The sequence below is a fragment of the Melopsittacus undulatus genome, chromosome 3 (genome assembly GCF_012275295.1).
Source record: "Melopsittacus undulatus isolate bMelUnd1 chromosome 3, bMelUnd1.mat.Z, whole genome shotgun sequence".
NCBI classification, from domain to species: domain Eukaryota; kingdom Metazoa; phylum Chordata; class Aves; order Psittaciformes; family Psittaculidae; genus Melopsittacus; species Melopsittacus undulatus.
The window spans coordinates 32,464,758-32,529,368 of record NC_047529.1 but is presented as its reverse complement, the minus strand read 5'-3'; the positions used below and the strand labels follow the sequence as shown (position 1 = coordinate 32,529,368).

The 64,611-nt window shown below is 37.8% G+C and overlaps 1 protein-coding gene across 1 annotated transcript; it reads left to right on the top strand.

Moving 5' to 3' along the window:
• The first annotated feature begins 5,062 nt into the window (after nucleotides 1-5,062).
• TPO (thyroid peroxidase) lies at nucleotides 5,063-46,511 on the top strand. The gene is given in 14 exon segments (XM_031052734.2): nucleotides 5,063-5,156; nucleotides 5,339-5,389; nucleotides 7,608-7,689; nucleotides 9,608-9,777; nucleotides 16,074-16,206; nucleotides 20,090-20,219; nucleotides 22,761-22,967; nucleotides 28,238-28,753; nucleotides 35,875-36,133; nucleotides 36,639-36,809; nucleotides 38,335-38,572; nucleotides 42,292-42,500; nucleotides 43,097-43,267; nucleotides 46,351-46,511. Coding segments are annotated over 14 exon segments (2,592 nt in total).
• Nucleotides 46,512-64,611: the final 18,100 nt, after the last annotated feature.

Here is a 64,611-nt window from a genome sequence, read left to right as displayed (position 1 = left end):
TATATAAATAATTTTTATGTTCCTATGAAATATCTATGATTTTTTTTACCACAACTTCTCAACAGGAGCTGTTCCATGGTTTAACTATGTGTTGTCTAAATAATGGCTTATTTTTTGCCTCTTTTTAACCTGCTTGACCCTTAGTTCTGTACTACAGTAGAGAGTGTATGGTCATCAGCTATTCAGTCTCTTCATCCTATTTCTGGCTTCAGAGACCTCTGTGAAGTCTTTTCTAATTAAAAAGAATAATAATAATAATTAATAATAATAATAAAATGTTTCCAATAAAATGGAAATAAATCCAGAAAGAAAACATAAGTACCTAAAGTGACTAAAAGTCATAGTATTGATGAAACCCAGCTAAATTGTTCTCTGCTACTCAAACACATTTCTTTCACCATATCCTTGCATTTTTTGACCTGTTGACACTTTGATGAAGTAACTATGATGAGCCTAATTGCTGTTGTTTGTATTATGTTAAGATGGAGCTTTAGCATAATTACTTCTGTTGGAGTATTGTGCAGTTATATGCACTTTTTGCCTCTCCTCTTGCAAAAGAGTGTTCTTGGATTTTTAATAACCAGAAGAGATCAGAGAATATTTTTTCTATTATAGATTAGACATCCATATTAACACAGTGTCCTTCATGCCATGCTAGTGCCCAGGATTGTCACTAAATACTACAAAACAGTGTAATTCGCTATCAAAAATAGCTTCTGCAGCTGCACAGATATATCTTGGAGGTCTCTCATTTTAATCCAATGCTTGTAAGAACTGATGATGGCTGCCTCAGAGAGCCTGGTAAAGCTGCAGGCTATTACGATAGAAATGTAAGAGTTGCCCTCTGGTTATAGAAATATGGCTGTTCCCTGTACCAAACATCAGTTGCAATTGCATGATATTTTAAGTATGGGATAATTTTTCTGAATACCAAAGTAGGTCTGCAGAATTTCCTGTGTGTGAATAATCAGATATTCTCTTGCTTTGGGGTATTTCCTTGAACGGAATTTATCTTTTTATCAACAACTCAAAGATTTACTTCATAGGTCTTTGACTTTTAAGAATGCAGATACAATAGTCCATACGCAGATTCAAATCTTGGGAATATAACAAATTGAATGAGTCACTTAAAAACTTCATTATATTAATACGGTTAACTGCTAAGATTCAGTGTTGCTTTTCTTAACAGTGCTGTTTAGCATAATGACTGTTTTATACTTGTCTTGTACTCCATATTTAGACAGTCATTAATCCATGCAGTTTCACTGCTGGCTGCAAAGGTCTGGAACCCTTTCTGCAGAAGGCACAGATTAAGGCAGACAGCTAACAGCAAATTTGTTCATAGGGACACATTTGTCAAGATATTCACCCAAATAGTCTGCACTGACATTTAGGCAATATATGAATCTTGGATTCAGAAAATTAAGGTTTTTCTTGAGTCACTAAGTTTTGTCCTCATAACCCTCTTTCAGCAGATTTCAATAACAGGATTCTCAATGAGCTCCAGTAAGAATGGGAGTACAATTGCATATGTCTGTGTCAGTCCAATGTAATTAAGACTTCCCACATATTTTAACTAAAACTATTTGAGGTTCGGTGGGGAATTAGACATCCATACTCTAAAATTGGGAAAACACAAAAAACATGTTGCCATTCAAATTTTTCATCCCAGATTGTCTGCATGCAACCACTTAAAGCCCACTGTTGACAAATACTTCAATTGCAACCAATGAACAAAATTTGAGATCCTTATTTAAACAAACATTGATGTAGATAACATCTTCTTGAACTAAATGGGAAGCTTTGTTTTTTTGACTGTGAGACTGAAAAGGAAATCAGACCTGTTTTTTACTTTAAGAAATCCCCTGAACTCCCAGACATGAAACCTGTGATACTTGGGAAAGACATGAAAGCATATAAGTGAAGCTCCTTATTCTGTTAGGTGTTTGGAATGGATCTGCTTTTCTCATGCTTTGCTGTGCCAGAGAACAGATCAACTTTCTTATGTAAGGAAACAGCCTTAAGAGATTTATAATTTGGAATGGCCTTAAAGAGGCATTGCATGTTTGACTTCTTGTCTGCAAGCTTTAAGCTCTCAACCAAGGAGCATATGCTTACTTTTCCAATAGAGATCTGTTTACCTTTACTCTGTGTTTACTTTTCATCCATATCCACTCACCTTTTCAGTGAATAGGTTATAGATAATATTCCTGAAATTAAGTTTGCTGTAATAACAACTTTGATTTTTTCCTTCATTCCTTTCACATGCCCATAGGTTTCCTTTCACCACCATTATACCACAGAAACAAGCTTCAGTATGCTCCCTGCTACCCAACCCCTACTTTACTTATTACCTATGGCAGAGATCAAATCACTGATCTTTGGCTCCACCTTGTGATCTCCCTGTCGAGACCAGCAAAATTAAATTAGGGACTCCCCAGTAGTGGTTCCAGCACTTATTCTGATGTGTCTGCCCATATAGGAAATGAAAAAAACACCCAGTGAAATAGATTCACTAGGTCAAAATACTGACTTTAGAAGCAGAGTTTTAAGAAGAAGGGTTGGAAAGTGTAACTAAATAAAAGTGGGTAACTCAAAAATGTGAAATAATTTAAGAGAACAAAATAAGTGTTGCAAGAAAATTGGTGGGCAATCAGAGGGTTATAATCTGAGTTTAAAATGCCATTTTTGTTAAGCACCAATGCTAGCATGCATGAAATAGAGCACAAAGTTACTTTCTTGTCAGATACATTGACAAAGAGTACTAATGAAAAGTGTACCCAGAATTTTGTGTTGCTTCAGGAAGGGAACCTCAATCCATCCCACTCCTACTAGTTTGATGCCAGTGCTAACAAGGGATGCCTAGAGCCTGGAGGGGTATCACAGGTCAGCAGGAGAGCCTCTGAAGAGCAGCACAAAGGAATTCCAGCCACTCCAGCCAGTAAGTCAGCTTCATAGTGGGCCCAACTTAAATGCCTCTATGCAAACACACATAGCATCTAGAAGAAACAAGAACAGTTAGAGATGTGTGCACCCTGCAGAGCTATGATCTTACTGGCATCGTGGAGACATGGTGGGATGGTTCCTATGACTGGAGTGTTAGAACAGAAGGTTACAGGCTCTTCAGGTGGGGAAGATAAGGACGGGGTTTTCACCTTCTGTCAATGAGCAGCTGAGTGCATGAAACTCTCTGAGGATGAATGAGTTGCTGACTGAGAGCTTATGGGTCAGGATGAAATGAAGGGCACAGACAGGTGACGTTATAGTGAGAGTCAGGTACAGGCCGCCTGACCGAAAGAATGAGTGGATGAGCCCCTGTATAGACAGATAGAAATCACCTTGTTCACAAACCCTGGCCCTCATGGGGAACTTCAACCACCTAAGTGTATGTTGGAAGGTACAGAAAAATTGTATGAGTATTGCATTCAGCTTTGCTGCTTCCAACACAAGAAAGTCATGGGCCTGTTTGAGCATGTCCAAAGGAGGGCCACGAACAGGCTCAAAGGGCTGGAGCACCTCTCCTATGAAGACAGGCTGAGAGAGCTAGGGTTGTTCAGCCTGAAGAAGAGAAAGCTCTGGGGAGACCTTAGAGCAGCCTATCAGTACCTAAAGGAAGGGCCTACAAGAAATCTGGAGAGGAACTCTTTACAAGGGCATGTGGTGACAGAACAAGGAGGAATGGCTTTAAACTGAAAGAACAGGAATGTAGATTAGATATTAAGAATTTTTTTCCTGTGAGGGTTGCAAGACACTGGCACAGCTTGGACGAGGCTTTGAACAACCTGGTCTAGTGCAAGGTATTCCCACCCACGGCAGGGGGTTGAATGATCTTTAAGCTTCCTTTCAACCTGAACCATTCTATGATTCTATGAATTTACTTTACTCCATAACATGGCAATATTTCTTTTTTTTTCCTGTCTGGATACTTGTCCTTCACATTTCCATGAAAACAACTGTGATATCAGAACTGACTACACAGATAGCTCTTGGTATCTAGCACGACAATAATAATGAAGTCATGCATTAATGCTAGTTTCTGCTTTGTGGGTACACAGTGTGACCAAAAAGATTTTGAAATCATTTGCACTGTTAAAGCTTGAGTGAGTACCAGTGCATAAAGCTGATAGCATAAGCGGGCCCTTGGGAAGTCCTTCACATTCATATTTCAGAACAGTTACTGCCATCGATAAGGTACAGAACTGTGGAAGAAAATCTCCTCAACAGACAAAAGGTCAGACTATAAAACTTTTGCTTGTCATTTTCCAAAAGAAATTCATCATATTAACTCACAAAATCTAAAAAGAATGGTTGTTTTCATATTGAGATTCTATGGGCAATACTGCATCCCTGAATTTTTAGAGTTGAGTTACTATTATTTATGAATAATATTATTCTTTATTTATATAATTATTATTTAATGAGGATAGATTATAGAGCTAAAGATATTTTAATTCTTTCAATCTCCAATCCACATATTGCATGTGAAAAATGTTACCTATTGGGTAGTTTATATATTTGGATTGCTGTAATAACTACCAGAAAATCCATGTACTGAAATAGAGAATGTAGCTCACATTAGCCATGTGAGCATATTCACTGTGCTTGATACTACAGTTAGACAGGAGTGTAGAGGAGTTTGATCGATATTTTTAGTTTTGCCAGTTTCACTCGCTCATGTGCAATGAATAATTTACAGTCAAATCATGTTTGTGCACAGAGAATTTTAAAATGAATGGTAAAATGTTGCTGATTTTGTAATATATAGGCAAAGTGTTGTTAATATTGTCAGAACATATTGTGTTATAAAATAAAGTGATGCATTTCCTTGTGCTAGAAGTCTCTTAAAAGTGATAAAAAGTAATAAGGAAGGAAAAAAGAGAAACTGAATTGCAACTGTTTCTAAAAATTAGTATTTTGAACTTCAAAAACATAGCTGAACATGGGGCTAAAAAATAAATTTTAAAGTAAAATTTACTATATGCAGGAAATTATTTATAGTATGTCTTATAATTAGAAGATGAAAGTATGTAATTTGTCAACAATTATTTCTTCTTTCTTGTAGATGAAAGTGTTCATTATTTTGGGATTTTCAGCAGCCATAGCCTTCACAGCTGTTTTCTTTTCTTTCCTTCAGCTAGGCAAAGATATCCTCTTTGGTAAGTAACAGAAAAAATGCGTGTTATTTTTTTTTTTGTCAACTACTACTGTTAAGCTGAAAATACACTGGCACTGCAGACAGTTTAGCAATGGCAGCTTAGCTTAATCTCTTTTTATGTGCAAAATACACTATCTGGCTTCTGTGAGAATTATTCCATGGGTGTTTTCTTTTAAAATGCAGCTTCATAAATTCACAAAGGAAAGATTTGTATATATAATGTATCTCAATTATGTATTCTTTGACTGGGAGTGATTTTACTTTCTTAGCGACATTCATGTCAGGTGACATATTTACAAGCATGACTGCTGGATTTCTTTCCCAGACTGCCAGTCACTGTGTTCAGTCATCCTGGGCTAGACTCCTTTGCTATAGGATGTCTCACCTGGCACCCTGGTTCTGGCCCGCAAGAAGGCATGTTTCCTGTGGGTCCTTTGCTGGCACCCTGCAGATACCAGGAAGATTTTAGAGCATCTCAGATTGCAGTAATGCTTATGTTCAAGCAATGTACTCTTGACATTTTAAACATGAGAGCTATTTTATTTGTATCTGTTCTATCTAAATTAGTTAGCTCTAATAAAGATATATGAGTTACTAGATAGAATTTTAAGAGAATTCTTCAGAGACCAATTTTACATTAAAGTAAGTGAGAGATGATGAAGAATCTGGATTTCTACCTTTAAATTATCTTAAATTATATAGCTGGATATGATTCAAAAGAGGTGGTGATATGGTTCCTTAGGAAAGTTTTCACCTGAAGTTAGTGTACAACTCAAATAAATTTCTATTGTAAAATAAACAAGGAAAACAAACAAAACAAACAAAAAAAAAAAAACCAATCCCCAAGCCCTTTCTTCCAATGGGAAATCTTTTTTTGACCATCACTGTGAAATGGGGAATCATATTTTTCTGTAGTGGATTCTTTAGTTAGAGCTTCCATATTAATTGTTTGGAAAGACATGGTCTAAAATGAAGTTATATAGTATGTTAGTTAAAACAAAATGAATACATATGAACTAAATAGAATGGACTAAATAAACAGAAGGGATGGACTGCATAGGTGGTTTTTTTATAGTAAGTGCCTTATGGTATAATGGAAACAATACAAGATAATGTTTATTTTTATTACTGTAAGAACCACATTTTTGAGACTTTGCATTGGTACCAACATCATACTTCGCAGTAGAAAAGGAAAGAGGCAATGGAATTCAAGTACAGCAGGTAGATCTTCTCTATTAGATCAGAGCCTGAACCACTACCACATGATGAACCATACTGTGAGCATAATATATTTCTTGGTTTTAAACCTCCTAAAATTATTTAAAATAACCCAATATTAATTTCTAAAATAATTAGCTGTTGTATGGCCTACAAGGATCAGTCTTGGTTTTTAACATAGTCTCAAAAAAACGTTTTCAGATGTAACAGAAATCTGAAGTATAACATTCAACAAATCATCATTAACCCATATAGGTGACAAAGAGAAGAAAAAGAGAAATAACTGCTGCTATACTTAGATGCTGAAAAGATCTTTAGTGGAGTGGACTAGAATTTTGCCTACGAAAGATTACTCCTCATCACACATTATTGTCCCTCGAGCTGAGAGACCTATTCAAAAAATAAATCACAGAAATAGCACAAAATGAACTACAGTAAAATATGTCACCTAAAATTGCATTGTATATAAATGATGAGCAATTGCACATAAATGGTTGTTAGCAATCTGTTGTTATTTATGAGTCACTGTCTAAGAAAAAAATGGGTGATCCCACAAAGTACAGAAATAAACCCCTGGGCTTTAAATATGACTGATTCATTTAATATAAATCTAGATGTACACAAAAGAGGAATGATCTGTGTTCTATGATAGGACCATGCAAAACAGCACAGCTGAACTACTATTAGGTTCACATATATCTTTCTGTCAAACATATGTGGAGAAATGAGAATAATGCTTTCACGCATTTGTCAAGTCTCAGGTTTTAAAGTTTGTTAATTATACCTGAAGATTGACTTAAATTCTTCATGCGTCTCAGGCCAGCTCATATTACCTGTGAGGGAGGCTCAGGTTTGTGCTATTAATCCAAGGACAGTTTAATGAAAAATACATCTGAAACCTAACAATCATAACTGCATATACAAAACACATGTTTCAGCTAGATCTGTTATGTTTGGTACTACTTAACATGTGCACAGCTGGATTTATATTGGAAAAAGCAGAAGTCTAAATTTTTAAGACAAATAAATTAGGGCAGAATTGTTTTACTACCCATACCTAATCTTGCAGAAAGGTCGGAAGCCACAACATTAGTTTCGTGAACACTAAAATATGGAGATCATTTTAAAAGGGAAATATTACACATATCTTAATATTACAAACCTCTATATGTTTTAAATATCAATTACTGAATAACATATTCCTCTTTCTTTTATTTTTTCCCCTACTGAGAAGAAACTGAAGATAACTGCATTACTGAGGCTATCCAAAAAGGCTCTAGTCTAGTGGATTATGCTGCACATTATGCACTGAAAAGGTAAAGAAAAAAAAATAGTGAAGGATTTATTCAGCAAAAACCTTTCATACCAGAGAAGTCTGAGTTCAGTCTGATTCTTTGAGAAAACATACAGGTTATGTTTATGATCACCTGAATCAATATAATCTTGTGTGTTATCACCACATAAAATCATAGAATCATAGAATAGTTAGGGTTGGAAAGGGCCTTAAGATCGTTTAGTTCCAAGCCCTCCCTGCTATGTACAGGGACACCTCACACTAAACCACGTCACCCAAGGCTCTGTCCAGCCTGGACCTGAACACCACCAGGGATGGAGCAAATTGCTGCATTAATTGGACATAAATTGGACATAATTTATATATAATATAAAATAATAAATATGTCCATTAATAATAATAAATATGTCCATTAAAAATGGACGTAAAGTGCTCTCTTAAAATGTGAGAAAAATAAGAAAAATAAAAATAAACAGGAATGTTTTTCTGATCTAAGGAGCACACCACGTTCCATTAATGTGGCTCACGAAATTGCAATTTTATTAATATTATGTGGTTTTGAACATTAATAATCATTTTTTCTAGTGCAGAGTGAAATGGGAGCAATTCCTATGGCATGTGTCAAACCCCTATTGCCTTAAATGGGACTGTTGAAGTGAGTTTCACATTTCTCTTTCCATCTAAACCAGATGTAATGAAATGATAAAGGAAGGAAATAAAACATTTATCTTGAACTGTGGGTGGTGAACAACTTAAGGAAAGCTCCCTTGTGACTGAGTTATGCTATGAGAGTGATTTCTTTATAGGAATGAAAATGCTGCAAGATGATTACGCGGGAGTCTAAAAAACTGAGCCATTCAACCTCAGGGATATCTGCAACCTGTGGCCGTGTCTGGAAATGGAATAGACTAGAGTGTTTTTTTTTCTAGTCTGTAAGAGTCAGTTGAGGACTTGGGACTTCAGTTAAAAAGGAAGTTCTCTCTGATGCTCTTTTCTCAAGGATCCTCTGCCAATGAAAAGGCAGTGGTAAGACAACCCATGCTGAGTAAAAAATAAATCTTGTAGTGAATCACAGAGCAGTTGAGAGAGATCTGGAAACCATCTAGGCCAATACTATTCTCAGAACAGGGTCAGCTAGAGCAGATTGCTCAGCACACTGTCCATTTGGGCTTTGAGTATCTCCAAAGATGAAGACTTCACATCCTTTCTGGGCAGCTTGTTGCAGTATCTGACTACCCCCACAGTAAAAAGGATTTTTCATATATTTATTGTTTATGTTACAGAAGTTGTCTTATCAAACCTGAGCTCCTTAAACTTAGAGGTAAGGCCAGGCTGTAAACTAGCACATGTAGCCACATAACTGTCTAATGAAGCCCTGCTAAACCAATTGCCGAAACTAGTATATATACCATATAAAACTAGTCAGTGCGAGGCAGGGGCTTGGGCAGTCTCTGACAGGAGACATGTCTTTATCACGAACTGCAATTGCTCAACTCCTAAGGGCTGAAGCATTTGTGAATCTACCTGCAATGACTGAGGTTGTATTTGATATTAAACATTGCATGAAAGCAAAACCTACTCACTTCAATGTGTCTTTAGTAGGAGTCTTGTGTTATCCCGAATAAGGTCTTCCCAGATACTTTATGCTACCATCTCTGTCCATCCCAACAGTTTCCGTCTCATCCTAAGGCTTCTCACAAACTTAACCATGCGTATATGTGCCATGAAAGGGCACTTTCCCTTTCTTTCCAGAATTTTCCGTGCAGAACAAGGTCACAAAGTAGTCTTCTTCTATGCTTTCCCAGCATACTCTTCAATCGAAATATATCTTAAACTCGGAACATATCCAACATAGAAAAATATAGCTACGAACAAGTTCTAAAATGTTATATATTTTAAAAAAAAAACTTTGTTGATTTTTTTTTTAATCTCAATTATAGAAATATCCAGGGAAGGGGAATATCAGCCCCTGCTTTGCTGCTGGCTTTCTCAAAATCTCCTGAACAAGAGAGTCGAGATATTTCGCAAGCAGCTGAACGAATGGAAATGTCAATTCAAGTGCTGAAACAAAAAGTTTGCCAGAAGCACAAACGCTCACTGCATCCAACTGGTAAATATAGTACACTGACATTGGCAAAAAACCCTGTTGATTTTCTGAATGTTGTCTTTTAGATTAAAGTTTGGTTAGATTTACTTTTATTTTGCCATTGGTGGGAGTACATATCTTGTCTGCACCTGGGGCAAGGATGCCCTCTCTTTTGTTCTTAATAGCACCTCACACAATCAGTAGTTCACATTTTTCTTTGCTAGAGAGTGGGCTGTGTTCCTATAGTTGAGGAGAGCAGCACTATGCTATTGGATTCATGTGAACTCATAATTGTATTTTTGTATTGCCTATAAACCAGCTTTCATGTCTTCAGTGTTGCAAGCTTCTTGTTTTCAGTGAAATACCTATCTTCCCCAGCATTTTGGGTTCAGTGCATCTGGGGCCTAGGGTCTACAAATAAAATAATACGTTTTCTGTCCATCTATGAGATTTTCAAATAGACTTCCTCTGTACGTTGATGGCCTTTTTAATGTCCCACTTTCAGGAAAACACTTTCTTATTTCCAAATGTGATTTTATAACGCATTGCTATTACACATTTATTTCCACTTTGTTTCTATTTTAAATGTTGGGGTTTTCTGTTAGATGGAGAAAGCGAGAGGTAATCCAGAAAATTCAATGATGCATAATTGTCTAAGTAAGGTAAAGTTCTTGTTGCTGCTAACTACAGATTAATTTCAAGATGTGTCTGGAAGGCTCAAAAATTCAGAAACACTGAGCTGGTTTTCCACAATTTAATTCCGTCATTTAGAGCAGCATGAACTGTAGAATTATAATGTGTATTCTCTTAGTGTTATAGCATGACATTATTTTTCAAGATATGGAATCATTAGAGTGCTGTAGACAAATGTCCACAGTTAGTTTGTTATATTTTTATCTTCCAGAAACATCTAGTTTACTAAACTAATGGGACATCTGTAGAACTAAATGTATACCTATATGTGTATGTTCATATATTTATATATACACAGTGCTGCGGCCAGGTGGAGGGGAGAAAACACCGATACAATGTAGGTTCACAAAATGCTCCGTTTATTGATTACAAGGCTGCTCTTAATATACTGTCTTACACGCGATCACGCATTACTTGATTGGCTGCTTCACTTTGCCCACGAGGGGTACACGCTCCACTTTACCTCTCCTGATTGGTTTCACACCTTCGCTTCAGCTTAGCGTTACATCATGCTTCTGGCATCTTGTTATTGCGTTCCTGTTTTGCTGATCTTGACGCTTCTTCTTTTAGCCTGGGGTCAGAGGTTCACTTTCTCACAGCTTGCTGTAAGCCTGTTAAAGCGCCCATGCTCGACCCCCAACATCTCCCCCTCTTTTTTCAAATAAGGCGTTCGTCATCTGCTGCATGCGTTGCATAGTACATTGTAACAAACAAGGTCCAAAAAACAAAATTAACAACATAATCATTATTGGTCCGCTAAACATCATGATTAAACTCCTTAACCAACTACTTATTCCTAACGATTTTAACCAAGAGTCTATAGGATTTGTTTCTACAGTAAGTTCTTTCATATTTTCTTTAAGTTCAAACAATTTCTTGTGAATAGATTCAGAATGATCAGAAAGATTCATGCAACACATGCCCAGAAGCATTCTAATGCAAAGGGGATGTGAAGCAGATGCAGAAGTAAACTGTACAGTGTTAAGAGTCAAGGAGTTACACTCCCCCTTTTTTTTTTTTCCTTTTTTTTTTCTTTTTTTTTTCTGAGCAGACAAAAAGCCATTTATTGCAAAGCATTAACTCCTTATATACTATTGCTTACACACACCTACAGCAATTTGGCATATCATGATTGGATACTTGTCTTGAAGACCCTTAGTGACTAACATATAATTGGTTAAGCACAGGTGTGAGAACTTGACCTCGAACGCTTGCCAACAGTCCACAGTTCTCATAACTCAGTGAATTACAGCTTCTTCTTATCTTGCTTGCTTAGGCTTCCTCGGGCCTCTCACGTCCTTGCTGTATCCCTCAGAATTATTCAGAGCTCATGTACCAAATATTCATTTTCCTGTGAGAAAACTGTCTCCACATCTCCCCCTTTTTAGTTTTACAAGAAGTTTTTTACAATTTGGTTTGTCTGCTCTGTCACTGCTTGACTTGTGTAACATAACAACCCACTACTCTAGGCAGCATTATTTCAGTAAGATTGGCCTGATTTGAAGTCACTTGAACCTTTATAACATGTGGCATACCAGTGAATCCTATACACCATGTAACAGGATGGAATAATGGGAATTTAACAGATGTGCTCAGTATACTTGTCCATTACCGATGGTCACACATAATAGAACAGATATTACAAAGGTTTTACACAGATTTCTATCATTGCTGTTTCTTTATGTTGTTCTGCGGCTTTATACTTTTCGCTGGCAGTCAGTATGGTCCTGTTGATAGCTGTACACAGCTGGGCCTACCCTTTTTCTCCTATATGGCTCTCTGATAACAGCGGAGGCCATCCCTCACATCAAGGTCTGGCATGGCATGTGTCTCCACCGCTCTACACCTGCTGGGTTGCAGCCAGCAGCAGAGCTAAAGGTTCTTCTTGGTGGCAGACACAGAGGCCAACCTAGTCTTGCCCCTGACTGTGGTAGCAGGCATTTGGTCAATCTCTGTCCTTGCACCTTGTTGTCAATGCAGAGTTTCACCTGTTTTACCCAGTAACAAGTCACTACTACAGCAAAGCACACACAGATTTACATTAGCAGAGTAACTATCACAGAGTGCATCAGCATGTTGAAGATGCTGATGACAGCAAGGGACTAACCAAAGAAACTTCTTACCAGTGGAGTTCTCCCACCCTCTTAATTTGTTCAATTACCTGCTTTATAACACTACCATCATATTAGAATCTTTCTAGCTTTTACCTTAGCATTTTCTAGCAGCTGCTGCAAATCTGCATGCTCTAACATCTCTTTCACAAGTGACAATTCCATACAATACAAGGTATAGTTTCTTGTTAGCAACTGGCTAGTAAATACAGGTGGTTTTATACACAAAATCACAACCTCTAATAATAGCTACTTTACAGGCACACATATTCAAGCTGTTACTTTTCAGTTGCCCCCAAGTGATGTTTTTTTGGGTTTTTTTTGTTTTTTTTGGTTTTTTTTTGGATTACACATGCATATTGTCTAGAAAACAAGCTTGAAGCAATATACATCAAAACTACAGTCATTAATAACAGCTAGAATGTGTTATCATTACCCTTTTTTTTCTATTTATTTTTTCTATTTTTTTTATTTTTTTCTATTTTTTTCTTTTTTTTATTTTTTTCTATATTTTTTTCTATTTTTTTTCTATCTTTTTTTTGTTTTGTTTTGTTTTTTGGTTTGGGTTTTTTTTTTTTTCAAAGTCGCTCACCCTGCTTTGAACAGCTAAAACCACCGGCCTATTGGCAGCTGCACTTCTGCATTAACCTTTTGTTGCCCGAAAGGTTAAACTGCTACCTGTTAAAACTTTTACATGAACCTGACAACAAAAAATATACAGAACACTGTCTGCCCTCATCACACACACACACAGACACACACACACACATATGGGATCCCACAAGCACACTGCACACAACTACAGTATTTGAAACACAAAATCCAGACAATCATTGCTCCCACTGCACAGTCCCACATACAGGACGTGGCACAAGGACTCTGTAAAGACTATCAGGAAACCAGCTCCGAGAAGCATCATCACAGTGCAAGGTGGCAGGCTCAACCTTAGCGGGCGTCCCCACAGAGGCTCTGCCTCCCTCACATCGCATGAGGCTTTTTACTGACCAAAATGCACACTCGTTCCGACACAGGTGGCCAGCCTATGTTGGAAGAAGTTGCCAGCAATACCTCTAAAGGTTTCCAAGGGTCGAAAGAAACATGGACATACTTAAATTTACCAACTTCTAGTACATGAGTATCACAGAGAGACCGCACCAAAAGAGTTGTACACAGGGTCCCAACTCCACGGTCTGACACATTCCGCCCGATACCCCTGATAAGAGCATACAAGAGACCTTCCCATCTCAGGTGGGAAGCACACACACCACGGGAAACCGTGCAATACATCCACATCCCCCACCCATCTCACTTCTCCCTTTACAGCTACCCATTTATCGTGAGGATATGGGGGATATAAATCAGGCTTCTTTTCCGGATGAATAGGCTCCAGGTCAAAAGCACCATCCAGGTCAGCATCGGCATTATCAGGCATCTCAGGAGCAGCAACAGCAAACTGATGAACGTGCACAGGCTCCTTCTCGGGGTCAATAGGGCTCAGGTTGAAAGGATCGTCTTCATCCCCGACATCAATCTTCGCAGCCATAGCGGCAACCGGCGGAGATTCGGGGGGGCGGGGGGGGGCACTGGTTTCCATGATCTCATTTTTTGACTTTAACGTCTCTAAAATAGTTCTCCAAATGACTAACAAACTTTTCACAGCATCATTGCCTTTCGTGGCTGCATTCCACAGCTTAACTCTTGCCCCATTCCACAAGGATATCTCAAATCCGGTAGACTCATAAATCTCTGGGTAACGTGTCTTCAACCATTTCAACATTAACTTTAGGTCTGTCTCTTTAAGGGTTGCTCCCTTCACCTTAGGAAGGACTGAAAACATCCATAAATCAGGGGCTTCTTCCTTAGTAATTTTCTCCCAAGTCTTGAGATTAAAAGCTTCACCGACTCCCACAATTCTTCCCCTATCTTACGCCATTGATCTTTGGAGAATAACTGTCCCGTATTTTCTAACAACCCCCTTCGTTGGCACCAAAATAAAAAGTCCACAAGTTCCTGTCGGGGTATCAAGTACCCTGTTTTCTTCGCTACACTTCTGTCGTAGCCTTTTCTATCGCTGATACAGCGAAACCCATCCCGAACCAGACCGCAGTCTGCCTGACTCACCGGTCAGCCGTGGCCACGTAATTTGAGCTCTTTTCCTGCCTCTCTCAGACAGCCTGCCTCTCTCGGGCAGCCGGGATCTCCACCTTCTCTAGTCCGCGGTCTCTCTCTCTCCTGGTATCACGTCGGGGTCACCAGAATGCCGCGGCCAGGTGGAGGGGAGAAAACACCGATACAATGTAGGTTCACAAAATGCTCCGTTTATTGATTACAAGGCTGCTCTTAATATACTGTCTTACACGCGATCACACATTACTTGATTGGCTGCTTCACTTTGCCCACGAGGGGTACACGCTCCACTTTACCTCTCCTGATTGGTTTCACACCTTCGCTTCAGCTTAGCGTTACATCATGCTTCTGGCATCTTGTTATTGCGTTCCTGTTTTGCTGATCTTGACGCTTCTTCTTTTAGCCTGGGGTCAGAGGTTCACTTTCTCACAGCTTGCTGTAAGCCTGTTAAAGCGCCCATGCTCAACCCCCAACAACACAGATATTCACAAACAGAGATACATTTCCCTTCTGATGCAGTTTAAAAATAAAGCAGTTCATTTCAGAATTGTGTGGACAGAACAGGTAAGTGGTAGGACTGGGTGAGCAATGTGGAGCCAAGGGCAAGACTTAGGTGCTTACTCGACCATTTTCTTTCAGCATGTGAAGTTTACAGTCCTTTTGAATGGCAAAAAATCTCTGAGTTCATCAAGGTTGTTGCTCCTCTTTCATCTGTACTTCTACCTGCAACTGGCTACACATGCGTTCACATGCATGCGTGGGCAAGGGAGTGTGCCAGCTCTCCGAAGATTACACAACACTGTGACTTTGTCCCTCATCAGCAGAATGCTCACTGGGATCATATTAGAAAGATATTAATAACATACTCTCTACTGATATAGTGGTCTGATCTTACCTAGCTTCCACATTCTAGCTAATAATTCTGAGCCCCTTCCACTCCACATAATTATATAGTTAGTTGCAGAGTCTTTAAATTTCTGAATCTTTCCAGTTCCACATTCTTCCTCCTTGGTATGTATTTCTGTTCTTGAACAGCATTTTTTACACCTTTGCTGTAAGCACAGGGACCAGCCATGTGATCTGACTACAATGCAGGGAAAGAAGCAAGCAGAGGGCAGTTTAAAGGAGGAGAAAAATGAGCAGGTTAGCTATGGCTAGACTACTTTCTTCTTATTCTTTATGCATCAGATAATAAAAACAGCTCCCTCCTTTCACCTTCTGTTTCCTTTAAGTCCCCAAGACTGCTTCCTGCAACACTTCTCACAAAGTCTTCTTTCTAGGAAGAAGAAAGGGGATCCTGTAGTAGTATCTGACAATTATGCCTTTTCTCCTATAGCAGCTATATATATAGCAGTAGAGCAAATCACTTGTTTGGTTTTTTGTTTTCAGATCTTTTATCAGCTGATCTGCTTACTACAATTGCTAATATTTCTGGATGTCTGCCTTATATGTTGCCACCAAAATGTCCAAACAATTGTGTAGCTAATAAATACCGGCTCATCACTGGTGCCTGCAATAACAGGTATGTAATATGAGAATATTGCAACTTCTTTCTTATTCTTTAAAATCAAGAAGCTATGTTTACTTTTTCCTAGAAAAACTGGGCAGGGAGAATAACCTTGATCACCTACATCTGGCATCCATACATCTCGAAATGAGGTACTTCTGAAATCTCTCAGAGGAAAAACCTCTTCATCTAAACTTTCGTACACTAACATTTGCAGACAGGCTTTCACTATAAAAGCTTCTGATATTATGTAAAGAACTTTAAATTTAGGGAGGAATGATTCTGTACAGTCTTTTTCTATACAAATTAAACAGGCTGAATACGAACCCAGCATTCATTTTTTATTGCATTTGGTAAAATTATATTGAGCAGGTAAATATAATTACTTCACAAGGAACAAAAAGAAAACCTCATTTTCATATTTTCCCACAAACTTAATATTTAGCAAACATGCACATAAAAATTCTGGAGAATATATTTGGTTTTATATGTCTGTTTATATAAATGTATGCATATTGGCTATCTAAATTACTATTATTTACTACTATTATCTACTTGTTACCTACTATATGTGGCAATTGTTTCCTGCAAAACCCAATATAACAGATGTAACTGTATTTTTAGAATCCTCTTATGCAATGGGGGTCTAAAACTGAGAAGGAGAGCAAGGAATACAGGGGTAAACAATATTTATTCTCAGCAGCCTTTGGATACATGTAAGGTCACAAACTGAAAGGCAGACTGTAGTGTTTACAAGTGAAGGACTACAGAGCTATAAATGTAAAGTTGTTAGCATTGCACAGTTTAAGGCACTCTGCAGTGTAGGGAATTAACTACATAAGTAAAATTATGTAGTTTTATTATTCCACTATTCTGGCTTAATGAGACGAATCTGGTTTGCTACATCACAAGTCATTTGCAAGGAATATTCCTGATGATAGGCTTGGCTCTGTTGAAAGGACACAACCTGACGTGCATCGATGTTATAAATCTAACTATGTGGATATCCATAATTTCCCCCAGGCACTTGCAGAGTTGCTTGGAATCTGAACTAATAGCTAGTATAATATTTGCACTGATAACTCCATCAGGGCTTGAATACATTGGCCAAGATTCATGCAGCTGAACATAGGCACATGTCTGAAGCTCTTAATTTGCCAGCATGGCAACTGCAGTCTGTCTCTCCAGAGATGGAGAGAAATTCAATCTGCTGTGGATAAGGTAAAGCTTTTTTCTCTTCAATGACCCTGACAACACTAGGATGCAAATAGGGATTTCAGCTGTGTAGGACAAATATGATGCATTGAGTCTGGTTAGTTTGTAGTCACTGTGTTTTACTTTTTATACTTTCATTCTTGCACCAAGTTGGTGTTTAAACCCAGCACTCATAGGTGGTGGTATTTCAGATTCTTTAAACACCTGTTTAAGGGTGTTTAAAAGAAAAAAAAACAGAGAGTGTAAAACTTCATGAGCCCCTTGAAATACCTCAGGCTTTACTGAAATAAGTCAGCTTAAAAAGCCCATTACGCTATGATGTAAACAACATATTCTACAATGTAAACCAGCTTCAAATACTTCTAACATTAAACGAAGTACCAGTCTGTACTTTTCCTTGCTTTACAGCTGCCACTTTCAGACAGAAAACATATCAGGACTTACGCTATATTTGTAATTTTTGTCACCCAGTAGGAATGTGCAGCTGTGCTGTAGATCAGCAAATGCTGCATTTCATAGGTGAAGTTTAAAACCAAAATTCACAGTGGAGTTAATTGCTCATCTATAAAAAAAGTGTACTTGAATCTATTGACAAGTTAGCATGGAAATTCTTCACAGATGTTTTACCTGGTTAGTTCATACATTTGGGACAGATCAGATAGATTACAAATTGTTTGTTCCACAGCTCTGAGAGTAGTTTGGTTTAGTGTGAACTTCCTAGAACAAACGTGTCACAGAATAGCATAAACACAGCATTCACAGAGGATGTCAACATGACATCAGAGGTTTGCAGCAGTGTCGTTATTCACTTTAACTAGTAACAGATATCAGCACATTTTACTTTTCTTTCTGCCTGAAAACAAATGTGTATAATAAGGAAAACAAATTCACAGCATTATTTTAAGCTAAGTATAAAGGAGACAGGCATGGCCAAATAGCTAATTTTCATCATTTTTTCCCCAGATAACTACCATTGAGCTGTGTAGTTTTTTAGTGTGTAGTGCAATGAAAGGGGTTCAAAGGTGAAGGAGCTACAGGTGTTAAAGGAATGGAATCTCACACTGCAATTAACCTCACCTAATCTTAGCTTTTTGAGGGGTAGTTATATGTCTACTGCAAGGCTGCAGCTTTGTCTGTTCCTAAGAGTGAGAAATAGGATGGGATGATAGGATGGCTTCTAGGAGTTGTCTGTCTCTCTGCCTTGGTGGACAGCTGCTTAGATGACTAGATTACTTTTTGTATGCCTAATGTTTGTGCAGCTATGACACATTTTATCTGTGCCATTTTATCTGCAGCATTTCTATTTCATTGCTGTTTCATTAACCATTACATCAGATGAGGACCTGGTGTTTGCCTGAAGTTCTAGTACCATCAGAGTTAGGGGTACGAACATGGCTCATCTAGTAGAAGGAAAGAGCAGTTCTAGCTAAATCCATTGACCATAACATGGAATTAAGATGTTCCCTTTAGTATACCTGCTTCAATACAAGCTGTTCAGTTTAGTAGCTGCCTTATTTTTCAGAAATCTTCCATGTTTGCCAGAAGTTATGTCCATGGAAGCTCACAGAATGTAAAACATGACAATATCCATTAATAAATTGCCATATGGCATTCATTTTTCTACCTAAAACTAGGCAGGACATTAAAATAACATTTAGAATATGTAAGTCTGGATAGTGAATTGCATCTTAAACCTCCAGGTTCCTTCTAAGGGAGCCAAAACAAAACCCAAACTTTGCAATTCCAGTACTTCACAAGTGAATGAAAAGTCTCATTTCCCAAATACAGAATGTGTAGTAATTGAATATGGCTACCCTATAAAGCTATATGGTACCAAAACCTCATAATTTCAGCTGCCCTAGATAAAAACCTTTTTAACTCAAGCAAGATTCCAAGACATTAACATGTTTAATACAATAATAAAAAAAGCATGTGAGAAGGGTTTTACTAATGTAGCATTCCAATGATCTCCTAAAATATAAAAGCAATCAGGAGAAAAATCACTGGTTAAGCAGTTAAATTAACATTTCATTATTTTTAATTGACTGAAATAGCACTACACTATGTGCAGTACTTTATGCAATTTCAATAAAGGCAAATCAACTGTAACTAATTTGAATGCTTTATTAAAGCATACTTCAATCTTCAAGTGTGAATTATTGTGGATAATTAAGAGTATTACTGTACCATATAGCTTGGCAAATTGAGCCACTTCAGTGTGCCAGAGATCAGTGCAGTATTAATAAAATAATTGTTCCCTCTTTAGCATCCCAATAGACATAAATGTATGTTTTAACACTCTGTAATTCTTCAGACTGCCTGGGAATATTTCTGGTGCTTTGTGACTCACTTTACAGTTTTAGTCAATAATTTGAGTATATCTGACTTTATAGAGTATGAGAACACTATCAGGAAATCACTAGGGCAAGTATTTCAAAGACTTCAGAAGGTAACCAACTTATATTATAAACATAAGATAGTAATATTTCATTAGTAATTTAATTTGTTTTCCTTTAGAGTCAAACTAATGTTGGCGTACATGAAGACAGTATTCGTTACCTTTTCAAAGTTTACTACATGAACATCTTATTGCAATAGAGTATTACTCCGTGGCTGATGATCATTGTAGATTAATTAGATTTATATAATTTATATCCAGGTTGTTATTTTCTTCTTTTTTCAGGGAACATCCTAGATGGGGAGCATCCAACACAGCCTTGGCTAGGTGGCTTCCACCAGCCTATGAAGATGGGCTCAGCCAACCTCGAGGATGGGATCCCAGCATCCGATACAACGGAGTCCAGCTACCCTTGGTTAGAAAACACACCATGAGATTATTTGAAACACTCTGGGCTTTAAGCATACCTGCCACCGTGGGGGAGTGAAAGGGGGCAAAGACTGCCTAGGGGGGCAGCTCTGCCAAAAAGGAGTGTGGTGGAGAGCAGATGGGGCATGAGTCTTCTGATTTGCCCCAGATGTAGGGCAGCCAGCAGACCTGGGGAGGTGATTGTTCAGACTAGAGAAAAGGTGGTGCAGGGAGGATGTAATCACAGCCCTCCCATGCTGAAAAGGGTGTTATAGAGAAGAGGGAGGTCTTCAGAGGGGTACACACCAACATGGCAAGAGGCAACGGTCACAAGTAGCTCCAGGGAAAATTTTGTCTGATACAAGAAAAATAATTTGTTGTGAGAGTAATTAAATGTTGGAATAAGCTGCCTAGACAACTGCTGGGGTATCCCTTATGGGAAATACCCAAGATCTGGCTTGCTGGGGCTCTGAAAATATAATCTCTGCTTTCAATAGAAAGCTGCACTATGATGTCTCCAGTTTCCTTCCAGCCTAGACTTTCCAGTGATCTTATGATTCTTTGTTTTAATACTGATGCTTTTATTCAGGGAAGGAGGATAGGCAAAATAGGGTTGGGTGTTAAACAAATAAATATAAAGCAGATAGGAATGCTAGCATGCATATGTATGTACCCATGTATACCATTTCTCCTAGGTTAGTGTACCCTAACTTAATAAGTATTACTGTAAATCATAACCTAATTTTTTATGTTGTGTTCACCCGCATTACCAGGCTAAGAAATCATTTCAAGATTTATGGATTTTAGTGCTCATATATTTAAAAAGGAGGAGAGCTGCAACAGAGGAAACTTTGAACAAAAAATATTTGCATAGAGGACTGGGTGAAAAGTTCCCCACTGCAGTACACAGTGATTTGGGCTGGATTTTCTATTTCTAGTTTGTCATCATGGCTTTAAAACCTGACTTTTAATAGACTCAGAGTTTTGTTATTTTAACCACCGTATGTTTAATAAAGGATAAGCAAGAGAATTTAGTGTTAATGTCACCTGAAACTCATTATATTAATTAAATAACAGTGTCTCTAAGCTGCAACATTTCGCACTTAAAGATGAAAGCCTGACATTTACACACGTAAATTTCCAGTAGATTGTACAAGCTGCCTTTTTCTAGATTTGTTAGGGTACATACTTATGAAGTAAAACACACTAAAACAAAACTGCGTGACCATACCAAATCTGATCATATCTGACCATCAGCAGAGTTCTCTGCTTTATTTTGAAGTAAGATAGGATAAAACTAGTGCAATAGATAGTTTTCCTCATTTGTATAATTGTCTTTTGTTGCACTTTTAGCTAGCCAACTATATCCTTTAAAAAGCAACATGAAAATGATAAGAAGGTGAGAGATAAGTGTGAGGATTACTACAAAGCAGTATTAGAACACAGCATAGCTGTGCAAGTTAATGGTGATAAGAAAATCTTACTAACTGCAAGAAAAAAAGTTGGTATTTGTGGTCACCAAAGATATTAAAATACTTATATAAAGACTTTTATTCCTGATGAGGTGTATATATTACTGCTCTTGACTGTTTCAGTATAAAGCCTGATGTTCCTAATTAGTCCCATATTACCTCTTGTTCCTACCAATTCTGTTTAACAGCACCTGCCTTATTCATTCATTATATAGCCCTTGTATTCATGGCACACTCTTTGGCTCTATTTTATGTGCTTTCCTCTCAGCTGCTTGACTTCTAAGGCAGCTGTTACATGCAAGGGAATATTTTGCATCATGAGGGAGGACTATGTGAATAATATTTCCCTAATCATTGCAAACTGAGTCCTGATTTTGCTTTAATGGTTTTGCTTGGTTATTAGTATAGGCCAGACATGTAGCATAGGTGCCTCCATATGTTCCCCCTCAGAGCATCTGTATCTCTATTCAGCTTTCACAGAAGTGTCTCAGAAATACGTTTTGGCTTCTCCCTGCCAGAGACAATGAGGTAGACCTCTCAGCTACCATGTATTTGCAACCCACTTGTCTCCTGTGCTGCATAAACTGCTCCATTTAAGTACAGAGCACCCCAGAGCCTCTGTGTATCCACAGTGATTTGAGGTTGCCCAGCAAAGAAAATCCATTTGTTAAAGGAGCAGAAAACAGAACAAAAAAGAAAAAAAATTTGGGCAGTTTAAAAGAAATGTGTGGTTTTCAAAATTCTCTGGAAAGGAACAGATCAAAGATACACTGCTCATTTGGAATATATATAGAAAAATTCAGCTGAAACATCTTTGAACCTCCTTGTGGCACTGGTATCTCAGCTCCTGAACAGAAATAAAAGTCTGTCAGAGGTTGGGGTTATTCTCTTTGTTGGGTTTTTTTTTTAGTTTTGTCTTTGGGCAAAGCATTAAAAGTATTCTACGATATAAAATACTCTGAGTCAAACAATAATAAAAAGACAGCTTTTATCACTTTACCCTCTTTTTTGTATTTTAGCATTCTGTAAGAAGTAAATACTGTTTGGCATCCAAGGTAAATTAGTTCTCTTCCCAGGTTCGTGAAGTGACAAAAACAATTATTTATGCATCTAATGAGGCTGTTACTGAAGACAAGGTGTATTCTGATATTATTATGGTATGGGGACAATACATAGACCATGACATTGCATTCACACCCCAAAGCACAAGTAGAACCACCTTTTTAAATGGAATGGAATGCCAGACGACATGTGAAAAACAAAACCCATGTTTTCCAATAAAGGTAAGATTCTAAATTAATTTCTTCAAGATAAATTTAAGGCTTTAAACAGGTGAGTAAAGTAAAACACATTAGTGATACACATACACTGAATTAGTTATAAAGGAAATTGGTAGATCATCCAGAAATACAAGAGCAGACAGTGGCAGAAAAATGGAAACCAATACAGCTATTACATGAAAGAGGCAGATATTTAAATTGGTTCATAGAGATAACAAGCTATAGCTAAGGTACTTAGCAAAATACCAATTTTTTCTACCTCTCAGGTTTATGTTGCAGAGAAACTTTACTAGTTCCCCACAACATTATTGTTCTCATGCTTTAAGTTTTTGAGGTCTACTAGGGATAATAGGGAAGTAGTCATAAATAATTCTGCTTTTAAATTACCAGCCAGATAAAGTAAAAGGACCTTAACTTTACTCAGTGATATTTCCAGCAGCTGATGCAAACTTTTGAAGAGAGTTATCTTTTCAACATATGTATAAAATGATCTTCAGGGAGTTGCTGAAACTTACCTACATCACCTCTTTGCTTTGAGTGGGTGGAATTCAAAGCTTGTAAGAGGGTTAGAAGGAACATAAATTGGTATAAATATAGGTTCCTGTATTCTTGTCTGATTGATTTAAAAGCATACAGTATTTCAGTCAAAAAAATCAGTAGCAATCTATTGCATTTTTTTTCCTCAGAGTGCAGCCTGTTTGTCTCATGCTACAGGAGACCCCATGCCCATTACAGCCCTTGGACTGATGCTCCTATCTCTATTCAGAGCAACCTGAATTACTTTCCTTAGGGTTCAACCTTCGTTATTGACCGGTTTCTCTATGCACTAAAGCTAATGTAAGGAATAAGTTCCATCAGAATAAAAAACATTTTCCCCTCAGCAGCCATAACTGATAACTATGCCACAGTCCCATTTTCTCGTGCTTCATTCCACTTCCATGAAACATAAAAATACTTGGCTAATTGTAATGGGAACCACATCAGGTCCTATGTTGAAAGATGGCTCATATTCATTTGGTAAAAGAATCTAAACCATGGGGAAGGGTAAGTGAAATTAATGACTGCCTGCAATTTCACCTCAGGCAGGTGAAGCTAGTCTCTCTCACCAAGGAAATATGAAATTCTGAAAATTTGCAGAAAGAACTTCAGAGCATTCAGAAAGAGCACGAGCTTCTTAAAGAATTATTCTCAGGACGCTGAGTGACCAGCTAACCTGGTTTAGACACAAAAGCCCTAATTACAATGAGTTTTCTACAGTTTCAACAAAAGTCCATAGTTTACTATGTCTTAAATTTCCATCTGGGGTAAAGAAAGAATTATTCTGTTTATGCTATTAAGTAGTAGTTTTAGAAACATTCCCATTCCCAACGTCTTACCAAGAGAGGTCGGGACAGAAGTTCAGACCTTGACCAGCAGTGCTTCCTAGATATGATGAAGGAGACATCATACCCATATGGCTCAATATAGCTGTATATTGACTCTTTTTTTTAAAAAGAGGCAGTTTGCTGTAGATATAAAACTGCAAAAGTCTTCAAAAGTTTATGTTTACATGTTAATGACATATTCTTTGAAATGACACATTTAATATTGATCTTTATATGCAAAGCCTCTGCATTTTTTATTACTAAATGAATTTTTAAATTGAAAAGAGACTCATACTGTTGATCGTAACTTGAATCAAATGTGAATCACAGGGACCATGGAAGTCTAATCACTGAACCCTGACCAGTTCAAGCCTAGAAATCCTACCTGTGTAAAAAAGAGACAATTTAAGGGTTCTTTAATAAAGCACTCCAAGGCTAGCATTAATGTGGTGGAGGCATTATGGTGCAGGGAGAAAGAAGCTGCACAGATTACCATGGCTTAGATCCACAGATTCATCCTTCAGTGCTCTAAACAAGGGAGCTGTGAAGATATTCATCACAGAGTGTGTTTCAAGGATGTTCTTAAAGGCACGTTATGTGTACATATATTAAATATAGCACTGAATGTTGTCTAGGAGACAAAGGAGGTCAAAGCATACCCATGGCTACTGCTGCGAGTTAGAATCTGATAACTCAGAATGGCCATAGTGTGCAGATATATAAAAGTTCAAACACAACCCTGAGATTATTAGGTAAATTACCCAACCTGTGGATTCATTACATGATCACAGTCCCATGCATTTTTCAGCTCCATTTTGTTATTATTTTGTTATTCCCAGCTTAGAGAGACAGATGTGAACATAGTTGTTCTTTTGCTTTTATTATATGTCAAGTATTTTGTGACTTTTTTTTTCAAAGGCAAAGAATAGACAATGTATTTAAAGAAAGAAAGAAAAAAAAAGAAAAAAGAAAAAAAAAAAAAGAAATAAAAGAGAGGTTAGTTATTAGTATGACCAGAGAAACAGTTTATTTAACAGTGAAACAAAATGCTGTTACCCCCTGGAACTGATCTTCTTCCTGAAATCTTAATTAAAACAAATCTCCACCTATTAAAAGTTTGGAAAACTGCCACAGTTTGCTTTATACATTCATTTCGTATATGAAGAAACTGTGGCTGGCTTCCAAAGAGAGTGAAATCAATAGCATATTATGCACAATGCAAACAGGGAGGCTCCAGTTTTTACTCTTGCTGTGTTCCTAGAACAGTGGCACCCAAGGAACAATCCACCCATGGAGAAGGACAGCTGTGCTTACAGTTGCATGCCCTCTTGGCCAGTTTCACCAGGAATAGGAAGCTCCTGAGTATGCAGGTTAAGGAAGCTGTGTGGAAAATGTTCTGAGTCAGTGCAATTCAATGAAGGAATGAAAACTGTGGTTGTGCACCAATATTAATAACAAGTGTAGGTAAATGTTTCCTAAGTTAGCAGGAGCGATTATGATTTGCTATTCTGGACATTTTCAAGATAAAAGCTATAGAATTTCACTCAGCTTCTGGTAGAGCCTAAACATTCTTTTTCTCTGTCTTTTCGAAATCCCACAATGTAAAAAAAAAACCCAAAATGTCACTAGCTTAAGTTTATACTTCTTTTACCACAGCCTGACACATGAAACAGGGTTGTGGAGATAACTTGTCATTCCCCAGATGATTACCTTGGATCAGAGCTGAGACATAATAAAGCATTATAAAAACTTTAATAGGAGAGCTACTGACTTCATTCTGTACTAATTACATTGCTGCCAATAAGTTAGACACGGCACATACACTTAGTAAGATACAATCCTGAAAAGCTTACAGACAGTTCAGATAAAAAAATGTGAAAAAGAGCTACAAAAAAGTGAGGTGATTTGTGAAAGGTGACATTTAACAAGACAGGTTACTGTCTCAGCTACAAATGGATCAGCCAGTGTGTGCCAAACAACCAGCAAGGTGAGCTCCTGCCTTTTCCTTATGTTTCAGAAGTAGCAGTTCACTGTCGGATGGGGTCATTGACTCTCTTCCTAGCTTCATATCCACAAAAAAGATTTGTGTTTTCCTTATTGGCAAACATTAATAGACCATAAGCTATGTTTTCTTTAAAGTCTACAGCAAAAGTCCTTTGACAAGGTCATTTCCTGTAGAACAAGTTCACAATAAGAAAGATTTTTCTTCAACTGAAATAACAGTTCAGACATTGTGGTACACTGAAACAATTAGTGCCTTTCATTGTTCTACACATAAAAGACTTTCACCATACATAGGTTTGACTGTACACATATAATAACAGGTTAAATCAGTGGCAGCTCTACTAGGAAAACTATTGTGTCCAGAGAAAGTTTTACTGTGACGCTTTTTTCCTCTAGAATTATGAAAGTCAAAGAAAGAATTAATATGATTTTTTTAAATGAATATTATTCATTATCGGGGGGGAGGGGAAGTGATTCTGTACCCATTTCAGCAGAAACAGATCTTTTTTTTTTCCTCACATTATTTTTTAATGTCATTTGAATAATAATAATATAAGGAATCTCTCATCTGCACATTCAGCTACTGGCTGCACACTGCTTATCCCATGAAAAGGGAAAGAACTGCATTATGCAGGTCTGCCAGTGTCTTAATGTTCATTACTGCTGTTTTTCTCCACTGGGGCACAGTGAACTGAAATTGCAGAGACAGTTAACTAAAAATTATTCAGTATGAAGTTCATTCACTGCTGATAAATTTTGTTGTGAGCCTTGCTGTTTAACAACTTAAATGTGTCTCATGCATTTTTTTCCCAATGATACTTGAATTCTTCCAGACTTTGCTGGTAACTAGGAGCAAGAGACAGTCAAATACGTACAGTGCTGTGGCTGTCTAGTACAGGTATTTGTTGTATGAGATGAGCTTCCTGCTTACTTTACTATCTGAAGGGAAAAAGAAGCCACACTAATAGCAAGAGATTCAATAACAGAGACAAATGCTAAATAGAAAAGGCAGAGAAATTACTGATTTCAGCAATCAGCGAAAGGAAGAAAAAAAAATTACATAATTCCTTCAAAAATAACCTATTTTGATTTGCCCAGACCTAGGCAGTGAATAAATATTGGAAGAATTTCTTCCCTGAACAAAACTTTAGAAAAAAATGAAACCCTTTCTTAAATGCTTCATTGGTATCAATCCCTACTGACATGAGTTTTCAGTAGTAAGAAAATTTTACTTGATATAATGAATGAGTTGAAGATGTTGCATGAAGCTCTTGAATGCCATTCCAAAGATTCCTTGTTACTTTTAACCCCAATTTAATGACTTCTATCTTCACAGACTGATCTTTAGATTATTTAGAAGAATGAAGAAGAAATTGCACATTTTTTCTAACATATGCAGTATTCACTGTCTTTTGTCAAAGAGATTCAAAAAATTAAAAGCAAGCAGATAGAATAAAAAGAGTTATCTCAAGTGTCTACAAAACATTTATTTTCTCTTAGTTAAATTTTTGAAAATTTTTTTTCTGGGATATTTCAGCAGCTTTATTAAGTGTTATCTGGTGAATTGATAAGAAAACCCTAGATTTATATTCCTTGAAACTTACACTCATGATTGTTACCAGCTTTTTAATTGAGGTTAATCTTTTTTAAACTCTTGGAACTGACAAGCAGTTATGGCTCATTGACAGAGTAAATGTTTTGGTTTTCATTTGTCTTTGATTTAAAAGGTTGAATCATCTCTGCTTAAATCTGAAGGAAAACAATCTCTACAAGTTTAGAATATGTCATGCCAGTAGCTGAGGTCTGAACACCTGAAAAGAAAGGATGAAAATATTTACACAAGCTTTAATTTAACATCCACGACTGTCATTTTCATGTCAGAAAATACTCTTTTTTTCAATGCAGGTGACCACCAATGATACATTATCCACAGGGATGGATTGCCTGCCGTTCTACCGCTCATCTGCTGCATGTGGCACTGGTGATCATAGTATTCTCTTTGGAAATCTGTCAACACTAAATCCAAGACAACAGATCAATGGCTTAACTTCTTTCCTTGATGCTTCTACTGTTTATGGCAGTACCCCTGCTGCTGAAAACAAACTGAGGAATTTAACAAGCAAAGAAGGTCTTCTTAAAGTAAATGCTAAATATTACGATAACTATCGGGAATACCTGCCTTTTACAGACCAGATCCCATCACCTTGTGCACAAGACTTGAATGCAAGTGAAGGTGAGAGGATTGAGTGCTTTATGGCTGGGGACAGCCGCGCCAGTGAGGTCACATCTCTGGCAGCTATGCACACACTATGGCTGAGAGAGCACAACCGCATGGCCAGAGCCCTCAAAAACATCAATGGCCACTGGAGTGCTGAAACAGTGTACCAAGAAGCACGAAAAGTTATTGGTGCTCTGCATCAGGTTAGCTGCTTATTTGCTTATCTATTTGCTTATCTACACATTGAAGTAAATGCCAGAACTGATATCAAAACAGAATTGATGACAAAACATCAAACATGTATCTGTAGGGGACTTTTGAGATCATGAAACCTTTTCTTTGCCACCTATTTCTCCATTTCAAATTTTGAAGTTTGCTCTGTTTCTCACTTTCCTGAATGCAATGTCCTTGTCCTTAGCATGTCCAGACCTTTCAGTGTTCTGATTTTCATGGCAGTTTCTATTCTGCTGCATCTTTTTTCTGGCTTCTCAGATGTCTATTTGCCTTTTGAAGAGGCCTTTTCAGATGCATTTCTTTATAGGTTGTTTGGGGTATTTTTTAGTAAAGGAAAGAATTAAAAGTAATGTCTCGGTATTTACACTGAGTTCAAAATGCTTACTTTCTCATACATATTATATAAATTAATAACTTCCCTGCATAAAAATGCCTGTGAAGTTCTCAATAAAGCATTAATGAATAAACTTCAAGGGGTACTCTTGATAGGAGACATAAATATGGGAAAATACTGAAGAAAAGAGACCATATGAATATTTATATTAGACCCTAAATTAGAAAATTCTATTTCTACACAGCATATTACTATTTTATTTTATTTATTTTATTTTATATTTTATTTTCCCTCCTGAAATAGCTGTGCAGGCTTTAACTTAGAATCACAGAACTTTTTTTCCTCTCAGTACTTGTATTCAGTGTGGGAAGACACACATTTGTACACAGCAGGCCACACCAACCATCACACACCAAAAGCAGAACCTTTGCTGATTCTCACATAAAATGAATGGCACAGGTCGCCCCACATCTGAGAAGGTGTTCCTTGTGGCCCACAAGGACTCCTACTCCTGTAGGCAGTTGCCTCCAGTTTTCTTGAGGTCCAGAGGATAGTTTCTTTCATTGGCTTATCTTGGCAGGTTTCACACCTGGGCTCAGGTTTTGACTGGCCTCACTGGTGGTCTTGGGGAATGGACAATCCCATGAGCCCCTTTCTGATGGTTTGGTTATTCATGTTGCTCTGACTGATGCTGCTGCTTCAAGCCTCACCCAGGCCTTTGCATTTATGGAGATTTGCCTTTAATTAGACAACCTAAATCACAGCAATTCAGTCTTCAGTCTGTCTGTTATAATCCATAACAGATGAGCAATGCTCAGAATAAACTGAAGGCTAGGGGACTTAGCTATGCTTTCTGATACTTTTAAATTATTTTTTTAGTTAAAAAGGAGACTTTTTTAGAGATAAATTGGGGAAGGAGGGAAGAAAATTTCATTCTTCCAATAAAACACTTTTCCTTTCTTCTGCCATAATTTTTGGTCAGCAGCATAGGTAGAATATTTCCTTTAAGAAACCACCTATATTCTCCGACGTGTTGTTATTTTCACTTACAGATAGATAACGTCAGAAAAATAACGTACTTTATTTAACTGCATTTAGTTAGTCCTTTTGAAAAGTTTGACTTATATATATATATATATAAGTACATATGTATATTTGTTTTGTTTACATTATGATTCTATGATTCTACTGTGAGGGTGGTGAGGCACTGGAATGGGTTGCACAGGGAAGTTATGAGTGCTCAGGGCCAGGTTGGACAAAACCTTGGGTGACATGGTTTAGTGTGAGGTGTCCCTGCCCATGGCAGGGGGGTTGGAACTTGATGATCTTAAGGTCCTTTCCAACCCTAACTATTCTATGATTCTATATCTGCTTCTTGTCTGTAAAACTGATGTTTACATTAAAATAATGGCACTGACAAGTCAGAAGGTTTGTTAATACTTGTTAGAAGAAAGTACAAATCCAAAAGTGGCTCTCTGAGCATTCATACACCGCTGATTTATGTCCACTAACATTATGGCTTGAAAGTAACCATATTGTGCAAGGCAATCCAATACATGAATCAGGGCTACTCACTATTTCTGCCAGTATCACAGGCTAATGAGATTTGCTTATGGAACATTAGATACGTGTTTGAGTTATATCTAGCTGGCTTAGAGATATTCATTCAAGGGAGATAATTGGAGTATCTCTATTAATATGATGTGCTAACCAGTACACTAATGACAGCTCTAGTTGAAGTTACCTTCAGATTGCCCCTATAAAATTTTGTCTCAGTTGCTGCACATTTCTAAAATTCTCTCTGTTTGGAATGAATACTTTCAAACATAATTTTTGCTTGTGGCTCTGTAATCATAGAGATTTGAACAAAAGCCTTCCCTTCATTCCAGAATAAGAATTTAAATATCTCTCTAGACATACTGTTCTTCCTGGAAGCTTTTTTGGCACCATAAATATCTCTAGTGCCAAGCATTTAATAATAGAAACTTGACAAAGTTACCAAACATGACAAATGCCTGTTGATATCCTGCAGAAAACACATTTTTTTCATTGCATTGTGGACATGTTTTACTGATAAGTAATAGTTTTTATAACCCACAACAGTGGTTAACTCTCCCCTTGTATTTTATGGGAATGATACATGCTTAACTCTGAAGTATTAACGCTGCAGTATACAGTGTAAAAATACATACCCTGAGTGTTTTGTGCAAAACGACATTTTTTTCATTGTTGTTTACTAACTGAAATGACACCATCTCATTGATTTGCTTATTCCTGTTTTGACAGGTTAAGTAAAATTAAGATTCCTTCTTTTGAGCTATTTGAAAGAAAATAGTTTAAATTTGCTTTCCTTAAAAAAAAAAAAAAGAAAAAGGATGTGTGTATGAAACAGGAAAAAAATGCTTAATAGCACAGCTGCTACAGTCTTACCATTAGTACTTTGTACATGATGATTTGCAGAATAAAATTGCATGCACGTGTGCTCTTCCTTCCAGAGACTGTTTCCCCTGATGGGCCGTTTGGATTATGAAAACTGAATGATATGGCACTAGTCAAAGTGAAGCAGAAGTTTTGCAGATCAATCTGAATCAAATTCTCTTTGATTTATCACAGCATCAGAGAACCATCTCTTAATTAACGGAGTTGCTACCAGTTGATCCCAATTACAGCTGACAACTGCCTTTATTTTTTTGTGTGTGGATAGGTGGTTATTTCATTTCCTTCTACATCTGCTTGAGTTCTCTGAGTGTCTCACATTCTATTTCTCTGCCATTGTCCTAGGTGTGCATTGAAAGTAAGTGTCTTCTGAGGCTGACATATGTTAACTACAATTATTGGGCTCAGCATGACTTACTTAGATGAAACTTGTTGTGAAATTAGAATACTAGATAATTCCTCAGAGTTAAACTCTATGAAATTATAAAGGATAAATAGAGAAACTATAGATTTTATAAAAGAGTATGTGTTGCACAATATGATACCTCATGTTTATAGAGTATCACATTGTAGATGCAGTACATTGTAGAGTAGTTCAGACTACTAGTAGAACTATAATGTGTTCATTTTTTATTTAAACTTAAGCTCTCATATAATCACCCTTTACATAAAAGTTTAGAACTTAGTTACAGTGAGAACTTCAAACCAACTGTGTGTAGCATTTTAATGAATTAAATATCAATGTTATGTTTTGTTGTTCTCTATTATTTCTGTGATCTTTCTCAAGTAGGGGAGCTTCGTTCAGTTGGTTCTTCACTACCTCAGTGAGATACTATTCCTTTGCATGTGTCGTGGTTTAAACCAAGTCCACACGACTTGGAATTGAGATACTATCTCATGGAATTGAGATACTATTCCTTCCTTTTGCCAATGACAAAAATGAGTTTCGCTTTTGGTCACTTATTTTTATGATATTTCGTGTGTTTTTACATTGTCTCTTCCAGCCTTTAGTTTTCCTTTTTCCATCAACTGTGCCCCATTCACATTTTTTAAAATACTGGAGGGGTTTTGACAAGCTAAGACTGCTGAACCTTATGAAAAGATAAATGAATTTCTGTATTTTTTGCACCAAATTTGAAATAACCTTTCACATGAGCAAGAAATTCTCAAAAATAATCTGAAATTATGCAACCTATTTCTAAATATCTAATATATGGCTGACTTCTGCTGAAGGAGGCCCAGTCTGGAAGCAAACCCAGCCAGGGTGCTTGCTGAGTTCATAAGGACACTTGGGAATCTCTCCTGTAATTCTGCCTTCCGAATCAGAGTGAAGTTGCACTTCAGGCTAACAGCCTGTTTAACTTGGAGTATTACCTCCCATATGAAGATAGGCTGAGAAAGCTGGAACTGTTCAGCCTGGGGAAGAGAAGGCTGCTTGGAGACCTCATAGCAGCCTTCCAGCATCTGAAGGGGGCCTATAAGGATGCTGGGGAGGGACTCTTCATTAGGGACTGTAGTGATAAGACAAGGGGTAATGGGTTAAAACGTAAACAGGGGAGGTTTAGATTGGATATAAGAAAGAAGTTCTTCACTGTGAGAGTGGTGAGGCACTGGAATGGTTGCCCAGGGAAGTTGTAAATGCTCCATCCCTGGCGGTATTCAAGTCCAGGTTGAACAGAGCCTTGGGTGACATGGTTTATTGTGAGGTGTCTCTGCCCATGGCAAGGGGGTTGGAACTAGGTGATCTTAAGGTCCTTTCCAACCCTAACTATTCTATGATTCTATGATTACTGTGTTTGCATGTCAGGATTCAATTGCTTTCCTACAAACAGTGCACATGTGACTTATATGACATAAAATCTGTACAGAACATTTTCTGACAGTCTTGGTAATCACTCAGATTCTGCCCCTGCCTGGGTACTTAGCAAGTAATCAGATGAACTGCCAGGAAATCAGAATTTTATTTTCTCTGATATGACTAACTGAATATCATTCAAATCGTAATCACGCTGTTACTACGTGGTCATATATACTACTAAGGTAATTTAAACATTAAGCATGTAGGCTTCCATTTGAAAGATAGCACCTATTTATCATCATTTTCACGGAATTATACCACCGAAACAATTATTGCCAGGAGACAGTAGAAATATCGATATTATTGATTAAAATTAATTTCTTCATGAGGCTTCTACAGAGCTTGGAATTGATGCTATGATGTGCTGAACATACCCTATGAACATACCCTAAGAGAAGCTTGGATTACAAACAATATCTTAAATGCCACAAGGAGCTGAGTCCACCCAGAACCTTGCAGAACTCATCATATACCCATAAATCCCTTATACTGCTGCAAACATCTGAAAGTTAATATTCATAATTAGATTCAAAGTAAGGAATAAATAGTAGAGCAGTTAATTGTAGTTGTTTTCCATTTCTTTTCCATATACTGCTTTTCTGGCTCTGATTCTGCTGACATATTTCTAGGCAAGCATGTTCCTTTGTTTCCACAGGTGAATCTCTGTTGTTGAAGAAACACTGTGTTGAAATATTAAAGGAAATAAACCTTTCAAATCACGCTCTCAGATCAAGGAGTGCATGCAAAGGAATTTTAACAGAAATAACTTTGATGTTTGTCAACTGTCTATACCTTTTTAAAACATATATGGATCAGGTATAAGAACTTTTAGCAAGGCTCTATTTGACTTCTTGCAGGCAAATTCAGGCAAGGTACATTCAGAGACTACACAAATACTGAATGTTTCTTTAGATGTGGTTCTCTGCCAGACTCCAGATTCTTTCTGGCAGTATCATATTCTGCTGTAGGTAACATTTTAGACTGTATTGTTTAAAAATCACCTTTACCTGAAGGTGTCTTACTTAGCCAGTGGAAGATTTCACCAAATAGATGCCTCTCCTAACTTGAGGCAGGCATAAGACCCCTTTTTATGCTTAGTCCTTTGATTTTCATTTCTGAAAAAGGCAACCCCTTTTCTCTCACTAAGGAAACAAGAAATGAAGATCTTATCTCTGGGTAAAATGAAAAATCTGAATTGCCCTTCAGTGAATCTGGCTTTTGTGAGCAGTTTACCTTGGCTTTTTGTTTACAATGAAACAAAAAGTTACAATCATATCAGGATGTTTGTGTCTATGGCTAATCTAGTTCTGTTTAAAGTCTTTGCTTGTAAAAACTAGCTCTGAATCTGAAACTAGAAAGAACTCTCAACTTGCAAAACCTTTGTGAATGTAGAGAAATGTTAACTTCTCAAATGATAGTGTCAGTATGAACTTCTAGCAATTATTTTCTTCATATGCTGTATTAAAGAAGCTGTAAAAGGAATTCTAACATATTGTCTTCAAATGTTTTTTCAATGCATGACCTAACCTGAAAACATAAAGAGGTTTTTACCTCTGCCTTCTGAAAAAAGTGAGCAAATTCTTGAGAGGTTTGCTTGTCTCTGTGCTGTGCCTAAAACAATGATACAAGTTTTTCATAAGGTCATTTTATGCCAACTAGTTTTTCAGTATGCACCATATCAAGCTCAAAGCACATTTGTCTGCACATTTTATAGCATACTATATCAAATCTATAAGTTATTTTATTGAGTTCAATATATTTTGTATTCGTTCCATTACACTTCGAGTTCAGCCATGTGTTTGAGTTTTGTCATGATTACTCACATGATTTTTTCATGCAATTGTAATACCATTACCTTACAAAATCATTTGACAGAAGGCGTTTATCAGCATTTTCATTTTTGAAGTGTGTTTTTAAGAATCTATAAATTGGCTTGAGTTTAGCATAAGAGATCCATCAAGGGATTCTGGGCACCATAATTTTAAAGCCTGGTCTTTTCAAATATTTAGCAGAAAGGATCTGAGTCAGAAATATATATCTTAAAATCAAATCTCTTCATATCTATAACCATTTTTTAAAGACTTTATAGCAATTCATGCTTTCTTTGTCATTTTAAAGGGCATTACAATTTATATCATCTCAATAAAGGCTTTAAATCTCAGCATACTTCATGTGAGCTGAATTATCCCCATGTATTCTAAGTAGCAACATTTGGTGTCCTGTTTATGTTAAGAGGTAACAGAGGCCTGATTGCTGCACTATACTGAGCTGTGCCACTGATTCTCTTCTGTCATTTGTCTCCTTATTGCAAAAATAAGACTGATGTTTGCCAGTTTATACTGCTCTTAGTCATGCCAAATGCTTGTGCATAGATGAGTGAAGAAAAAGGCATTTATCACTTAGGAATCATTACATCTATAAAAACACTGTATGATCAATGTTTCTTTTTTCTTTTCTTTCAGATTATTACTTTAAGAGATTACATTCCCAAAATCATTGGTCCAGATGCTTTTAAACTGTATATTGGCCCTTATGCAGGTTATGATCCCACATTGAATCCTACAGTTTCCAATGTATTTTCAACAGCTGCCTTTCGTTTTGGTCATGCAACAATCCAACCAATAGTAAGGCGATTGAATGCACAGTATTTAGATGATCCAGAATTCCCAAATCTTCATTTGCATGAAGTTTTCTTTAGTCCTTGGAGGCTCATTAAAGAAGGTATGGTTTTATTTAAAATGTTTGTGGCTTTTTTTCCAGAATATTGTAACTTTTTCAAAGCTACTTATCTTGAATTAAGAATAGGGACATTTATTTTATTGCATCGTTTATTTAAATTGCTTAATGGGTTCCAGAGTACTAACATGAACTGGAATGATTATTCTGAGTTAAGTAGTTGTCTGAATCAGACAACAGTTACTCTCCAGATTAAGCCAGTCTGGCAAAATGACAACATATTGGTGATTGATGATGAAGATATTTAATTTTTTTTTATTATTATATTATCAGATTACAAATTTTCTTTCCGCATGAAGAAGAAAATGGAGCCTTTTCATATCACCATTACTTCTATTTCAACCTGAAAGAGATTTTTCATGTGTTTGAATGTAAAAGCTGTGTGATCAATGTTTAAAAACCATGGAGATATACATGCATTCACGTGTGTTAAGAAAGTTATAATGGTTTATATATATGATGTAATCTTATATTACTTTTGTGTTTAAAGGAGGCTTGGATCCTTTACTAAGGGGTCTTCTAGCACATTCAGCAAAACTGCAGGTGCAAGATCAACTGCTGAATGAGGAGTTAACAGAAAAACTGTTTGTATTGTCCAATAATGGATCACTCGATTTATCATCATTAAATTTACAGCGTGGCCGTGATCATGGACTCCCAGGTCTATTGATTTTTCTTGAATTTTCTTCCAACTGGTAACTAAATTGTAACTGTTTATATTTGGGATGTAATACTAAGCTTTTAAATAATACCTTTGGTAATCAGAGAACTAACTTCAGTCTCTTTTTAAATATAAGTTGATAATATTCTGAACTTCTATAGCAACAAAATTTTCCACAGCATTTGAAATTTAATTAATCTGTTAAATCTGGAATCTAGGACAGTACTAGTGTGTGGACCTGGGTGTGCTCCCTGTAGGTACCTGAGGCTTGTTCTTGCTGGAAGCAGCTCCAGAGGAGTGGGGTTTCTGCCTGCAGCAGCTACTTGCCATCAGTAGGCTGCCCCCAGCCTGTGAGACAGGACAACTTAGACACAACCTCATTGGCTCTTCCAACCATAGGAGGTGTTGAGATGTATCCATGTAGTCTATGTGGTGTACATGTGGTTTACATGTGGTGTAGATGACTTAGTTAGGTGTATACCTCATTTTAAGTAATATTACATATTTGTGCCTGGCTTCTTCACTAATTTAATTACTTCAGTCAGCCCAGGACAAGATTGAGCTAACAGTCAAGTATCATTAGCTCGTCAAGCCATGGGTGTACTAGCTTAGAGGAGGACTGCTGGAGTTTAGTTTAATTTGATTGCAACAGCTGTTAAAAACATACAGTAGGTTTCAGTTCTGTGTGCTTCTGAGAACAGAAGCAGAAACCCTCATGGCAATCAGGGCCTTTTTACTTTTAAAGGTGCCTTGCCCTTCTGCAGATCACTGTTCTGCATGATTAAGAAACAAACATGGCCTGCTCTTCTATTCTTTGAGCCTGACATGTTAGTCAGGAAGAAAGGACTGGCTGATTGTCAAATGGCGTTATGTTTCTGGGTGACAGCCCTCTCCATTTCTCCTGTATGACTCCACAGCTAAGAATACACAAGTTGTTGGCCCTGGACAGTAGAAATGAAGTCTGACTCTGCCTTGAAGTTTAAAGTTCTTGTCTATCAAAGGCTAGAAATGGAGGCTTGATGTCTCAGACCATAAGTTAAAGTTTTGTTGGAATGTTGGGGAGTTTAATTGCGATAACGTAAAAGCAAGTAAAAGAAATCTATTTTCCAGACAGCTGGACATGTGCCCTGGAATGTGATACTGCTTAGTAGATTGCTTTAGTTACTAACTTCGTTCAGGTTATTTCCTGCCCACTCTCATCTAACTCCTGTATACCTACTCTGGAAATCTCAAGACATAGTGCATGTTCCTGGTATCTATTATCATGTTTTCATTACTTAAATATAAGAGAATGGTTTTAAGCTTTTGTTTACCTTCAGGAGAATGATGCAGAAATTCACCCTGTAGTTTCAGATCCTGCCATCATTTCTCTGATCAATTTAACCAATAATAATAGTCCTATTTTTAGACATAAATGCCTATGACTATGGTTAGGGTTGTCAGAATTCAGTGCTTCTAAATTTGTTAATTTCATTTATCATGCTTAACAGTCAACTCTAGTCTTTTTTCCACAAAATGTTTACAGGTTATAATGACTGGCGAGAATTCTGTGGCTTACCAAAACTGGAAACTCACACTGACCTGAATACAGTCATAACCAATCGAAACGTCACTGAAAAAATCATGGAATTGTACCACAATCCTAACAATATTGATGTTTGGCTTGGTGGTCTTGTAGAAGACTTTATTCCAGGTGCTAGAACTGGTCCCCTGTTTGCATGTATAATTGGAAAGCAAATGAAAGCACTAAGGGATGGTGACCGGTGAGTTCATTTGTACTGTTGAAGCATTTGTGTGAAAAAACACAGAAGCAATTGAGATTTTACAGATATTTGAGGACATTTCCCAGAACATAAGACAAAATATGCTTAACAAAAATTATTTCCTGCTGCTTCTACACTTTTATCTTAGTTCCTTCAGTTTTGTTGGGTGAACTTTTGCTTCCTCTTCAGTCTGTGTAAATTTCTATTTTTCTATAGTACTAAAGTGTCCAACTTTGCACTCAAGTGGAAATGCAAGTTGCCACCAGCAATTAATTGTGGCAGGGGCAGCTAACTTCTGTGTGGATGGCTATACTACTGTGCAGCCTTTAACTATCCAGTCCCTGAGGCCTACACTGGACTCAGGAATTGGAAGAACCTAGACATTTTCCATAGCAACCAGAGCAAAGTCAGACAGGATAGGCAAAGAGCTGTAATTCAGGCATCCTAGAGGGAATAATAAAAACACCATGTACCTGTTCTTATGTGAAATGGCACTGCAGAGTTCTCCCAGAATTGCCTCATTGGACACAGCATAGGATGTCCTTTCACCTAACCCTGCACTACCACCACCAGGATCCTGCGCCAGTACAACCCTCCACACCAAGAAGGAAGAAGAAATGAAGCTTCAGTCACAAAGGGGTGCAAGATGCAGTTTATATCTTGATTCTGCTCCTGAAGCAATTATAAAATCAGCTTTTTTTCATTTCCAGCATGTACTTGTGTAATAATTTTGAATCTCAGGGGAAGACTAATTTTAAACTGCTCACACCATGCTAACAGTGGTGTTTTAAGTACATCTGGTCCTCACATTCACCTTTAAACTCCTCTCATAAGTCACTATTGTGGAAAGAAACCATTACGTAAACAAGCATCTGAGGTAGAATTTAAATCTGAACTTTTAAAATGTTAATTAATTAGCTCACAGGAAAAAGCAATGTTACTCATAAAGGTGGTATCTTATTAGCATAAACTGGATAGACAACAAACATTCCACTCAGCTGTGTTAAAAATGCAGTTGAAAGTCTTCTGAATTGTATACTTGGCATTTTTGACCCTATCTGGAGGAGGATAATCTACCAAGGCCCTTCCAATCCTTACTTCCATTATTCTGTGCATTATGACACTACTTATTATTCAGTGTCTTATAATACAACTAGCATTATTTAAACAAGTATAATTTAATACATTATCTCCAAATTGAGAAAAAGAGAAGTCTAGTAATAAAATAATTCCCCAAGTTTCTGCCATAAAGTTTGTGTCAGCTAGCTTAAATATAAAGTGGTACTTTGTTATTAATACTAAAGGAACCAAGAGAAGTTAGTAGTGTGGAACAACATGTTATAGTTGTCACACAGTAGGTTCAAGAATGAAAGTCTGGCATTAATTGCAGTGCCTTGTCTGATACAGTATTATCTACATCTGCCCCAGTAACTCTACATGCTTACTAGATGTGTTAATTGACATGTCAGTAAGTAGAGATTTCAAAACACCTCTTCTAATGTACTTGTTTAAGTCTAGAAGTCAGGACTAAGTGGATTTTTGACTGACTGAACTCCATTCTGATAGACTTAAAATCTTTTGTCAGTCACCTGACAGAACATGAAGGGATTTCTTTTTCCAATGTACTAAGCTCAGGCACTGTCTCAACCTCAGCCAAATCACCTGGAACAAATTGTTTCTGTTCCATGAATCTTGATTTTCTTTTTCTATCTCTTTCTACTCTGAATCATTTTGTGACCTCAGGATTTGCAATAGTTGGGCAAAAATTCTGGAACTGACTTTGTCACTCCGGAATAGGGAAACTTGATCCTCTTTTTTTTCTCTTTAATTTTTTTACTTTAACACTGTAAAATTCACCTGATACAGATCAATCAGAACAACCTTTGCTAGAGTAAAGACTTATTCAATGGGTAGATTAAAAATAATTTTCTACTCAAGACTTCTCAGCAGTGTATATAAAACTGAATTTTGTGAAGAAAGTAGAATAGGTTTTAACGTGCATGGAAGGGGAAATGACAGGCATAGGAGAGCTGAGTGGAGCCAAGTTTTTAAGGGCTTTGGTTATGGGAAAGGGTCTGGGAACAGTCAGTGAAGTTTCAGGATGCTCTGAAGTCTGGACACCATGTGCAAGTGAGGGATAGCAGAAAGACATTTTTCTTTTTTACCTCTCTTCAGCCCTTCCATCTCTCCTGCATTTCTTGTCAAAGTCCTGCGAGGTGTAGGACATTCACTCCATCCCTGGTTCTGTAGACTTCCTCTCCCTGCAGTGTAGGCAAAATGGGACAGGTTTCTCCCCAGACTGTCCTGCTGTAGGTAACCATTTGCCTACAGTTTTTCAAAATTCCCCATCCACTTGCCTTACTTAACTGGTACACTCTTCTTTGGCAGCAGGGTCCATTTTGACTTGAAAAGCCCTCCAGGGCACACTAGAAGCCCTCATGTTGCCCAGAACGGAAGCACAACTATCAGACTTCCCATTTGCATAGAACCATATCATAAAAAACGTAACACACTTCACACATACCAAGTTTACACAGAGTCCACAGTCAAAACTGCTGTTTACTTCTGATCAGAAAAAAAGTAAAACAAAAAAAAAAAACATAGGATTTTCTAGAAACTCCAGCCATATTCCCCGAGTACTATGGACTGCTGAGTCCTGTGTTAAACATTCAGTCAACTTGTACAATGTGAACACATCCATACTCTACTGCTAATAGTCCTAGGACATGTTACCACAAATCCTGTCTAGCATTTGGGAAAATCCTAATTGGCCTGAGTACCACAGGGAACTATCTTAGCATTTTAAGAGTTTAACACTTTTTAATGCACTAATGCATATATGCTGTCAGATTCTCCAGAAATACTATTTTGCCATTCATGACATGTCATGATCCTGTTTATCTTCTCTTTCATTTTTTTTTCTCCCAGTGTTTTTTTTTTCCCATTCCTTTTATCATTAAACATATATACATTTGTTTGTGCACACACAAATATTATATATAATATAACAGATACACCTTGGTAGCACCAACTCATTCTTCTGCTCTGGCACTGCACTCCCAATCTAACAACATGGAAAAAGTAGCTCCTTTCTGTTAAAGCCAGTCCTCTTAGCTTACTTTTTTGTATGATCAAAAGCACAATTGCTGTCTTACAATTTTCTGCTATAATTAATCTGCATATCTAAAGCTTTTTTAGCAAATTAAGAACTCCATATTAAACAGAGGACTGTTCAGCAATCCCTGTTTTCATATGAACCATTCAGTAATAGCATGCAGAATTCAAAAACTGTGGTATGGGGAAATCTATTATAGCTACTCCTGTAATTCTCCTGTAATATATGCTTAAAGCAACTTATTATTGCACACTGAATGCTGGAGCACATAAGATAAAGAACCCAGTTCCAAATTTTCCCTTCAGGATTGTAACTTTTGTGGCCCTGTAACATCAATGAAAATTTTGTAAATGTGACTGATTAATAATTTTAACCATCTGACTTCTTTAACACATCATCTGAATTGGCCAGTAGGTCAGACTTATACTAGCCTATTCGTGTCTTTCAAGCTGGGTATTTAAGTCTGCAGATAGTGGTGTTTACTTTTATTATTTTATTCACCTACATTTGTTGAAATTCTTTTTTTTGGCTTTTTACTTAGGGTATTGTGAAAGTAAGAATAATCAACTCTTTGAATTTGATACTTTCAAAATGTTTCTTCCAGATTTTGGTGGGAAAATGATAATGTTTTCACAGAAGCTCAAAAACATGAACTCAAGAAGCACTCATTGTCCCGCGTGATTTGTGATAATACAGGAATTTCTGAAGTGCCAGAAGATGCTTTTCAACTTGGAAAGTTTCCACAGGATTTTAAGCATTGTGCCAATATACCTGGGATGAATTTAAATGCTTGGAAAGAATTTTATCAGGAAGGTAAAATGGTAATTACCTATCTTTTCTGATGGGAAAGGAGAGTAATTAGACAACTGACCTTGGTTTCGGCAGGTCTTGAATCACTGGTCTGATGCAGATCTTTGGTATTTCTACCACTTAAAAATGAGATCTAGGTCTTTCTCTCCTCCTTTCTCAGTTTCCTCTGTAATAAATATAGTGCTTTTCAACTTCATTCTGATAACATGAATGGGTTGTGAGATACCCAGACATTATGGCAACTGAGTTCTTACATGAAAGAAAATATGTGCACTACATGCCGTTAGTAGATAATAATAATGTTTTTATTATTTGATTTTTTGTTTTATTTTATTATATTTATTTTATTATAATAATTAACATTAATTAATTAAGAAGATAATGCTAACTAAGCCAAACGTGAGGTATTCCTTATAAATTATAATCATTGTATAAATTATTGTCCAGAAATGAGCAATTACATTCTTGATCACCTTAAAGCATATGAGTAATTTAATTTAAATTAATTTGTAGCAGTAATGAAGAATCATGTTGGCCATCATTGTGAGGGTAAAGTCATAATTATTTTGAAGTTTGTAATACAGTCTTTTTATTTGTAGAGGAAATATGTGGAACACCAAAGAGTGTAGAAAATGGTGATTTTGTATACTGTTCAGAAACTGGAAAATCCACAGTGACTTATTCATGTCAATACGGATTTCAGTTACAAGGGAAAGAGCAATTAACCTGCACAAGTAAAGGATGGAACTTTGAGGCTCCTGTTTGTATAGGTATCTTTTTTTTTTGTTGGTTTTGAATTTTCTAAAGCTAAAGTCCAGCACAGCTCATCAGAAGTGAATTCCCTCTTTGTAGTCAACTCCCTCTCTCTTGTAGCCAACTTTCAGGTTTTACAGATACAATAACATGATAATCTGAAGCTCCCCTTGCTCCAGAGTTCCTATCTCAAGTCTCTACCCATCCTGATTCAGCAATCAAGATGATGAAAGAAAAATGCCACTAAAAATTACCTGATCAAGAAAGATTTAGTCTATTAGCAAGCAGTTAGAAGAAAAGGTAGTAAATCAGAATTAGATATTGCTTCCACTTACATGCAATATAAAAGCAAGACAAACAGTGGTCGTCCTGGACAGAGCAGGTGAAAATCAGTAAAAATATATTGTCTTTCAACTTTCATGCACATTTTTGAGGGAATGCATTTCTGTTATTTTAATTATTCTTTTCTCTTTTCCTTTTGCCTTATTTTTACTGTTGAATAGAAAATTATAGGAAGAAAGAGAATATTGCAAATATTTTTTTACAAGGCCTTCACTCTTCACAGCTGTGAAGGATGAATTCTTTCTATTCACATTTTGAAATGTGTGTGCTTTTAATGGTGTGTGTGTATATGTATATATATATATACATATATACACGTACACTCACTGCTCAGCTTTATAAGAGCATCAGCAAACATGAAACCTGAAAAGGCCATATTTAGGAATATATTATGGATGGTGGTAAATTTATTTGAATGCAAGTGCTGCAGCTGATCCACAATAGTCTGCTTATCATTATTTCTGTGACAGCAGAATAGAAGGCTATTCATTCTAATTGTATACCTGGTATGGAAAAAAATCAAATTAAATTTGCAGCTCTTTCTTTTATCTGAATCCTATTTATCTACTGAATTCCACCCACATAAATACCATATAAAGAAATAAAGCTGTTAAATGAATTATAATGAAATCTTTTCAATAGATTAATGCCCTGGCAGAAAACTGAATAAATAAGTTATATGAACGAATCATTCCTTGTCCTAGTTTCTTTTACTATGTTCAGTAATGTAAACAAAAGACTGTATATCTGCTATAGGAAAAGAAGCTGCTGCATATATATTAAATAAACAATGCCTTTATTAAAAGAAAGCCATCAAAACCCACTTATGCAGATGTTACTTGAGTTTTACAGCAGAAAGTACTTTGTTCCATGTATGTCTGTGCAATATGTTCCCATTCTTTTAAATGTTCAGCAAGTTAGGAATAAATCAAGCAATATAATAAGGAGAATAGAGCTTGGCATTTTTGCAGATGGTGTCAAAATTATATACTGCTCTGGAAAAGACAGAGTGGCCTGCTGGCAAAAGCATGGGAATCTGAGAGCTGTTAATTTCTGCTTACTAACTTTAACTTTGACAGAAATAATTTCTATTGATTCAAGAAGTCATTCAGAGCTAGACTATGCTACCTTGTTTATATTGTTATCCTACTCTTGATAGATAGCTCTGTTTATTTTGCTTTAATCAAACACTGCTCTCTCAGAGTTGTAAGGTAGGCTGATAAAATCTGACATGCACTATTTAATGACGGAAAAAAAGTTAGCTAGTTAACCACACTACTATGGATCTACAAAAGCTGAAATAGCATATTTGGATTACAGTGCAGGCAGAGCCTGTGCAGGTTGTCCTTCCCAGATGATGATGAAGCCAATGGGAATTAACCCAAAATGTAGTCTTGAAGGGAGTAATATTTATTCAATCATCTTCATTCAGAATAACTTCCTGCTTCAGAGAGGTGTTATTAGTGTTAGTGTTTCTTAAGTCTAAGATTGTTCCTTAAAAGTTTAATCTTTTGACTGTCCAGGTGATGGCTAGCTTCGGACGCAGATGCTGTTTTGTATTAAAATTAAAGAGAGGATCAGACTAATCCTATTTCCAGTGATAGAATTCCCTAAGTGGTCTGTGTGACAGCACTAAACTAAGTCAGAAAATCGTTCCTACAGGGTCTGTTTCTGATACTGATCAAAAGAACTACTTTGCCTGAAGTAGTAGATCAAACATTGTAGTAGGGAAGGAAAAGAAAGGACTATAACCAAAACCAGAGGATACTGAAAGCTCAGCTTGTTGCCTACAGATGGACTTGCAGTGCTTCCAGGAACATGGGTCAGAGACATTAAATAAGCTGGAAAATACTGTATACAGCCAATGGGAAAATATCTAAAACAGCACTGGATGCTTATCTTTAGGCAACTGAATCCAGGTCTGCAAATAAATATTACACAGAAAGAAAGACGCAGAAATATGGAAAAGACTCAGTTCTTTCCTTCACTGAATACTTTTACTCCTGCACTCCACACTGTTTCCCATCTCATCACATAATCAGAATCTGAGAGTGAAAGGTTTGAATGGCCTCAGGAACAATACGTTTATGTACATTTTCCAATGGATAATTGTTCATCTGCTCAACATTCTGTCAGGATATTGTCATTTCACAGAACTTCTTATGCAGCATCTAGAAACAACTGTCTTTGCAGTGATATCACAGATTACTGTTATAAATTTTGTAACCAAAGCTAATCTGAATCTTTGGTCTTCAGAATCATGCCCAGAAGTATACAAAGCTGTGCCAGTGTTCTTATTTTCAATGTCTCTGTAGAGCACAGTATGGGGAAAGCTTATAGAGGAACTCGAAGTCTTAGTTTATAAACACACAAAATAAGTGTTCTCAAGCTTACAGTTTGCATTTTTGAAAACTGCTAATTGCTCTTTGTAGCTTTTGGTAGATTACAAAAAAAAATCTTCCTTTTTCACATTTTTCAGCTTAAAAAAAAAATAAAACAAAACAAAAAAAAAAAACCCCAGCCAGCCAACCAAATAAACAAAAAAAAAAATAAAAACCCTCACAAATAAACCCCCAAACAAGCCCTACACCCCTCAAACAATCCCTCTCTTTGAATAGTAACAATGAGGTTCTTTTTGTCAGTATCTCTGTGTCATTGAAAGCATACATTTCATTTCTGTGCAAGGTGTGTATGATAAGGTGTTAATCCCTCTCTGTAATTTGTAATGACTATTGATCCCTGTGTATTCATTTTGCAGACATCAATGAATGTGAAAATAAAATTAATCCACCATGCTCTCCTTCTGCTAAATGCATTAACACTAAAGGCAGCTATAAGTGTCTCCGTACTGATCCTTACAAGCTGGCAGAAGATGGAAGAACATGCATTGGTAATGCTTGTGAACCTACTGTCCATTAAAACATTCTCTATTCTGTTTTATAATGCTGTGAAATTATAAAATTGAGATTTATTGAAAGTTGTTAACACACGTAAAAAACTACACAGTCATGGACATAAAGATACAGTCAGACAATTCTGTAAAGTAAATGAAGGTACCAAATAAATAATACAGAAAAAAGAAATAAGCTTTTCATTTTCCATTCCTACCATACACAAACTGCTAAGTATGTCCCCATAGTGCATATGAAGAGAGGGTCAAATCTGTCTCAGTTTGTCCTAGTTAGTATCTAAACTCAGCATCTAAATTTTAATTAAGTTCTGCCTACTACATTGCAAAACTGTTAATACTTTTAGAGTTGGCATAAATTACACATCTCGTTTTTCAGCTTTTCAGCATGTGTGAAAGCTGTATTGTATTTTAAGGTTTAAGTGGGGGGTATGAGTGTAGCTACCCACTGATGCTGAGCAATACCTGTTCTGGGAAGGAGTGCCTAGATCTGTCAAAAGCTCCGTGAAAACCTGCAATCCAAACTCAAGTGGATGGATATCTACTCTACCAAAGTGCCTAAAGGAAAAATAAACAATCTAGAGTGTTCAAATCTTACATATTGAGCGCTGCATGCCATGCAATCCTGAATTGGTTGAATCTCACTGATGGAACATTTCTTGTTTCTTGTTTCAAATACTTTGGTTACGACATGTGGGATTACTCTGACCTTTGTTATTAATTGCACAAAGAAAACACAAGAGGATAATTCCCCGGAAAAAAAGAAAATAATAATTTTGTAAACAGACAGATGTCTTCATGAATATGATGCACATCCAGTCAGTTTTCCAGTTGTGGTTCAGTACCACATGATCGTATCACTCATGATACCTCATCCCTCAAACAAAGCCTTAAATGAGTACATGTGAGTTCACCTAAGGCCCAGGAGTGAAGGACAGTGGGAAACTGCATTAACACAACTGCAGTTATCATCCCTTTAGGCAGGCAGGGTAACCTAGAGTACATCACACAGGAACTTGTCCAGGTGGGCCTTGAATATCTCCAACTTAGGAGACTTCACAACCCCCCTGGACAACCTGTTCCAGTGCTCTGACACTCTTACAGTAAAGAAGTTCTTCCTGATGTTAACGTGGAACCTCCTGTGCTCCAGTTTACACCCATTACCCCTTGTCCTATCACTGGATATCACTGAAAAAAACTTCCTTTAGACCTCAGTTGCTAGAAGAGTTTGTCATCTCTATGGACCCATCATTGCATGCTACACTAAGATTTGGGCTTTGGGGTGTCTAGTCAGTCATAATAGTTTCTGGTATGTAACACACATTGCTTCCTCTTACAGCTTAAAGCTATGGAAGGAAATGTCCATTGACAAATTACTGCCAAAATTTGAAAAGTGATTACCTTGGTCTCCCTTGCCTTCTTTTACAGAAATAGTGAGATTTGCTTTACAGTATCTGTGTCATAATGGCATTTTAAACTGGTTGGTCAATTTGAAATTACCATCAACTCTTTAAGTTACTGCAAAGTATCAGCCATTACTATTAGAATTTATATTGACAAACTTTTAAAAGACATCACCCTCTTCTTAGATTCAAGAACACAATTGCAGCTATTCTTTACATCATTACCTCTTTACCTCCTCACTAGGAGCCTCTACCCAAATACCATGTGTGAGAGGCAATGTTTGAAGATGAAATCTTCTAAAAAAGTGGTGTCTGAGGGATACACACTGAAGGATTAATGCTAAGCCCAAGTTTCAGTGTTATCATTATGTGAACTGTTACCCAGGTAACATTCCTAGGAAAAAAGGAGGAGGAATGAGAATGTGTGCAGTTATGAGCCTATGACCTCACTGGGATCACAGAAACGTGGTGGGATAGGTCACACAGCTGAAAGATCATCTGGGAAAAAGAGGGTGGAGCATGTTGCACTTTTTGTGAAAGAGGAGAATTATGTGGGGCTCTGCTTTGGAATGGGTCAGGAGTCAGTGGAGAAGTTACAGGTCAAGATCAATGAGCAGAGCAATATGGCTGCTGTAGTAGAGGTGTGTGCTATGGACTTTCTTCACAGGAGCAAGTATATAAGACCTACTTCAGACAACTGGAGGAACCCTCAAAGTCATAGACCCTTGTCCTTATGGGGAACTTTAGCCACTCTTCAACCTGGAATGACAACACAGCAAGGCACAAGTAATCTGGAAGATTTCTGGAAAGCCCTGACAGATTCCTGACCCAGGTGATTAGGAAGATACCTATGAAAGGTGTCCTGTGTAACCTGGTACATACAAATGGAAGAATCATAGAACTGTTGAGTTCTGAAAGGACCTCTGGATGTCATCTTGCCCAATCCCTCCTCCTCAGGGCCATCTAAAGACAGTTGACCAGGACCATGTCCAGACAGCTTTAGAATATCTCCAAGGATGGGGACACCACAATCTCTTTGGACAAAGCCCAGTGCTCAGTCACTTTTTCAGTAACAAATGTTTCCTGATGCTCATATGACACCTCCTGTATATCATATTGTTCCCATTATGTCTTGTCCTGCCACAGGGCACCGGCTCCATCCTCTATGCACCATTCTTTCAGGCATTTAAGCACATTTATAAGGTTGCCCCCGAACCTTCTCTTCTCAAGGCTAACCAGTCCCAAACCTTTCAGCCTTACCTCATAGGACAGATGCACTCTTCATAGTCCTCACTGAACTCATTCCAGTATCCCCATGCTTCTTTTTCACTGAGGAGCCAAGAACTGCGTACAGGACTCCAGATGATGCCTCACCAGTGCAGAGTAGAGGGGAAGGATGACGTTTCCCAGAGTGCTGGCAATATTTTGCTTAATGAACCCTAACATAACATTAGCTGTCTTTTCATCAAGGTGGTTCATGTTAGCTTGGTGTCCACAAGGACTTACATGTCGTTTTCTGACAAGCTGCTTTCCAGCTAGTCATCCACTAGCATATACGGATGCATGAGTTATTTTCTCCCCAAATGCAGGAGTTTACACTTCCCCTTGCTGAACTTCGTAAAGTGCCTGTCAGAAAATTTCTTCAGCCTTTTGAGGTCCCTCTGGATGGCAGCTTGACTATTCTGGCATATCAGCCATTTCTCTCAGTTTTGTTTCATCTACAAACTCTGCCCCATCATCCGGAGTGTTAAGATGTTAAACAGAACTGGACCCACTATTGACCCCCTGGGGTACACTGCTAGTTTCTGATCTCCTATTAGACTGTTCCACAGGTTGCCATGCTCTGAGCCTGTTAGATGAGGGAAGTGAAGTGGATATGTTCTACCTAGACTTTGGTAAGTTTTTTGACACTGTCTCCTATAAGTTCCTCATAGACAAACCGTTAATGTATGGGTCAGAGGAGCAAAGAGTAGGTGGACTGTAAACTGGCTGAGCAGCTAGGCACAATGGACTGACACAGTGGCACAAAGTCCAGTTGGAGGCAAGTCACTGGTGATGTATCCAAGCAGCGATGCTGAGGCCAATTCTGTTTAGCTTCTCTGTTAATGACCTGGAGGATGGGCAAAGAAAATCCTCAGTAGTTCATACATGATACGAAACTGGGAAGAGTGGTTGGTGTGCGAGACAGAAGTGCTTCCATTTGGAAGGATAACGACAATCTGGAGAATTAAATAGACAGGAACCTCATAAAGTTCAAGGAGGTGCAAAAATCTTGTACCTGGGGAGGAACAACCCCAGGCACTCCTGAATGCTGGGGAATGAGTACCCAGAAAGCAGCTTGTCAGAAATGGATCTGTCAGTGAACACCAAGTTGGACAAAAGCCAGCAATGTTCTCCTGAAGCTAACAAGGCCAAAAGCATCCTAGGCTGCATTAGGAAGAGCATGGCCAGTAGGTCAAGAGAGGTGATCAACACTGGTGAGGCACAGCAGACTGATGATTGCTGTGTTCAATTCTGAGTATTGCAGGACAAGAAAGGTATGGAATTACTAATTTGAGCTGAGTGAAGAACAATGAAAACAATGAAGGGGCTAGAGATTCTTTCATATGAGCAGTCCTTCAGAGAGCTGGGACTGTTCAGCCTGAAGAACAGAAGGCTTGGGGAGGGTCATGCCAATATGTATAAATGCCTGCTGAAAGGGAATTAAAATACAGACAGACCTCTCTCAGTAGTGCCCACTGACAGGAAAAGCGTCAAGGGGCACCAACTAAAAAAGATATCAAAACCCAAACAAACAAAAAATGTTTTACTGTGAATGTGGTCAAGCATTAGAATAGGTTTACCAGAGAGGTTGTGGAGTCCATTCTTGGAGGTACTCAGAACCTGACTGGATGTGGTCCTGGGCAATCTGCTGTAGCCGGTCCTGCTTAAACAAGGGCATCTGACTAGTTGATCTCTAAAGGTCCCTACCAACCTCAATGATTCTCTGATTTGGTAATTAGGTATAGAGAAAAGGAACATGTTTCTAGCAGTTTTTTACATGGCAAACTGTGATTCTTAACATGCTCATGTCATTTCTCATATTGCTTCCACTGAGAAAGAAGTAGTTAATTAGCTGCTTGACAGTAGATTGCTCCCAAAGATATTTCTATTAATGAGTGAAAGGAGAATGTTACCAACAGTCAACTGTGTTCTGGTTTGTTTAATTTCCCTATTAAAACCAATTAAAAATTGCATAAAATAATCTTTCTGGTTTTTTATGTGAGCTGATAAAGTAAGTTTTTATCAAGGTTGGTTTGTTGGTCGTTTTGCATTTTTAAAGACATCATTCATAAGGCCCAACAGATTTCATTGTATATTTAGACTGAGGTTTTGAGCCTTGGTAAAAAAGGCGGTGCAATACTTCTAAATCGACATATTGATTATGATAAATGAGCAACTGAAGTTTAGCAGTAATAAGATTTTGGGGATCTGAAGTATAGAGTGATTTAAAATTATGAGAGCATATTGTGAACTCAAAACTAAAGTGCTCTTAACATTCTGAAGAGCTCTGTTAATGTTAACTATTCAAAACTGCAAATCAATATAACTTTCAATCCTATTTTTATTGAGGGAATCCATCAGTAGGCTCATGCTTTCTTTTCTAAGGTTGGGTAATGTTTCTGATGGGAAACTTGTATAGGGTAAATTTACTCAGAAAGTGAATTCATTTTGTTGCCTCAAATCTAAGTTGCTCAGCTCTTTGGCCCATGTGTAATTGTGTAATTGTTAGAAGTAAAACACCAAAAGAGTCCCTTCTTTCCATCTATACATACTCTAACCAGGAGAAGATGACTGCCATGTTGACCCACAGGGAAGATACCTTTGAAAAATATGATAAATGTATAATAGATAAAAAACTTGAAAAATCTGTATTAATAATACTTTCAACAGGTAACATTGTTTATGTGATTGATGGATGAGGATTATCTAAAGTGCTCATGGAAAACTTCTGTCTAATTTAATTAGTAAAACAGTTTCAAGTTTACTTTTTAATTTACATGAAAAATCCACCCAGTGGGTTAAATTCCTGGAACTTCAATGGGGCAGTAAAATGAGAATACATTATGCATTAAAAGGATAAGAACCTATTGTGTGAGTGCCCTCAGTCTTCCTTCTGTTCATGTTGTGGACAAAAGCTGAATATTGGGCTTTTATCTGGTAAATGTAGTAAAGGTTTAATTTTATCATTAAAGGTGTCACAATGTAGTCCAAAGGGATTGACACAAAGAAATTAATGGGTTTTAAACTAAAGATCAGTATAAGAAACCATGAGGAAGTCTCAGAATTTCTGTAGTTTTGGTGACCAGATTAGTATTACCTCCAACACTGCTTACTTCAGCAAATTTCAAACTGGGAAGAATCTCATTCATTTTTATCATGCTGTTTCCCACAGCGCCAATTACCTGACTGTTTCAACATAAATATTCATATATACCAAATCCCTGTCTTACATTTTAAGGATATAAAGTCCAACTCAGTAAAAAGTGGAGTTACTTCACTGGTAAATTCTCCTTTTTTTTTTTTTTTTCTGAATCCCATTAGTCTCAATATTACAGAAACCTTGTGCTGTAAATACCTGGGTTTCTTCCCACTCAGGAAGAAACTGTTCAATTCAGCTGTTGTTAATAACTGATGATATTGCATTTACTGTTATTTCAGTGCATTTCTTCCTGTGCCTTTGGCTTTGAGATTATACTGCATCTATTTCCGTTTCTCTTTAGATTTTTTTGCTTTTTAATATTGTAACTGGAGAAGCGGTCATAAATCTTTGCCATAACTAGTTTAACCAGTCTGTATGGTATAAATGAATAAAATCCAAATAATTTAACTCCCATTGCCTTGATAAGAGAAAAACTCCCACTAAGGAATTTTCCATAACTGTTAATCCCACAGATCATCTAACCTGAGAGAATACGCAGATTCCGTTAGCTCCTTTTGACAAAAAAGAAACTTAGATAGGCAGCAGATTTGTCACTAACTCAATCTAGGGGAAATACTGAGCATAAGTGTCTACTTGAGTTTTGATATTTTTCTTGTTCTTCTACCTAGGTACTTGTATGAGTCTGAGTCAGAACCTATTACCTCTATTGTTTTATAAATATGCACCTGTTCCTCATTCATTTAATTCTTTAGAAACACTTTAGACAGAAGATAAAAGAAAAGATATGGATATAAGAAATGGGATGAGAAAAATCACAAAATAGTCATGAGAAAATTATGATCTTCTTCTGTAGTACACAAACTCGATCTTTCTAAGGAAACACTATACACCTTTATTTTGAAATTTGAAACTATTGTCTAGGTACTATAGTTACCGTGTGTTGCACCCATCTGTCAGCCTGACCCAGTCCCAAGGAAGATGTGTTGCCTACCAGGGGCACGGATCAGGGATGTTGCGGAGAGGCTGCCAGCTCTAGTAAGTCTCACTGATTATTACCCACTTCTAGTTGTCCATGTGGGTGCTAGTGAAATAAACAGCAGTAGCCCAGAGAACATAAAGATGGACTACAGAGCCCTGGGGGTGGTGGTTAGGGGCTCTGGAGCTCATATTGTCATTTTGTCAATTCTCCAAGATAAAGTGAGGGCCTTAAAAAGGCCAGGAAGATTTGCCAGGTTAATAAATGGTTAGAAGGGTGGTGCCATAGTCAGGGTATTTAGAACATGGGACACAATTTAGGAGGCCAGGTCTCCTGGAGGCTGGTGGAGGTGGTCTAACAATGAAGGGAAGAGCAGTTTTGGTGGGAAGCTTGCCAGGATGGTCAAGAAAGCGTTAAACTAGATGTGTTCGGAGAGAGGGGCATCATTCCATCCCAACACACCCAGTAAATTGCCAACACCTATAATAAATGCTCAGAGCAATGGAGAGATATTCCAGTCACTCCAGCCAATAAGACAGCTTCATTTGGAGCTCGGCTCAGATGCAACTATACAAACGCCCGTAGCATGGGGAACAAACAAGATGAATTAGAGATGTGGGCACATATACGGGGATATGATATAACATCACAGAAATATGACTGGAGTGTTGGAATGGAAGGTTACAGGCTGTTAAGAAAAGACAGGCCCGGCAGACAGGTAGAGGGAGTTGCTGTTTATGTGAGGGATAGGCTGGAGATTATGGAACTCTGTCTGGGGACAGGTTTGCAGTTAACAGAGAGTTTGTGGGTCAGGGTTAAAGGGAGAACAATGATGGGAGACATTACTGTGGGGATGTGTTACAGACCCCCTGATCAAGAAGAACCTGTGGATGAAGAACTCTACAGAGAGAAAGGAACAGCCTCACGCTCACAGGCCCTTGTTCTCATGGGGGACTTTAACCACCCTGGAACAACGATACAGCCCCGCACAAGCAATCCAGGAGGTTTCTCGATTGTGTGGAAGACAACTTCCTTCTGCAAGTAATAGAGGAGCCGACAAGGAGAGGTGCCCTGCTTGACCTCGTGCTCACCAACAGGGAAGGGATGATTTGAAATGTGACTCTCCAGGGCAGCCTTGATTGTAGCGATCATGAGATGATCGAATTCGAGATCCTCAGGACAGTGAAAAGAGAGTGCAGCAAGCTCACTGCCCTGGACTTCAAGAGAGCAGACTTTGGCCTCTTCAGGAACCTGCTTAGCAAGGTTCCATGGGATATAGCCCTAGAGGGCAGGAGGGCTCAAGACTGTTGGTTGATATTCAAGGATCACCTGTTACAAGCTCAGGAGTGTTGCATCCCAATTAGAAGGAAGTGCAGCAGGAGGGGCACGAGACCTCCTTGGATGGATAAGGAGCTGCTGAGAAAAATTCATAAGAAAAAAGAGGCTTATAAAAGGTGGAAGCAAGGATGGGAAGCCTGCGATGAATACAGGGATGTTGTCCCAGGAGCTAGGGACCAGGTTAGAAAAGCTAAGGCCCAGTTAGAATTAAACTTCACTAAGGATGTGAAAGATAACAGAAGGGGAGCAAATAAAAGACAGACTAGGGAAAATGTGAGCCCTCTCCAGAAGCTATCAGGAGAACTGGCTACACAGGATTTGGAGAAGGCTGAGGTTCTGAATGACTTCTTTGCCTTAGTCTTCACTGGTAAATGTTCTGACCACACCACACAAGTCTTGGAGGACAGATGCAGGGACTGTGAGAATGAAGACCTTGGGCCCACTGTAGGAGAGGATCTGGTTCAAGACCATCTTAAGAACCTGAATGTACACAAGTCCATAGGACCTGATGAAATTCATCTGTGGGTCCTGAAGGAGCTGGCAAATGAAGTTGCTAAGCCACTGGCCATCATATTTGAAAAATCACGGCAGTCAGGTGAAGTTCATTACAACTGGAAAAAGGGAAAGAGATTTTCCTGGGAGGCATGCTAAGGCACGTGAAGAACAACAAGGTGCTTGGTGACAGCCATCATGGCTCCACTGACAGGAAATCCTGCCTGACCAATTTGGTGGCCTTCTATGATGAAGCTATGGAACTAATGAACAGGAGTAGAGCAGTTGATGTCATCTACCTGGACTTGTGCACAAAGTGTTCAACACTGTCCCTCATGAAATCCTTGTCTCTAAATTGAAGACACTAATTTGACAGGTAGACCACTGGGTGGATAAATAACTGTCTGGCTGGTCACACAAAGAGTTGTGATCAATGGCTCAATGTCCAGCTGGAGACCAGTAACGAGTGGTGCCCCTCAGGGATTGGTGTTGGGACCAGTCTTGTTCAACATCTTTGTCGTTGACATGGACAATGGGATTGAGTGTGCCCTCAGCAAGTTTGCTGATGACACCAAGCTGTGTGGTTCGGTTGATATGCTGGAGGGAAGGAATGCCATCCAGAGGGACCTTGACATGCTTGTGAGATAAAGTCCTACACGTGGGTGGAACAATCCCAGGCACAACTGGGATTGGGCAGAGAAGAGATTCAGAGCAGCCCTGCAGAAAAGAACTTGGGGGTCTTGGTCGATGAGAAAATGAACATGAGCCAGCTTCAGTGTGTGCTCACAGCCCAGAAAGCCAGCTGTATCCTGGTCGAAGGAGGTGATCTTGTCCATCTACTATGCTCTCATGAGTCCTCGATTGGAGTATTGTGTGCAGTTCTGGTGTCCTCAACATAAAAAAGGACATGGAACTGTTGGAACAAGTCCAGAGGAGGGCAATGAAGATGATCAGGGGACTGAAGCACCTCCCATATGAGAACAGGCTGAGAAAATTGTAGTTATTCAGCTTGGAGAAGAGAAGGCTGCGTGGAAACCTCATAGCAGCCTTCCAGCATCTGAAGGGGGCCTATAAGGATGCTGGGGAGGGTCTATTCATTAGGGACTGTAATGACGGGACAAGGGGCAATGGGTGGAAACTTAAACAGGGGAAGTTTAGATCAGGTGTAAGAAAGAAGTTCTTTACTGTGAGTGCGATGAGGCGCTGAAATGGGTTACCCAAGCAAGTTGTGAATGCTCCATCCCGGGCACTGTTCAAGTCCAGGTTGGACAGAGCCTTGGGTGATATGGTTTAGTGTGAGGTGTCCTTGCCCACAGCAGGAGGGTTGGAAATAGATGATTTTAGGGTTCTTTCCAACCCTAACTATTCTATATTTCTATTATTCTATGTATGGCTATTTATACGGCTTACTTTTTATTTTTGCATATGCTGGAAGACTTCCTAAACACTCTTTAGTTTTCATCATTTTAATAGTCATCATGATCATTTTTTTTTCTTACAATACTGAGTCGAAGAGTACTACACCACTTGTAAGTTTAACCAACATTTATTTTCTTTATCTACATATGCAGACTTTTCCTCCAGGTAGAATTTCTTGATGTAGTCAACTTTTCCAACATAGTTGATTCTATGATTCTATGAAAACTAAAGTATGTCAGAATTTAATATTGGTGAAAATGAGTTTATAGCTTAACCTATATTAATTCATCTTTTCAGTATGCAGGTATTTTTAAATTTTATTAGAATGAGCTATCTTTTAGATCGCACTTTACTCCAGCACTAAAGAATTTTGTTTCAGGACTCCTTACAGTCATTCAACTCAAAATGCTGTCATTGACGTATTAATTTTAGTTGGCTTTAATTTTTTGTTCTGAATTTTATGACAGTGACAGATTGTAACCTTTGGACAAACGTTCTTAACTTTCTGCATGCTTTTAGTTCATATCAAAAAAACATAAATCCTGAAAATGATGCTTCTTTAAACTTTTCTGGAATTATAATATAGGACCAGCTTTCTTTGCTGTGCTGCAAAATGCAGGATGCTGTAAGTAGTGACTCATCACAGTGTGTGCTTTAGTCTGCAAAGTCACTCAGTACTCTCAACACCTCACCCTGCAGGAGTGGTAAAACCAGGTGGTTTGAAGTGACAAAAAATACGACTTTTTACACTTCTGTCAAAACTAAGAAAATGATGCCTTTATTTGAGATTTTGCTATGAGAGCTCTAGATTCCATGCTATTCAGATATTTTAAAATAATCTTTGGTATTCTGTTTATGGGTTTGTTTTTTTATTTTCAAGTAGATAGATTCGTGTGCTTGTATATTTAACTGGGAAACTAAGATAAATACTAGTCTGTATTCAGGGGAAGGTAAAGAGAGTACATTGAAGAAAAAAATTGCAGCACTTCAAATTGTGTACTAAACTCAAACCACAGTTTTATTCCACTAATGACAGAAATGTGTAACAGCAAAGATACTTGCTTGAGTTAAAGCAGAATAGGAGATGTTTTTTACAATGTTTAGCAGTTATATTCTTTTCTGAAATGTCCCCTTCTCTTAGATTGTTTCAATGAAAAATATTAAAACTGTATTATGATTTCTGACTGTTCATGGCAATTGCTTTTGTCCTTTCAGCATACATAAGAAAAGTTTTGTATGTTTATAGAAAGCTAATTTGACAATGACGAAGCTAAGTTACAAGTATCAATTATTTAAACCTTCTGTAGGGCTTTTGGTGGAAAGCTAATGAGGTATTACCATCCTGACTATTTTTCTTCCCATCTTGTCTCACAAGCTGCAAGTGAATTTGGTGAACCTCTGAAGTCTGTCAATTGTATGATTACATCCTTTGAATATTGAAATTCAAGATGAACTAACAATCAGACTTCCCAGGTGGGAGGGTCACCTTCATTTTACGTGGTGGTACATGGCACTGGAAGCGTACACACCCCATGAGCTGATGGGTGTCAGCTGACTCCCAGGATAACAAACCAGTTTTGCTAGGATGCAAATGGAAGGCGAAGATGCCTTTCCTAACCAGCACTGGAGGGGCACAAATTCCACCCTCTAGAAAAGCTTTGCTGCCTTATCACCATGTGATAATTTCTATTTGATCATACCTTCCTGCAGAAATACAGCACAATAGAGTGAAAAAGGTAAAAGACACTTTGGCGCTTGACACAGCAAAATAGATTTGTTGCGATGGGCTTCTGGAATACCTGCCAGCCCATGTGCTGGAGCCTATGTAAATATGAATCTCAAGTCTCTGCGTACAGCCTAGACAGCCAACCTCCAAACAGACCTTGTTAACCAGGAATAACTCAGAGGAATGCACTTCAAGGGAAACAGCTCCAAACCACAGAGCTGAACTCATGCTGAAAGGCCAAAGAAAAGCCAGAGGTGTGTGCTAACCATTTATTCAGTGTAATGTTTGCACTCTGTTACCTGATGCACAGTAGCAGCTATGATTTCAGATACCGTGTCTTTGCAGAGCAATGTTGTCAAGCTGCCTGTGCAGTGCTTAAAAAAGGTGTAGGAAGGAAGCCAGTACTATGTAAGGTTTATCACGCTCTTAACATTCTCCTTTTGGGTATTTCATGCACCTGCTTTCTTATCATACACATAGCCTGCATGCCTTTCTCTGCTTTTTTATCATAAAACTGTAGAGTGCTTATCCTTAATTTCCACTCATGGTTTCTTGGGATTACTATGCTAGTTGCAATTAATTATCACTTTACTTCTTTGATTGCTGAATGAACTTTGTCCACAAGAGAAAAGATTAACATTATCTTTTAAAGAACACAAGAAATATTAATATTGGACCACTCCCACGAAGGTGGCGAGAAAGACTTCAGCCAATCCTCAAAAAGAACTGCAGTTTTCCCAGTTATTTCTTCTCAGCAGTTATCTGTCATTCAGTTTGGTTGAGCATTATACAAGTACTTGGTTGTACATCTTCAGTAATTGTTGACGTAACTGAAATATGAGTCTGGTATTTCTTTTCCTTTTTGAGCTCATAAAATGAAGAATAATGGACACTACCACTCTGTATAGCCAAATAACAGTAAAGGTAAACAAGTACAGGCTGAGATTAGTGCCCAACTAGGTGAACTATAAAGGTACTAACCCACTTGTTCATTAAAACCACATGATCCTTTTTGTGAATAAATAGATTTAGAGCTATGGTTCAAAGTTTCTGCATTCCACAATGCTTCAGGGAATTTCTGACATTTTTCACTAAGATGGCAAGTAACCAAGATGTCAGCTGGAAACTGTTTAATAAACCATTACTTCTTTGACAAAAACAAAATATCAGTGTTCATAACTTTTTTTTTCTTTTACTATTTTCCATTCTGTGAGAAAATTCACATGATTTTTCTGCCTTCCATTATTAATTTTAGGAAAGAAACAAAACTTTCAGCTGCTTTAAGTCATCTTCCAACTAGAATAACTCTAGAGATAGCCTTAGTTTTTTACTCTACTATGTCAAAGCTTTACGTTAGGGATTCTGATCTGTTACCATCGCCTCTGAATACCAAGTGGGTAGACTGTTGAGCCCTCCAAAAATTTGTGCACCTTGGAGGCAGAGCTGGTGGCAAGATAACCAGGCTATTGCTGGCTACAAAGAGCCTGCTGACTATATCACTGAATTGGTGATTCTACTTCTATTCTATAAATTCAAATGTGAATCTCCATTTCAACAAAAATATAAGAAATATGACAAAGTGACAATGACAGTTACATAAGATTTAACCAGAAACAATTTAAATAATTGTTATATTTTAGAATGTATTCATAATCAGGTGTGACATATTTTTTGCTGTTTCTGAGTGAATTTTCCAACTATATCCCTCTGACATATTATTAAAACAAACTCACTAAGTGAAGTTATTTCTCATGGAATGAGAACAAATCCTCACACTGTAAAATTCTGCCCTTTTCCTCCACGGGACAGAAATTCTGCCTTTGTGCTGCTACCATGTAAAGCAGTGCTGTTCTCTTTGACCTGTTTCTCAGCTGGTGATATCTAGCTTTTATCTGGTATGTGTTACAATTTTAAAATAAAGTGAATCTCTTTACTTGAGGTAAGTACCATGGGATTATTCAAGAAAGCATACTATGCTGAGTGATCTCCTTGTGTTTTTTCTCTCATAGTATTTTTACATTTTTTCTTGGACTATTCCAAATTCTGGTGTCAATTCTCTTCATGTTAAATGTAAACCCAAATTATTATATATGCCTTCAGTAAAAGAAGCCTGGTAACAGGTATGGTATGTCTCGCTTTCCATGGACACTTCAGAAATCTTCCTGCAGCAGACATTGCCCTTGATTTGTTGCAGTTGAAGGCACACCATGTAAAACCAAAATCATAAGAAATTTGGCTTAAGATAAATGAGAAAAATGAGAACACGTATAGTTGAGGTTTTCATCACTCATGCTTATGAAAAATGCTACAATGTTTTTCACAAATGGTGTGACATCTAATCTTCTTCCAAATTTGTATTCCATTCCTAGAACCAAAACTTACATACCATAAAATCATAGAATCATAGAATGGTTTGGGTTGGAATGGACCTTCCACATGACCTAGTACCACCCCACTCCCCAACATGGGCAGGATCACTCTTCATCCAACCTGGCCTTGAGCACTGCCAGGCATGGGGCACCCACACTTTGTCTGGGCAACCTGTGCCAGTGTCTCACCATCCTCATAGTGAAGAATTTCTTCCTAATGTCTAATCTAAGTCTTCCCTCTGTCAGCTTAAAGCCATATATATATATATGCATCTAACCTTTGATATTTCATTATTTATGAATCTGAGCTGTCAGTTTGCTTAATTCACAGGTGTTGCATTCTGGCAACATAATCGTGCAAGCTATGAAACATTTTACTACATTTTGTTATTCCACATACCAGGTAAATGTGGAGAATGGGATTGACATTGATGTTAAATTTCTGACCATAGCTGAAGTTAGGCTCCCTCTATGGGGTTCTGGGAAAATTATCTCTTTTGGCTACAGCTCTTCTGATGCACATAATTTATTTGTCTACATGAGGATGAAGCTAACACTCCACAACCTCAGAGCATCATAAATGTAGACATACAAACACAGGTATCTGTATTCAACTTGATTCAACTGTATTCAAACATGATATGGTGGGTTCTGGAGGCTCCTTGACACTGGTTGTAGGGGGCAGTGGAGGCTCCTCGGAGCAGCAGGACAGGGCCTGGCAGCCAGGAATGTCCCATCACCCCAGCCAGGATCAGGGCAGCCAGGGGCCATTGGAGTTAGTCCCAGACATAGTGCCAGGCATCAGACACTTCCTCAGGGATTGGGGGTGGGACAAGGCTGGGCTGGGAAATGGACTCAAGAGTGGTGTTCATGTCACACATCAAAAGAGGACATGGTCTGTCAATGGCACTCCTACACAGCACCCGCAGTATTGCTTAGCAGTGGGACAAGCAGGGGAGCCCCAGCTCAAAAGCGGAACCCAAGCAAAAGCAGTTTCAAAATGCATGCAAGTGTTAGAGCCCTATTAATATTTTATTTTCCTGGAACAAATGTGGAGTTTGTGGTTACTTTATGAAATCTTCTTTATCTTTTCAACCTGAGGTTTCTCTCTTCTAAAATAAGGATTGCATGACATTTAACAGCTGAGACACCTCCTGTGAAAACTGTTTACAGCTGAAGTCAATTTTTGGCGCATCATAAATAAGTAGAAATTTTTGTTTAAGAGAATTTGATATTTAGTTAGGCTGTCACTACAAAAAACTAATAGGCAAGTTTGAAATTTATTTAACAAAATGGTTTATGATTAATTATATGTCTACACATTATTTCTTCTCCTGCAGGGTCTGGAAACACACTGGAGACTGCTAGCCCAGTCTGAACTAGCAGTAGGACTCTTACCTCTATAAGTAATTACAGCAGTCTTTCTTCACTAATAAAGCTACAGATAAGATTTTTAGTTTTTACAGAAAATGAAAAAATTATTAAAAAAAAATCTTCCATTTTAACAGCAGAAAGGAATTAGTTTTTCAATAAACTAGAAATGTAGAAACAGCGACGGGCTTAATGCTTTGAAAAGCATTACAGATACATACTTACAGTGTTAGTAAGAATATGTAATGAGGAAGCTGAAAATTTATTAAACATATAAAGTATAATTCTTTGATGCCATCCAGTTCACCTATGTACATGAGACTGTTGAACATGTGGAAATCTAGCTCTGCTTCACTGTTTTTAACACCCAAACTGCTTTTCTGCCTCCAGCAATATCAGATCTACATGTTATTCTTCATAGCCATCACAGACTGAACTGTTTTCTTGCATTCTTGTGCACATCCCAATTTTTATTTGCAAAATTGCCTAAATCCGTGAGGAAACTAACAAAATAAAAACTAATAAAAAAATAAAAGCTACACACACACATATATATATATATATATATGTATAAAAAACAACATTCTGGTTTCTGCAGTAACTCCAGTTTTTTACATGAGACCTAAAAATTTAGTAGTATTAATAAGGCACAGTAGGAAGAGTACTAAAACAGTAAGTTAATGCTAGCTACAGCCTGGATTTACTTTTCCTCTCCTGTCCTGAATCAAATGCCTTTTTTTCACATCTCTGCCCTCATTTGCCTGAGTATATTATCTGCAGCATTCCTTCAAGTACTGCATAAAAGGACCAAAACCCCTTGTTTTAAAATTGATTTCTCGCAAAGCTCTAGGTCATTCACGGGTAGGTAATTTGTTGAATAAAGTTTCATCTTCTAATCTGCCTTTCATACAAAACAGAAATTTAGGCGACCTTTTGGAATTTCCTGTGTTTGTCCCACAGTGAAGCTATATCTACTATTGTTGTGGTTTAAGTTTACTCAGAACCACATAGCTGCTCGTTCCTTTCCCCCACCTTCTTCCCCCCCACTCCTGGAGGGAAGTATGTAACTCCCACAGGTTGAGATAAGAACAGTCCAATAACTAAGGTATAACACAAATCACTGCTGCTACCACCAATGATAATAATGATAAGGGAATTAACAAGGGAAGAAAATACAACCACTCATCACCCTCCAAATGACACCCAGCCAGACCTGAGCAGTGATCTCCCCCTTCCAGGTAACTGCGCCCAGTTTACATCCTGGGCATGACGTGCTGTGGTATGGAATACCTCTTTGGTTAGTTTGAGTCAGGTGTCCTGTCTCTGCTTCCTCCCAGCTTCCCCTCCTCCCTGGCAGAGCATGAGACTCACAAAGTCCTTGGTCAGAGTAAACACTTGAGCAGTAACTAAAAACATTGGTGTTATCAGTGCTGTTCCAGGCCAAAAGTCAAAAACACAGCGCTGCACCAGCTACTAAGAAAGAGAACAATAACTGCTACTGCTGAACCCAGGACATTTTTACGTGATCATTTTTACAGGAACACTTGGTTTCTTTTCTTCAGACAATGTTTATAAAAGTACGTAGGAGCAAGGGCTAGATCAAGTACAGCAAATGAGCAGCTAAGCTTTCTTTACAGTGAATGAGGTGCATCAGAATGACATTCTGCTCCCCTCACTGAATAGACACATGCACACAAAGAACTATCTAAAATTAGATGGTTTGGAAATACTGAGCATGAAGCATGTCTAGGCAACCCTGAAACCCCAGTTCCTGGCTGAAATTAAATGCGTTTTTGTACGTAAGATCCAAAACTAAGATTCCCTGCTGAGAGTTTCTTGAACAAAGAGCTGGGTCCTGCCTTTTCCTTTAACTCATAGTACCTTACCGGTTGGAGAAAATAAAGTTTTGAAGGGAGTCACAGCTACACCCACACATCCCAGGAGATTTCACTAATCTGGAAACCATGCCAACCATGGTGCTACAGTTGTGCCATGGTGCGCAGATATTGAGTGAAGCTGAGTTAGCAGTATAAGGAGGCCTTGATGGTGCATATGATTTTAATTCTATTCTGATAAATATATACAATTAATTGCTTATATGGCACTTTTTTTAAAAGTATCTTTGTATCATTTTCCCATAAGCATGCTATACCTGACAGGGTTTTGTTGTATAATCCTCGCTCTTTTCAGAATTTAATCTTTAGATGGCACTGTATATAATACAGAATATATCTCCATTAAGTGAGTCAGAGGAAAGGAACAATGTAACACCTGTACTGAGTTAATTTGCATGTTTGACCCACTTCTATGAGCGTGTTTAATAGCCAACCTGCTGCAGGATAATTGCACAGATGATGAATTAACAATGCCCTGTCAGCATACTCTAATAATATTGTGTTAAATCCCTGCCCTAAATTCACACTAGTAGAGATAAATACCACTGCCACCCTCTTTTTTATATTTAATAACTATTCTGCCACATGCAAACAGGATTTAAACTTTCTTTTTTCCTTTCTTCTTCTACACATCTCCCCTCCCCAGGTAGTTACTGAGGAGACACTTTGAACTACTTAATTGTGGGGAGTGAAGGTGAA